The sequence below is a fragment of the Panicum virgatum genome, chromosome 4N (genome assembly GCF_016808335.1).
Source record: "Panicum virgatum strain AP13 chromosome 4N, P.virgatum_v5, whole genome shotgun sequence".
Classification (NCBI taxonomy): Eukaryota; Viridiplantae; Streptophyta; class Magnoliopsida; order Poales; family Poaceae; genus Panicum; species Panicum virgatum.
Window position 1 is genome coordinate 20,507,824 of NC_053148.1, and position 72,089 is coordinate 20,579,912.

Here is a 72,089-nt window from a genome sequence, read left to right on the forward strand (position 1 = left end):
CTTCCTTGTGTACCACTAAAAAGTTCGTTCATACCTGTGTACCATCACACTAACTTTCTTTACCCTGTGTACCATTTTGGACGGATGGACAGCTAACAGAGGCTAATGGGAGTGCAAAAAGACCATTATATCCTTCAGAGCCCAAAATTGGTTTGCCCTCCATGCCACTCTGTTGTGTGCCTCCAGATGCAGTGTGCACGCCTTTGCTGCTATGCATGTGAACCAAATACGGTAGGATCATGGTATTTTTTAATAAGTCGTGCACATGAATAAAAGAACAACAAGATGATCTAACACTTAAATAAAAAAGAAAAACATATTATCTAACATTCTAACATCACTTGGACTATTTTCTTTAAAAATCGTACACATAAATAAAAGAAGAAAAATATGATCTAACACTTAAAAAAAACATGTGATCTGACATCCTAAGAGCAACTCCAGGAGTGCCTAAAAAATCCTAAATATTGAGTTTTTGAACATTGCCAAAAACAATTTGGAGGGAAAAACTCCTCTTCCTCCAACAGCTCCTAAAAATTAGTTCCTAAAAAAATCTAATTGATGTGAAATTATCCATCTATGGGCAAACTCTTTGATCTATTTGTCGTGTTTCCTATCTCTCGGCAACGGGACGAGCATTACCCTCGTGAGCAAGTTGAGCCTAGCTTGTCGGAGGAGCCAAGATCATAGCAACAAGGCCGCCCGAGTCGTTGGAGGAGATGAGGTTGCGGCACCAGCATAGCCTCCCTCGCCGGAGAAGTTTAGGGCGCCTCCAAAGCTTGTGGGAGGCAAGTCAAGAGATTTGTGGCTATAGAGCCGCTTGATTTGCTGCAAGAGTCAAGGTTACGTTCATCTAGGGCAGAGGAGATAGCCAGATAGGTTTGCGGCACATCACAGCTCTTTGGAGGAATCGAGGTCATGCTCATCGGGAGTCGGTTTGGGGCCAAGGTACTGTCCCATTCTGGATGCAGGGCTCGGTTTGGGGCCGAGGTCCCTAGTGCCCACGGCATCTGGAACTAAGCTCGCCCGTGCCTGCCCACAGCGGTCAGGGCCAAGTTCGCCCGCGCCAGCGCCTGCGGAGGTCGGCGGGGGCGGCCTCATGGGTGGCAGCGGCGAGAATCGGCTGGGGGTGGATGCGGGAGGCGTCGGTCTCGGTGCAAGTCTGGACACTCCTGATCCCGATCCAGAGGATAGGGTTTGTAACTGAAACTGCAAAGGGCTAGATGGTCATTTTACGCACCCGATCCCACTTGTCAATGCTCTCAAACTGTTAAATCCTAACTGAAGGTGGATGGAATGGTACACAGGGCAAAAAAAATTAGCGCGATGGTACACAGGTGCGAACGAACTTTTTAATGGTACACAGATCAAAACCAACTTTTTAATGGTACAGAGGTAAAAGACTCCATCACTGACCCCCTCCTTGCCCTTTCAGTAAGGCCATCAGTCAACTACCCACCTAATTAATCAGGTAAGGTCAGTGTCATGTGACATTGTGGTTGTACGATTTTCTTGGGTGATTCTCCATGTTCCAATTAAACAAAGTGATCTTGTACATTAACCATAATATAACAGTAAATAAAGGCATGTTTAATATTCCAAAGATTAAATCATAACCATCTCAAGATAAAGCATCTAAGCAATTCTACCCAACAAATTTATATTAAACCTGGTGTCTCAAGGTTTGGGTAAAAAGACTAGGTAATGTCCTTAATAGGATTTCCATCAAGTTTATGCAAAAACAACAATAAATTAAAGTGAATTAACATGATATTATTATGACAAAACAGAATATGTAGAGGGGGAGGTCACTTGCCTTCCTCGCCAAATTGTTGATTCTCTTCCTCGAAGACTTGCTCTTAATCACCCTCAAACGACATGTCGTCTACACAATCATACAAGTATTGGCATTTCTTAACATTGCCACCAGGAGGCGTTAGTTCCCAGTAACGGCGCCAGAAATGCGTGTTGACTATCCTTATTGCAATCACTAGGAACGAGGGTGTTAAGCCCATCCCTAGCAACTACACCCAGGATTGCCACTCTCGTGGTATAGTCTATACAATTATAGATAGGATCCGCAAGCGCACGGATATACCGTTGTAGCATTTCACCCGAAGAGTAAGGGTATCGTTATTTATATTTTCCCAAAGGATGGCAGTGGCAAAGGTATTGTACTTAACATTAATCATGACATCGTTCCTCAAGTAATAGTCAGGACTCTAGCAGGGGTAAGTTGCAAAGAAGATAAATAAGGGTAATGTGACACAAGCACACAACCAACACCCAAGGGAGAAAAGAAAGAAAGAACGAAAGAACAAAAGAACAAACAAAACTATCCTATGTTAAGTTAGCTGGAGCTTAGACTAGGTTAGGGGTCCTAGTGTATCTACTCAAAGCAAAGGTTATGTTAGAATATGGTTAGGGCTGCAGGTGCCATGAAATTGGGATAGCGGGGAGAAGGTCTCGCACTGGAGAACATCCAGTCCCGTTACCTCTTTGCATGAACTCCTACACCATATCCGAACATTGAGGAATACACTAAACGCAACACAGCAGTTATGCTGGACGGACAGGGCTGTCACCTCCTGCCGTCTACCCCAGTCGCACCGTGGAGCACGATCATATCCGAAGGATCCCGCATGCCCGAGCACCACGCCTGTGTATGAGGTCACTACTCTAGCATCCCTAGGTCTCCCACCCTTCGGATGGATAAGTAAAATACTAGAGCAAGCCCGAAAGCACAACGAATCGATATCTGTACCCGGATCATCTGGCCTAACCGTACCCGTCACACAACTCATGATAAACAGAAGCATGGATTGATAAACTATCGAAATAGTAAAGCAACCATGATCAAGTTCTATATTATGAATAGTGTACTGACAGAAAGAATACAAAGCCATACCGAGAGTCGAGGATCGCTCAATGACTCCGAGGACGACTTGCTTCGCTAAAGGAAAACTATCCTAGCTCCACTACCCTACACTAAGAGCAAGAGAGCAAGAGAGAGAGTGGGTGTGAAATGGTGAGTGTGTGTGTGTTGAGAGGGGGAGTGGAGAGGCCCTATTTATAGCCTTGGAGGTCGGTTCCTGCCAAATGCATATATGGAAGGTGATCAGGAGACTTGGTAGCTACTCCTCCTCGAAGTGCACCTGGACGTGTTGCTGGCCAGGTCCGGCCGACACTAGGTGTCGGCCTACCCCACCTTTCAGCCATTTGATTCTATCCATTGCATGCTGGATGACATGTGGATCCTCGTCCTTATCCTCTAGTGCATCTTCTGTGGCGCCGCCGTTTGCTCTGCCAGGTGGGCCCTCTTTGTAAGGGTGTGACGCCGAACGCAATCTTCTGTGTAGTTGCGTGGCGTTTTCATCGTGTTTTCATCTTATTCCACTCTTGCTCATCTGAAATCATGAAAACTCCAAAAAAAGCTGTGGAATTAGGTTAGCGATACAAATATGTGAGTAAGGCGTATAGTTTTCCGTTATTATCGAGTCTAGTTGACGGTTAGAATTAGCACTTACTGACCGTCAACAACAAGCAAAACATGCATAAAATAAAAAAACAGTACAAAAAACAATATAAACAGAACTAGATAATCTGAAAAAGATGTAGAGCATGATGTAAGGATTGTGTGAGCGCGAGAATCACTAAAATCGGAGTTAAAATGAATAAGATATGGCCAAAACAAGGTTCCAGGGGCTTATTTGTGAGAGATTTCAACTTCCCATGGCTAGTTTTGAAGAAACCAGGGGCTAAACATAATTAAACACTAGATACAGGGGCTAGCTTGCAAAATAAAAAGTCTTGTATGATGGGTTCTAATTTTAGAAAGAGCAGGGGTTAAAACAGGAAGAAAAGGCTCTAAAACTAATTACTTTTGAACTGAGCTGGGCTGCAAGTTGATTTCTATAAAACATAGGTGCTCTTTTGCATAAGCGTCGGGGCGCTGACCAGGGGGAAGTTGGCGACAGCGGGGGTCGCCGGCGAGCCGGAGGTGGTGGCGGCTCGCCGGAGTTCGGCACTCCGGGGCTCGGTTCGGCTCGGGAAAGGGCCGGGAGAGAGAGAGAGAGGAGGAGGTGACGGCGAGTGCGATGGCGGGGTCAGGGCGGGAAAAGGGCCGGGAGAGAGAGAGAGAGGTGACGGCGAGTATGATGGCGGGATCAGGGCGGGAAAGGGCCTGGAGAGAGAGGAGGTGATGGCGAGTGCGATTGAGGGGTCGGGACGGCGCTGGCGCCGAGCAGAGGTGGCGGCGGCCTCGCTGGACTTCTGGAAAGCTTCGGACTGGGGTTTGGCCAGAAAGTTTGCGCGTGACGGAGAAGACGACGGCGGCGTAAGTGAGGGCGCGCGGGGTCGGGAGGGCAGTGTGCCACGGCGTACGGCGGCGGCGGGCGGCAGAGCTCGCCGGGTGGCCACATTCGGATGGCATCCAGTGTTCAGTTTCAGCACGGGGAAGCCGAGGAGGAAGAGGAGACGCCGGCGAACTCAATGAAGTGGTCCGGAGGTGCTGAAGGGGCTGGAGGGAAGGGCGCGCTTGCAAACACGCTGCTATCACACATCTAAGACAAACCTCCAAATGTTTCTTCACTCGCAATGTCTCATTGCTATCACAGGAGCGTGCGTGTGCATGTCCAAAAAGATTATTTTTAGATTACACAGAACTCAGACACTCATAACGCATGCACACTCACTCCTATGAATACATATAGGCTAATTCTAACCTTATGAGCATCTTTGAAAACTGATCCGGCGAATCGAACTCAGGATCTAAGGTGCTACTGAGGCTTCTATAATCACTAGACTAAAAACCCTTTCGCACATGCCACAAAGAGATGCAGTCCGAAGACGTGGCGGAGGCTGACATATATTGTCGTCCACTCGGGCGGCCCAGATGCTCCGTGGCGTACCCAGATAGCCCATGAGCGACAGAAAAGGCAATGCGATATTCAGCCGGCCCAAATCCAGCAATGCCCCTCTGGGTGAATTTTCAGTAGACAATCGCACGTTGTCTTCCTCTGCTTCCAGTAAGCGTGAAGAACTCCGCCACCGGTCATGTAAGCTCAGGTCCGCCTTCTGAGTTTGCGGTCCTTCAGACCTTCACTGAGTGCGACGGCAGGGGATCAACCTGAAAATAAGAGGCCTGTTTCTGATCATTAAGTGTTCCTGCATCGGCTGCCCTTTAAAGGAGCCATGCTGCGAAACATTTCAGATCGACAGTTGCAAGCTTGCATTTGCAAGTGATCCATCTCTGATCCTGATTGTGCGAATTCTCGGGCATTTTAACGCTTCCTGACACTGCAGATGCCCTGACAATAGCTAGGCAAGATGTCTGAAATCTGCAGAAACACACTTTGGTTGTAGATGACTTGATTATTCAGTAACACAACAATCATACAACAGGGGGATTATTACCTATATTCCCCCTCACAAACACACCACAAATACATATAGGAATCACACCGGTAGTAATTCACTATCACTACACTGATCTTTGGTATCAGCCTTCAGCAATGTCAGCTCCCTCCGACATTGGTAGATGACCTGCAGATGCATAAGCACGTCAAGACATATGCGGCAGTGGGGGATTATTACCTATATTCCCCTTATGAACACACCAAACCAACAAATCTGTAGTAGTATAATTTATATCATCTGGTTCGTGTCAGCGTTCAATGTCGACTCCCTCCGACTTTGGGGACGTCGGATTGGCGACCGAGTAGCCACCTCGGACGTCATCGCCGCAGGAGAAGGCGATCTCCTGCAGCTTCATGGACGCGCTGGAGCTGAACACCAGCAGTGGCTTCTTGCGCGGTACGGGCACCGGCTTGGCCTCCCGGTTCAGGATCTGCACCACGCGTCGCATGGCAGGCCGCTCCTCGCAGTTGGGGTTCGCACAGCTCAGCCCGACGAGCAACAGCCGTAGCATCTCGTCCCGGTCGAACTCAGCAGCCAGACGCGAGTCAGCAGCCTCGATAAGCCGGTCCTCGCCGTGGAGCTGCCACACCCAGTCCACAAGGTTCACGTTCTTGCCGCCGCCGCTCTCGTCCTTGTCGATAGGCCGCCTCCCGCAGCACACCTCGAGGACCACCACGCCGTAGCTGAACACGTCTGTCTGCTCCGTGGCCTTGCCGGACTGCAGGTATTCCGGCGCGAGGTAGCCCATGGTCCCCGCGGTGAGCGTGGACACGGGGCTCTTGTTGTGGTCCATGAGCCTGGCGAGCCCGAAGTCGCCGAGGCGCGGGCTCAGGTTGCCGTCGAGCAGGATGTTGCTGGTCTTGATGTCGCGGTGGATCACGCGCTGCTCGCACTCCTGGTGGAGGTACGACAGCACGGACGCGACGCCGGCGGCGACCGTGTACCGCTGCGGCCACGACAGCGTGCACGGCTCGCCGTAGAGCGCCTTGTCGAGGCTGCCGTTGGGCATGTACTCGTACACGAGCAGCAGCTCGCCCTTCTCGTCGCACCAGCCCTCGAGCTGGACGAGGTTCTTGTGGCGGAGGCAGGCGATGACGGAGAGCTCGGCGACGAACTCGCTCCGGCTCTGGTGCGCCTGCGTCGACCGCTTCACGGCGTAGGTGGTCGTCGCCGCTCCGGGCATGGTGGCCTTGTACACCGTTCCGAACGCGCCCTTGCCGACGACCCGGCTCGCGTGGAACCCTCTGGTGGCCGCGCTCAGCTCCTTGTAGCTGAACTTCCTCGGGCCCTTGAGCAGCTCCGGCGAGAAGGCGCCGTCGTTCCTGGCGGTGAGCTCGATGAGCTTCTTGATGGACACCCAAGCGAAGAACACGAAGGCGACGGCGAGCGCGACGGGGCCGAGGATGCCGAGCGCGAGTCCGATCCTCTTGTGTGGGGCGGTGGAGACCGGCACGGCCTGCTCCGATGTGTTGCTGCTGGCGTTGGACTCGAACGAGGAGGCGTTGGCCTTGGACGGGAAGCCGAACGTCTGGAAGGTCCACTCCATGATGGTGTGCTGCTGGGTGCTCCCCTCCGTGGACGCCGAGAAGCCAACGTACATGGCCCCTTTGAGGTACGGCGAGAGGTCGACGCCGACGGAGAGGACAGGGCGCTTCGGCTTGGCGGCCGTCGCGTAGCTGAGGAACACCTCCAGGCGGCGGTCGGCGCTGCGGTAGTCGATCCAGGCCGTGATGAGGTTGCCGCTCTTGAGGTCGATCCCTGAGGCGGCGAGGTCGGCCGCGGCGACGGACACCGGCGAGCCGAGGTCCAGCCCGACGTGGTTGTCGCTGGGGTCCGCGAACTCCGGGTTGGCCATTGTGTCGAACTCGACGGCGACGATGGCGGACCCATTCGTGGCGGGGCCGCCGGAGGAGTTGAAGAGGCCGAGGTACCCGCCGGTGGCGCCGAGCGTGGCGCGGCCGGGGGAGACGAAGAAGGCGATGCCGTCGCCGCCCGCGGCGCCCGCGTTGGGATTGGCGATGACGAAGGAGAATTTCGCGGCGAACGACGCGACGGCGGTGGCGTTGGTGGCTGGCCCGCCCCGGAACGCGACGGGCTGGGTGCAGAGGACGGAGCCGGCGCTGGAGGACGGCACGCCGGTCTCCCGCGTGAGCCCGACGGAGCCGTTGCGGAGGAAGGAGTCGCCCAGCAGCGTGAGGTCCGCGAAGGACAGCGTCGCGGAGTCGATGCTCACGTTCTTGGCCGCCGCCGCCGCCGACGATGCCGTCGCCAAGGCAGCCGCGGCGGCGGCGGCGGCGGGCGGCGCCGTGAGCGTCAGCAGCAGCAGGAGCGGCAGCGAGCGGAGGGCAGCGGCGGCCATCGGTGGTGGAGGGAGGAGGCGGGGATCCGGGTCATGGGAGTGATGTGGGGCGCGCGCGAGCGGTTTAATGCGAGCTGGGTTTGTGAACACGAGGAGCAGAGGCGGAGCAGAGCATGGTGGGATGTGGGTGGGAGGCAGCAGCCGGCACCGGCAGGGTGGATCCGTGCGGGCGCGCAGGGGAATTTTGGGTTTTATTTTTTGTGGGCGTAACGGTCGGATTAGCGCGTTTGAACGCCAACGGTCGGGGAGGGCTGCCGACCTTGTGTATTTTGGGCTGCACTGATGTGGGGTCAGGCAGGCTCAGGTGCCGCTGGACTGTGAGCTATTTAAATATTTGCCACTTTTATTAATATCACCTCTCTGTTTGTCATTTTTAAAATTGCAATTATAGATTTGTCCCGCGCTTGTTTCACATCCTACATTTTTGCCACTTTTGACGAAGTGGCACGCCAACTCACCTCGCCAGCGTGGAGATGGTGCGGAAAATGACCTTCTTGCCCACTCCTCCCCCTCTAGCTCTCTCTATCAGTGGTCCCCACTTGTATCTCTCTCACACCCACTGACTGATGGACCCCACATGTCGGATCCATCCCCAACCTCCAACCAGCCCCATCTCTCTCTTTCTTCCATCCATGGTCCAAAGCGATTCTTCATCTTCCTCCGCGGCGACCTAGCCCGCCTGGCCATGGCCGTGCTGCCCCGGCCACGAGCCCTGTACCACGCCTTGGTGGGCGGCTGGCCTCTGGTGTAACACCCCGGTGTTAATTTCGATGCTAACATTGTGCTTAATCGCTAATCGTGGCTAATCATCGTCTTTAGCGCAAATTGAGTTCGCAAAGTAACTTCGATTAAGGTACGTTCGATCTTGTTTTTCTCCCTAATTCGAGCTCTAAATCAATTTTTGCCCAACATCAATGTTGTAGAACTTTTCTTCCTCTGCAACTTTCATTTTGGCCAAAATTCAAGTTTCATCACGAAATTTAAAGAAAATCTTTAATTTTGTTTTGAATAGGACATTTGCAAATGCACCCAAGTTTAAATTTTATCTTTCAAACCATTGCTCAAATGAAAAAGTGCCAGAAACAAAAGTTGAAGATCTCAAAATTTTGAACAACTTTCGTATTCAAAAGTTTTTCATTTGAGTTCAAGAACAAGGGGAAAAATTAAATTTACCAACTGGAATTTGAAACTTTGAGCTATTTACAGAAATGCCATTGCTACTTATCCTCCTCTGCTCGTCGCTCGACACGCCACCGGAGCCGTCGCCGCTCTTCGACGTCCGTGTCCACGCGTCGCACCGACGAACCTCGCCCCTCGTGCTCACACACCCGTCCTTATCCGCACGGAGTCGTGCTCGTTTTCGCCCTCCCCTTTCCTTCCTCGCACTCACACCAAGCCGAGCTCAAGCTCAGTGCCCCGTCGGCGTCCACGCCGGCCATCCTTGCCGCCGTGCCTCGATTCGCTGCGCCCCAAGCCGCACAACCTCGCCCTTCACCTCCTCTGCCCCATTCCGTGCCCGTTCGAGCTGTTTCCCGACCGAAATCGAGCCGTCGCCGTCGTCCGCCATTGCCGTCCCTGCTGAGCTCCGTCCTCTTCGCCGTGCCCCCACCGCCGGCCTTCCTCTGCCCGAATCGAGCCTCGGTGAGCTCCCGTGTAACCACCTCTACCTCCCAGCCCTCTTCCCCGCGCGAAAGCCCCACCACCGGCACTGCAGCGCCGTCGCGCCGCCGTGGTCGCGCCGCCTCCGCCGCGCGCACGCCGCGGAGCCGCTCTGCGTGCCCTCGCGGAGTGCCGCCGCGAGCCCTAGGGTCGCCTGGGCACCCTGGCCGTGGTGTACCCCTCCTCCTCCGCCGGCCGGCCAAGGCCGAGCTGGAACGCCGTGCGCCGCCCCGCTCTTGCCATGGCGCCGCCGCGGGCCGCTGTCGAGCGCCCCTGTGCCGCGCTGCCGCGCGCCCCGGACCCGCCCGCCCCCACTGACCGTCGCGCCGCCCCGCTCCTCCGCCACCTAGCTCCCCGGCCGCCTGGATTGCAGCGCCACCGCGCGCGCCGCCGCATGCCGCCGCCGCCCGACCGCCACCGGCGGGACCCGCCATCGCGCTGCCCCTGCGCGGCTACGAGCGCGCAGGCCTCACTGCGCGCGCCGCCACGCGGCCCTCCTGGCCGGCCGACCCGCCGCGGCCACCGCGCTCGCGCGCGCCCGGCGCGCCGCCGGCATGCGCGGCCGGGGCAGCGAAGCAGGGGAGCCCCCTCTCCTCTCTCTGTCCCACTGCCGGGTGGGCCCCGCGGGTCAGTGAGAGGGGGGGTTAAGGATAGATTTTCTTTATTATCTTTTGGCTGAAAACTTCAAGATTTTGTAGAAAAATAAAGAAAAATGAGAAAAATGCAAAATAAATTTTGTTAGGTTTCTAAAATCGAGATCTTCAGAAGAAAAATACTCATGCAGGAAAAATGTCATTTTGCCCCTGCTTAAATTATGTTTTGTGTTTAATCTAGTTTATTTAATACCGGTTGTTCCGTTACCCTAAAAATTATGAAATTTATTCAGTAGATTACTCTTTGGATGTGTAGTCCACTGGAAAAGTTTCAGGTGCATAGGCTATGTACATGTTGTGGATCTATTGTTGTTTGATTTCCTTTTCTTGAGTTAAAGTAAATACTTTTATATATCAATAAATGTTGGTAATTTATTTATGCACTCCTTATCAGTAGTGTTTCATGATAGAAAAGTTGTGCTGCTAGATCATTGTGGTTTGTTAAGTTTTTGTGTTTAGCTAGTTCCTAGCTTTAGTCTTTCTTTATTTTCACCGTGTTTAAGCAATGCCTTATTGCTTCTTTTTGTTGTGGTGCACCTAGCCTTCTTAATGCAAGTCTAGTAGTGTTGTTGAAAGGAAACACTTCAGGCTAAGCTCAGTCGGGAATTAAACCTGCCAAGCAGCACCAAGTCGTTTCCTTTATCGTTAGTTTTCATGGTTGTTCGTTAATTGATTGCCAGTCATATCTTCTTTTACTCACATTGCATTGCCTCCTGAGTGCCTTGCACCATTGTAACTCCTGCATGGCATCTTTTCATACGTGTAGACGTCACGAACGAAGCAGTTTACGAGCTGGTTGCTGAGCCGGTCCAGGAGCCACAAGCAGGAGCACAGCAGGAGGACGCAGTCGAACACGCTCCCGAAGAAATCGCTAACCCCATTGACCTGCAAGGCAAGCCCCGGAGCATATCCCTTATTTTAATTACTCTATGTTATATTAAAGTATTGTGCATTTACATTGAGGAATTGATTGGAACCCTAGATGCATAATCTTGAATACCCAATGTCCTTACTAGTGTAGTTATCATTAGCACCGCTATGCTTAAGTAAACCGGTAAAAGATGGGTGATTTCCTGTCACCCGCGAGATATAGGGTTGTTCTTCAGGCAGTGTTATGAGAAATAATGCAATGAGAAGGGAAATTGGAGACCGGGCGGAGGTAAAGTTGGATATGATTATTGACTAAGGAAAGTTGAATCTCCACCTGTGTCGATTGAGGACCGTTCCGTTGTTGGCCCTTTGACTGAGGATTGAACAGTACTAACCGCATGCCGGAAGTCGGAGGTAGTCGAAACCGGTAAGCTCAGTACCATATGTGCACTGGTAGGCGGACTTGATAATGTCTTCACCAGTGGAGCTAGTACATAAACTCATGGCTGACCCTTTGTTGGTATCGGTGGGGCTAGCAGTCCTGGGTCGCAGGGCAGTTCGCCTATTCGGTGTGCATATGTGAAGGGTTGGTGTGTATAGCCCGACGGGGCATATACGTGCCGTGTTGGTTAGGTCCACCTTGCAAGGTTAAATCGGATCGATTCGCCGTGACTCGCGGATATGAGAGCCTTGGTCAATGCGTCACATCGTAGTAATGATTGAAAGGACAGAAAGAGAAAAGTTGGACTTTTGTTGTTATTCTTGAAAAGATAATATGATTAACCATGTGTGCCCTAGAGAATTAGGCAAACCTAGTTTCTAGCTATCAACACAATTGGAGCTAAAATATTGAAAGTAAGGATCCAGCATTAGTAGCTTTTCAGCAAAATAACCCAGAGCCAAAGAGCTGTGCATGTCTAGATAATGGGCTCAGTATACCCATAGACGGGTAAGCCTTGCTGAGTATTAGAATACTCAGGGTTTGGTTGTAACCCTTATGAGCAGGTTGTATTCCGGAGAACTTCGAGGAAATTAGTGCGTCCTGGAGTGGTCAGCCTCTTCCTCCAGGTTGGACGGTCGAGTGGGTTCCGTCTTCTCCGTGTAGTGAAGGCAGGTGAGCCTCACATCAGTGGGCGAGATGTGAAGTTCGTCTTTTGGTCATCGACGTTATTTATCATATTGTATTTTGAAGCTTGTTTTAAACCTGTTTGTATTTCCGCTGCGTTTGAACTCTGTATTCGAATTGTAACCCTGACTTGTAAAACTTTATTGTAAATTAATTTGGAGACTTTTGTTTAACTCTGGTTGTAAGTTAAGTTTGAAAACTTTTGTTGCCTGTAATCACCTGTGCTCGTCTTTTGGCGAGAGTTCCTGTGTAATCGATCCTGGTTAAAGCAGGCAGTCTGAGTGTACTGGTGAAGTGCAGTAGCGGAGGATTAAGTTAAATGGTTAATTAGTGCACTTGATCGGTATTATTTGGAATGTTCTGTGACATCTGGCCTCGCCTGCGAGCCCGCTTGACCGTAGGGGCCGTCGGGCGGCCATAGATGGCCCGCGTATGGGCATTCTTCCTAGCCCAGCCCCGCCTGTGCGCCACTCTGGGCCATGCACCTGGTGCCTCACCGCCGGTTTGCAAGGCTTGCGCCGCTCGCAGTTTCGCATCGCTATCGACCACCAAGCTCGTCAGTCCAGCTTCCCTAGCCCCCCTGCCGGTGGCACGCCGCTCAGGGCCGTGCACCTGGTGCCTCGCGCGCCGGTTTGCAAGGCTTGCGCCGCCCCGCAGTTTCACATCGCCACCGACCACCAAGCTCGTCAGTCCTGCCGTGGCAAGGCACCACTGCCGTCCGAGCTCAGCCCTGCGTCGCACGCGCCGGCCATCTCCGCCGGCCACCAAGCCACCATGCCCACATGGAGAGGCAGCTGGGGGAGGAGCTCGAGATGGCTTGGGTTCCAACGAACAAGGGAGATGGGATCCGGCGGGAGGTAGACGATGACAAGCGGGGTCCACGTGACAATGGGACAGCAAGAGAGAGGAGATGGGCTAAAAGAGATTAGTCAGGGGCACAAGCGTCATTTCCCACGTTTGTACACGCTGGCGGGGTGAGTTGGCGTGCCACATCATCAAAAGTGGCAAAAACATAGGATCTGAAACATGCACGGGACAAATTTATAATTGCAATTCTAAAGGTGGCAAACGGAGAGGTGCATCTCATTGCCACAAAGGATGGCAAAAATTTAAATACCCCCTGGACTGTGCTGTTCTTTCTTTCCAGGGAATGAGATGAGCGACGTGGCGAACGTGCGCGGCGATGACCACGCACTAATCAGAAGGGTTTGTATTAAAGCAGCATTGCAATTGTTAGAATAGAAGCGATTGATTGATTGATATATATATATATATATATATATATATATATATATATATATATATATATATATATATATATATATATATATATATATATATATATATATATATATATAGACACACACAAGTCTAGAGGGTTTGATATCCTTTGGGATTGGCCCCTTTGAGTTGGCCGTTTCGTTAGTTGGGCCTTTCGTGAAAGATAACTGCTAATTACATCATTAATTAGTAATTAACTAATACAGAAATTGATCATAATCTAATTTTTTTCATAACAACAAGTTAACCATCAAGTAGACTTTTTTAGACAGATTATGGAGATAAAGAAAAGACGCATGTACCTTTATTAATATATCTTTTTATCCTACCCGCACCAAAACCAAAGAGAGTACATACATTTTTACTCCCCTAGCCCACCGCAATTGATTTCTTTACAAAACTAGCATCAAAACCAAAAAGATTAGCATTTCTTTTTTGTTTAAAGGACCTATTATGCCTTACATTTAGATACAAATTTTAAAGCCTCCGATCTCTTACATGCTACTTCCACATATCCTCACTTGAGCGGAGCTCACTAGAGAAGGTGCAGCTCAGAGTTACTTTCTTCTCCTTTGTGTACTTCCTTATATGTGGAGTTACTTTCTTGATCTTTTGTTACTTCCTTGTGGGCTCATGAAAGTTATAATAGGACTTTCCAGATATCCTTTAATCAATAGGGCTCTCCGCGTAGTTTTTAGAGTTTTTCGTGTTGTTTTTAGAGTTTTTCTTTTTATTCCTTCTGCAGTTTATTTGCCTTTTGCTCAACCCAGTCGAGTATTTGGATTGGTGCTCTACCAACCAAATTCTTGGGTTCGAAGCATTTAATACAAAATTTGCATCTGATACCATTTAGGGCACAACAGTGATTCACATTAACCTTCAATTAATTATAATCATTTTTTGAAACTAGTTAATTATAATCATTGGGAGAATATAGAAGCCAAAAAATAAAAATGAAAAAGCACAATGTATCTTCATTACGGCTGCTGGTCCGCGGTGGGCCGTCCAATATCTACGAAGTACGGGCCTATTGCGCCTCACGTGCAAGTAGAGCAGCACAACACAATAATGAATTTTTGTTTTCAGGGTAATGAATGAAAGAATTTGATGGCTGGCTCCTTAATGCTGCAGCCATTACCTGCGTTCTTCACCCGTGTTGTTATCACCAAAGATGAGTATATGAATAGTGACAAGGACAGCCAATTAGCCACGTTAGCACAAAATGATAAGAGCCTGAGTCTTTAAAAGGTGCTATGAATATTTAGATTCAATGGTGGTTTTATTCTATGGATCAACCCTCAGTTTAATTGAGAATTATTTTCTGAAATAAATGACTACTGTTAAACTACTTCTAAAACATAGATTTTCTGCGTGACACAACACCGCGACTGCCACTGCCCACTGCTATGCAAAGATACGCATTCTGCCTACCTAGATGGGCTAGGGCAGGTTGGTTCTTTTGCTGGCTTGTTTGGTTCCTTTTACCTTTGTGCTTTATGTTTTGGTGAGGTTACCTAAACATCTAAACTAACCATTTTTGTGTAGTGGTAAAAATATTTTTTATAGTTTAAGTTAGCTTTTTAATCTTGGAACACACAAGTGGAAAATCCCCAATGCAACAACAATGTCAAGATTAAAAATTATTAATAAAAACAAAATATTGACCGGATAAGTGTCTCACGGATGCTTCAAATAGAACATGAAATCACCACCCTTCGGTTTTTAGAACTTTTGTACCTGAACTTTCAAACTTGCCATTTTACTCCATGGGATTTTTTTTGCTCAATTTTTCCTCTGCTACTATTTGGCAAAACATGTTGGCTTGCCCAGTCAGCCCTAGGGCACTATTCATTCTCGAAAAGTTTTTTTTTGGCACATGCACTACATGAGTTAGGCCAATCTCAGTGCAAAGTGTCATCGCACATTTACCAAGAGTGTCATGTAGTTTGACACTGGAATGAAACCACCTCCCTAGTAGATAATAAACTATATTTAATTATTGATTGGTATTAATGACCAAATATGTTATGTAACCAATAGAAGTTGATGATTGTGACTCAAATCCTCTCAATGGAGTTTTATTCTAGTTTTATGACTCTTGGTAACTGTATACACCAAGTTTCATCACCATGAAACTATGTTCTTCTCTTTCTTCTTAAATCACATGTCATGTCATTACTTTTGTCTATGTACTATGTCATTTAATGATAATAGAACTCACATAACACTTGCATTGAGAATGACCTGCTTAGTTCCCAAAAATTTTCCTGCGCTTCAGTAATTTCGAATGTTTGACCACTAATTAGAAGCGCTTCAGTAATTTCGAATGTTTGACCACTAATTAGAAGTATTAGATATGGATAACTGACAAAACCCATTCCATAACCCCCGGATGAAATCGTGAGACGAATATAATAAATCTAATTATGCAATGATTAGCAATGTCGTGCTACAGTAAACGACCTCTAGTGACAGATATTTCCCGGCCATCTGTTTAATTAATTTTATAAGTAGTCTATATTTAATACTCCTAATTAGTGTTGTAAAATTTCTAATAAGTTTTGCCCAAAAATTTTTGGGAACTAAACACACCCTAAGCTAACAGTTCTTTGCTTTGCACAGAACCCAACTCTTTGGACCACCACCCTCTTTCATCTCCCCTACTATGTCACGTGTTCCCAAGCAAAGAACGGAAAGAGGATCAACACTATGGTGGATGTGAGATGAAGGTCACAAGAATCACGTTCTAGCAGCACAGAGGTGAGGTAAGGGATAACTTGATTTAGAGTTCGGTAGCAAGAATCAGGGATAACTTGAAATTGTCCATTCAGTCAAAATGGAAGCGCAAAAATCAGTGGGGAGAGAAACATACACTACTAGAAAACGGGCCAAAGGTCCTGGCCAAAGGTACCAGCTGCTTTTGCACCTTTGGCCAGCGGCGATCAAAGATAAGGGGTTTGGTACCGGGTTAAAGCATCACCCGGTACCAAACCCCATTATAGGCACCGGTTATTACCACCAACCGGTACCCCTTGTTCTTTTGGTACCGGTTGGTGGCACCAACCGGTGCCTAAAGAGCGTACAATGGCACCGGGTTTTGCCATGACCCGGTGCCGCCACGTGCTCACCACAAAGGCACCGGTTGGTAACTTCAACCGGTGCCGAAGCCTATTGTTTGGCACCGGTTGTTGAGCACCAACCGGTGCCTTTGGCCCACGCCTATAAATACCCCAGCCCCTCCCCCTCCAAGCTGTCGTGAACTCACTGTTCATGGCAGTTGAGTGAGGGGAGGGGAGGCGATTTTTTGTTTTTTTTCAAAAAATGTTAGTTATTTTTCTCCATAACTTAGCAATTGGTTTTTAGAAGCAGTTATCACTTAATTTAGTTTATACATGTGATAATTATTTTTATTTGTAGCATCTTATTGTATTTATATGCGTTATCAATTTATTTGATATGTGAATACTATCAAATTATTGTATTTATATATTTTATCAATTTATTTGATAAGTGAATAGTATCTATTTATTATAGTTATATGCATTATTAATTATATATTTGAATTCAAATTTTGTATGGAAATATTATTAATTACATATGCAAGGGGGCTTTATTTAGTTCCCTTCAAAATTCCAAAACTTTACAAGATTCCACATTCGAGATGCATGCTGCACCAATTCGAGACCCGCAGCTCAGCTAGGCCTACCACTGCAGCGTGCGCATCTACAAGAAAAAATATTATCGTGCCACTACCATTAATATAGCCAGAATTACCGTGCCAAAGAGAATCATTGCACAGACGATGACCCCAAATCCTCAAGGCTCTAGGCAAACAAACCAAAATCCATATATAGAAATAAAGTTTTTTACCCAGTCATGTAGCCAGGAGGCTACATGCGTCGTTTCTTGTACAAAAATATAAAGTTCCATATAGAGAAACAAAGTTTATACACAGTCATGCAGTCAGAAGGCCATATGCATCGTTATAATTTTGTAGTTAAGTTTTATAATTTGGTAGTATGAATGAACTATTTGTACACTACAATGATGTATATAAATGTATTGTGGACCCAGATGAGTCGGCAATGGATGTACATGGCCGACCGGCGTTCAAAGGAGTTCATTGATGGCGTGCATGAATTCATAGAAGCGGCCGAGAAACACAAATATGGTGGTTTCGTTTGTTGTCCATGCAAATTCTGTAAGAATGAGAAGGATTACTCATCATCAAGAACCATCCACAGTCACTTGTTTAATAGTGGTTTCATGCCGAACTACTATATTTGGACCAAGTATGGAGAAAGAGGAATTATGCTGAATAATAATGTAGAAGAAGAGGACAGGATTCCTGACTTTGCAGCCAATTATAATGCCTTTTTCAATGACATTGCAATGAGTGAGCCTGAAGAAGATACTGAAGGATATGTTGTAGAAGATGATCTTGGTCAGATGCTGCGCGAAGCTGAGGAATTTTGCCAAACAGAAAAGAAATCGAGAGATCTGAAGCGTATGTTGGAGGACTACAGAACATTATTCTACCCAGATTGCAAACAAGGCCAAAAGAAGTTGGGTACCACATTGGAATTGTTGCAATGGAAGGCATCAAATGGTTTGTCTGACAAGGGATTCGAGGAGTTGCTGAAACTTATAAAAAACTTACTCCCTGAAGGTAACACCTTGCCGGAGACAACATACGAGGCAAAAAAAGTTATTTGTCCTTTAGGATCAGAGGCACAGAAGATACATGCTTGTCCTAATGACTGCATCCTATATCGAGGTGAGTATGAAAATTTGGATTCATGCCCTGTATGCAACGCATGCCGGTATAAGATCCCTCGAGATGATCCAGGCGACGTTGAGGAGATGCGTGTTAAGAAGAGGGTGCCTGCCAAGGTGATGTGGTATTTCTCTCTAATACCACGTCTGAAATGTTTGTTCATGAACAAAACGAATGCTAAATTGATGCGATGGCACAAAGAAGAACGTAAGCAAGACAATATGTTGAGACACCCCGCTGATGGGTCGCAGTGGAGAAAAGTGGACAGAACATTCCCAACATTTGCAAATGATGCGAGAAATATAAGGTTCGGCTTAAGTACGGATGGCATGAATCCTTTCGGTGAGCAGAGCAGTGGCCATAGTACCTGGCCTGTGACACTCTGTATATACAACCTTCTTTTCTGGTTGTGTATGAAGCGGAAATTCATTATGATGCCGGCGCTTATCCCCAGCCCGAAGCAACCCGATAATGATATAGATGTGTATCTAAAACCACTGATTCAGGATCTTCTATTGTTGTGGAAAGAGGAGGGTGTTCGTATGTGGGATGTGCACACAGAGGAACATTTTAACCTTTGTGCATTGCTTTTCGTAACCACCAACGATTGGCCAGCACTAAGCAACCTCTCCAGACATTCCAATAAGGGTTATAGGGCATGCACCCATTGTTTAGAAGAAACCGACATCACGTACCTCAAGCACTGTAGGAAGATCGTGTATATGGGTCATCGTCAATTTCTTCCAATCAAGCACCCATTAAGGAGGAGGCATGCTCACTACGATGGAAAGGCAGATCATCGTACCAAGCCTAGGCACGGTTGTGGGAAAATGATGTTTGAAATGGTCAAAGATATAAAAGTAGTATTCGGAAAAGGACCCGGCAGCAGATCAGTGCAGAGTAATGATGGACGTGCACCTATGTGGAAGAAGAAGAGTATTTTTTGGGAGTTACCTTATTGGGAAGTTTTAGATGTCCGCCACGCATTTGATGTGATGCACCTAACAAAGAATCTTTGTGTGAACCTTCTAGGCTTCCTTGGTGTCTACGGTAAGCCAAAGGATACATTGGAAGCGCGGCAAGATCTTCAACGTATGAAACAACGGGCCGCCCTACATCCAGAAAAAAGGGATAAAGGACGTCATTACCTAGGTCCTGCGTGCTACACTCTTAGTAAGGAAGAGAAGCAAAGTATGTTCGACTGTTTGAACAGCATCAAGGTCCCATCAGGCTATTCTTCGAATATAAAGAGGCTACTGAACTTGAAAGAGAAGAAATTCGCACACGTAAAGTCCTATGACTATCACGTGTTGATGACGCAATTGATTCCAATTGCACTTCGAGATATTCTATCAGCTAATGTTCGAGCAACAATCATAAACCTATGCGCCTTTCTCAACACAATTTCTCAGAAGGCAATCGATCCATCGAGTTTAAGCAGGCTACAAGAGGATGTTGTCCAAAGTTTAGTCAGTTTTGAAATGATATTTCCTCCATCATTCTTCAATATTATGACGCATCTTCTAGTTCACATGGTCAAAGAGATTGGTATTCTCGGTCCTGTTTTCCTTCATAATATGTTCCCTTTTGAACGATACTTTGCAGTCCTAAAGAAATATGTTCGTAATCGGGCTCGTCCAGAAGGAAGTATTGTGAAGGGTTACGTCACAGAGGAGGTCATTGAGTTTTGTGTTGACTATGTGGAAGAACTCTGTCCAATTAGGATTCCAGTATCACGTCATGTGGAGCGGCTGATTGGAAAGGGCACACTTGGAAGAAAATCAGTAAATGCCACAAATCATGCCACATTGAGCAAAGCACATCTCACAGTTCTGCAACAATTAGCCTTGGTGGCTCCATACATGGAGGAGCACATGCAAATTGTGCGAAGCATGTACCCTTTCAAGTCTGAGACATGGATTACAAAACATCATAATGATACATTCGCCACCTGGTTGCAGAAGGAAGTCATGGCCAACGATCAAATTCATGAGCAGCTAGCTTGGCTGGCTAGGGGTCCGGCAAATTCAATGCTGATGTACCAAGGATATGAAATTAATGGTTACACATTTTATACAAGAGCCCAAGATAACAAGAGCACTAATCAAAATAGTGGTGTCCGTATTGATGCCGCTGACTCTAGTGGCCAAACGAACTCATATTTTGGTTACATTGAAGAGATCTGTGAACTCGACTATGGACTACTGAAGATCCCTCTATTTCGTTGCCAATGGGTTAAACTGACAGGAAAAGGTGTCGATATCGACGAGTACGGAATGACAACGGTAGACCTCAAAGAGCTTGGCTATCTAGACGAACCATTCATCCTAGCTAAAGATGTCACTCAAGCTTTCTATGTGCAGGACATGTCTAGCAAATCAAAAAAGGACAAGTCTAGAAATAAATCAAGTTTTGTAGGTGCGGGAGATGAGCCAAAGCGCCACATAGTTCTGGCAGGCAAAAGAAAAATTGTGGGAGTCGACGATGTCATAGATGAAGAAGAATACAACACGGTCGAAGACATGACTACGTTCGCAGTGGAGGTGGACACAAGTATTCTTTTAGCCCAAGGGGAGGCTCCGTACGCACGTCATGATCACAATGAAGGGACGATTGTAAAGCGAACCATCGTTAATATTCCATTAGTTGAATGATTATATCTTGTAATAGTTTCCATGAACATTATCAGATTTATTGGGCTATTAAATAATTTTCTAAGCATTTATCAGATTTATTATTCAATTAACTAATTTATTAGATGATCAAATGATAAATACGACAAATAATATAATTATTGGGAAATTAAATTATTTTCTAGCTATTTATCAGATTTATTAGGCAATTAAATGATTTATTAGGTAGTTAATAGATTTATTGAGCTATTAATAAATTCATTAGGCATTAATAAGATGTATTATTGAATTAACTAATTTATTAGGCCATTAAATGATTTTCTAGATAATTATCAAATTTATTATGCAATTATTAGATTTATTATGAATTATCTTCTTTATTAGACGATTAAATAATTTGTTATGCAATTATTTGATTTATTATGAATTATCTAATTTATTAGACGATTAAATGATTTACTAGGCAATTATCAGATTTATTACTCAATTATCTAATTTATTAGATGATTAAATTATTTATTAGGCAATTATTAGATTGATTACTCAATTATCTAATTTATTAGACGATTAAATGATTTACTACGCAATTAATATATTTATTGGGCAACTAAATGATTTTCTAGGCAATTAACTGATTTATTTGTGAACTATTAAGAAAAAAAAGAATAGAAAAGAAGGCCTAAGGTACCGGTTGAAACCTTCAACCGGTACCAAAGGTACCTTTTCGCAAAAAAAGGTTGCGCGGCAGGAGTCGAACCCTGGCCGTGGCTTGCAAAGTGTGGAGTGTTGCCATTGAGCTACTCTGTGAAGTCGAAATAACGGGCGGCAAAAATACTAAAGACAACAGAATTTTCGGCCTAAGGTACCGGTTGGTTTTATTTAACCGGTACCTTAGGGCTTTTTAGTTTCCCGCCCGTTGGGAACTAAGGTACCGGGCGTAAACCTAATCGGTACCTTTGCTGTGCCTAAGGTACTAGGTTATGTATTCACCCGGTACCTAAGGGCCAGGGTATAAAGCCCTATTCTTCTTCCTCCCACTCTGCTTCCTCTCTAGTGCCCGATCGTCGACCTCTGCGACGCGCCCTCCGCGCCCTCCACGCCCGATCTTCCGCCGCCCCCTCCGTGCCTGGTGGTCCACCGCCACGCCGTCTCGATGCCGCTGCCCTCGACGCCGGCCGCCCTCGACGCCCCCGCCGTTGACGCCGGCCCCGCCTCGGCGCCCTCGAGCGCCCTCGGCCGGCATCGGCCTCCACGCCGCGCCGACTTCGTGCGCCCCGGCCATCTCCACGCCGCGCCGACCTCGAGCGCCCCTGCATCGGCCTCCACACCCCCGCCCTCGATGCCCCCGGCGCGCTGCCGCCCTTCCCCCGTGCCCCTCCTCGACGCCGCGCGGGCGGCCCCTTCCACTGCGACGCTGGCCCCCTCCTACGCGCCGCGCGCCGACTCACCGGCCTCCTCCACCACGTCGCGCCGAGCTGCTCCCCCTCCACCGCAGCCACCGACCTCCCCCCATCGACGTAAGCAATGGCGCCGCCGCCGCCGGCTCTTGCTTTTTCCTTTTTTTTCTTAATTATTATATCTAATATTTTTCTACTATTTCTAGTATTTAATTATGTAGTGAATAATGTGTAATTTTCTAGTTTGTAATTTCTATTTGTACCATTTAATTATGTAGTGAATAATTTAGTATAGAGAGAAGAATTTAGATAGAGAGAATGTAGAGAATTTAGTATAATGAAAAAGAAATAATTTCTATTTAATTTTTGCTGTGAATACTGTACATGTCAATGTCAATTATTTGTTACTTTTTTTTACAAGTGTAATTTAGATGTACATGAATTCAAAGACTTCAATTTATTGTAAATATACATGTATTTGAAGACTTAAATTTATTGTAAATGGACATGTATTCAAAGACTTCAATTTATCAAGCTCCTCTGTAACTCATTACATGTATTCCATGTCTAATTTAGATTGATTTAAATTAATTCTCGAGCTCGAACACCTCGATGCTTTAAATTTAGAGTGCGGCCCCCTAACGCGTTACTAACACACTCAATCTCTCTCTCTCACACACAGACACTAACACTCACACACACACACACTCTCTCTCACACACACACTAACACACTAACACTCACACACACACACACACTAACACCTCGACGCTTTAAATTTAGAGCGCGGCCCCCTAACACTTCCGCCGCCGCCCTCTCCACGCCCGGTCATCCTCCGCCGGCCACCATTGGAGCTTCGCTCAGAGCTCCGGCCGCCGTCGATCCCCTCCCTCTAACACACAACACACACACGCACTGACTCACACACACTCACTAACTCTCTCTCTCTTTCTCTGTCCCACTAACACACAAACACACACACTCTCTCTCTTTCTCTCCCTCTAACATACACACACACTCTCTCACACACACACACTCTCTCTCTCCCTCTAACATACACGCACACAATCACACTCGCAAACACACACACACACACTCACAAACACACACACTCTCTCTCTCTCCCTCTAACATACACACACAGTCTCTCACGCACACTCTCTCTCTCCCTCTAACATACACACACACTCTCTCTCACACACACTCTCTCTCTTTCAAACACACATATTCGTTCAAAGAATTGAATTCTCCTGCTTCATTTAAGTATGGACACATACTCTAACACATTTTTACGGTTTCAGTTAAGGATGGACCCCTTCGGTGATGACGAGACCACCAGGCAATACATGTTGGACGCAATAAACGAAGATACGAGGGCCAACACCACCCAGCCAATCGGTGAAGAAGATGCTCGGACAGCTAATTCGTTCCTGAATATGTGTGGAGATGCCGATGAAGAAGATGATGACTTTGCGCCGTCACCTAATCAACAGCAGCATGTTCCAGTACGAGTCTTAAAACTATATGCATGGTGACTTTGGTAGATTAGTTTTGCGATTAACATATTTTTTCTGTAATTTAGTCGACCTCCACATCGACTTCGTTGAGCCAGTCAAAAGGGAAACGCCGGCCAACCAAGAAAATGGAGGGAAGACAGGTCGTCACAGAAGTGGATGCAGAGGGCTGTTCAAGTGCTCCAGAGGCTGCTAGCACAAAATTTGTCAACCAATGTGGGGTTATTGTTCGGGCAAGAATTCCGATCACCACAAGACTATGGGAAACGAGCAAACCCGAAGAACAGCAACACGCTGGGCCTGCACATCAGAAGGAAATGCTATGGGCAGAACTTAAGGATATGTTCACTCTTCCTGAAGGAGTTGACCAAGAACTTGTGAAGAAATGTGCCTTGAAAAAGATGGCCCTTGCCTTTGCAAATTTCAAGAAGAAGTTGTACATCAATTACATCAAGAAGGATAAGGAGCCGATCTGGGACGATCTTACTCAGGTTAAACCATACTGGGAGGAGTTCAAACAATACAAACTATCAGAGGAAGCCCAAGAAAAATCCGAATAGGCCAAGGTGAATGCAGCAAATAAGAAGTACAGCCACTACCTTGGGGCTGCCGGGTACAAGAAGTCAGTCAAAAAATGGCAGAAGATGGAGCAGGACCTTATGGATAGAGGCATCAGGCCGACGACTTGGGATTGGCCAGATAGATCCAAGTGGTGGTTATTTGCTAATGGCGTGACACTAAACCAGTTGGATGGAAGCATATGCAAGAAGTGTCCCGCGATCTAGTCGCTGCAGTAGATGAGGCCCAACAAGGAACATTCCAGCCTCAAAGAGAGAATGATGAGCTGACAAGGGCATTAAAGAATCCGGAACACCCTGGACGAGCCCGCGGCATTGGTGTGGTCCCATGAAAAGTTGCTTGGGTCGGAGATTCCTCTTACAAGACTCACCGAAAGAGCAAAGCCGAACAGGAAGAGAAACTCCGTGCCATACAAGAAGATATGAACAGGAAGGTTGCGTCCTTGGAATCTCAGATGGACACCAGGGTCAATAAGGCAGTGCAGCTAGCTCTGAGCCAAAGGGGCACTGCTGGGTCGCACCTGGATATTGTGATAAGCCCGGCCTCCCAGCAACGCAGCAGCTATGCATCCACGGCGGCGCCCGACATACAAGCTGAACAGCAACCCCAGATTGAGCCAACGGCGGTAGATGACCAGCGGTATCTAGTGGATGATGTCAGCATGCCGACACCGTACGAGCTTCATGTGCGCGCAAGGAATATAACCATTCATGTCGCATACGGGTCAGCCCTGCCCCTGAATCCTTCTACTACAATTCATGGAAGGCCGATACCCCCTGGCTACACCTCCGTCACAGTCGAGCAGATAGTGGGAAACAATGAGGATCTTGAGCCCGACTTCGTTGGGGGGGATGGAGAGAAGACATTGGAAGACACACTGCACGGGGTTGTTCTATGGCGTAAGGCCGACATCATACTTACTGTAAGCACAACGGCTCCCGTGCAGACTGATCGCCCGTCTCCGCGGCCTCCCTCACCGTCGTCCCCACAACCAGCTCCTTCACCACCATCTCCGCCGGCGCAAAGGGCCACGAGTACCAACTCCTCCTGCACCAGAAAAAGAAAAGAAAAAGACAGCATCCCTCCCAGCGGCTGGACCCTCAAAGAAGAAGCAGAAAACGTTCAAAAGAAAATTGACCTACGAGAAGACCGCCTGAGGAGTTGGAAGAGGACACTGCTCGATATATAAAAGAACAATTGAAGCCTAAAGTCCCCCCGCCGAGGGAAAAAGTACCTCTAGAACTAGGGAAAAAGCTTCTCGCAAACCTAGACAACCCACCAAAACTGAAAAGATTACCCTCGGACTGTGATCGTACTCTGATAAAGGCACACAAGGTGAGAAATGTGAAGAAAAAATGTGGCAAGACTATTCCTCAGCTTGGCATACAACAAAAAGAACTCGAGCCCCTCCGGGTGCCAGGGTTGCCACTCCTACACCCAATGGACGTACAACTCCAGGCGGACCTACAGGCCGCTATATTTCTTTCTGAAACTGGATTAACGCTAGAGGAGGCAAAGGGGCAAGTGGATGCGGAAATCCCTGTCGCTCTCATTCTTACTCCATTCCAGCATGGAAAACCTTTTGTCACTGAGGAAGAGGAGAAAAGTCTAGGCACACAAATGTTCAATTTGCATAGATGGTACCTGCGAATGTCGAATGACGAAGGGAAAATGTTTGGAGTCAAGTATCGTGACCATGATTTCTTCCGCGGGGAGGACGACTTCTGGGTGTACTTCGAAAATTTATATCACATTTACCATCGACAAGCCCTCGACGCCTCTATCATCACCATTTGGGTTTTGTAAGTATCACTTACCTCTACATTAATACTTTTTGTTAACAAGAATATAATTATATGTATGCATTATAAAATTTCTATTGTATCATTTAGACAGGAGACCCAAAGAAGCCGAAAACATAGATGGCACCATTAGATCGGTTTCATGTCTCCTTTACTAGTCAACCAAAAATTGCTCAACGAAAATTACAAGGAAACGTGCCAAAACATGTACGATTCGTTGACTAGGCAAAATTACAAATCATATATATATTTATACCATACAACTTTGGTTAAGCCTTGGTCGACTCAATCCTCTATTATATTACTAAATAAATACTAAGTCGTCTAATGCATGTATGTATATATCCTATCTATATCTGCAGTTATCATTGGATTTTACTCATACTTTCCGTAGAGACCGGTAATCTTATAGTCTTTGACTCAATGAGAAATCCAAAGTCCGCAATCCAACATATCCTAGACCCCTTGAACAGTTAAGTTCAGTTTGCACAAACAAATTTTTTTTTCTATTAATAACAATTCCTGAATATCAAACTTAACTTTGAGCGCAGGGTTTGGAAAAAAATTGTGAAAAATAACAAAGGACGTGGTCAATGGAGGCCCGAACTGAACGTTAACATGGATTATCCGGTATATTGATTCATAAAGATTTGTCTAGTTAAGTATATAATCCCAAATTGTTCTAAATTGAGCAATTTATTTGTTTCTCCTTAAGTGTGCGAGGCAGCAACAAGGAACTGATTTGTGCGGGTACTACGTATACGACTACTTGCACATCATGACTCCATGCGGGAAGGCTACTGATGAAGACACGAGAGTACGTCCAAACTGTTCACTAGTACATTTTCATAATTGACTAACGCACATGATGTTAATCGTTTTTTCCTAAATGATAGATGTCTCAAATGGGGGATGAATGTTACTCTACTGATCGGATCAACGCCGTGTACGAGCAGCTCGCCGGATTCATTTTGAACGAGATCTTAGATCCTAGAGGCGAGTTCTACCACGACGGTCACATCCATAGAGGACTTCCATCGAGCTCCTGAGGGGACCAGTAGTTGGACTATAAACATGACTTGTACATTTGTAAATATTTTTAAACGTTATGCCTTAATGTTTGTAAATTTGTAAATATATTAATTCATCTAATTAGCTTAATTATATGCTCGCATTTCATTTTTTGTTAGTTTCAAATATTCTCTGAAAACGAACACGAACGACCAATAAACTTATAGTACAGTAGAGTTTGAGTGCGTTTAACAATTATAAAAGAATAAACAGTAATAAATATAACAAACATTTGGAAAAAAAGAGAAAAGGTCATTGGTACTGGTTGGAAAGACCAACCGGTACCAAACGGACTGCCACCTTGCGTCAGCAAGGCAGCCTCTTTGGTACCGGTTGGTCTTTCCAACCGGTACCAATGAAAGACTAAGGCACCGGTTGAAAAGTCCGGTGTCTTAAGGCGAGGCCATTGGTCTCGGTTTGCGGGAACCGGTTGGAAAACCGGTGCCAAGGCCTTTTCCAACCGGTTCCCATAGCCTGTTTTCCAGTAGTGATATAGTAGCAATTTAATTTGTTGGCTTGAGCAGTAACCTCATTCTTCACACGTTTCGTGCACCCTTATTATTAGATAATGTCTAAAGCAGGATACATTACGTTATACATTTTCTAAAAAAAGTAACCTCACATGTTTACTCTATCTATGGGAGAGCCAAGTGGGTAGTACCTCTCTTGAATGGCAAAGTGATAGCCAAATCACCTAGCATACCTAAAATAACGTCAGTTTGGTAGTAAGTTCTGCGGACATCCAATTGTGCTCTAGAGCTGATTTAGACGCTCCACAATGTGTTGCTAGAGTGATGGTTGAAGAGAAGAGAGTAAATTTAGGCATCACTTTGCACATTGCAGCCAGCAATGTCCGCTCCATATGCTGCAAGAAAAACTGGGAGCGAGGGCAAGACCATTCGGTGCCAATTATTAAACAACAATAGATTTGTTCGTTGCTATTGCTGAGGGTACACTCCTCCATGACTAGCACATACGGATGCTATATATTTTATTTTATGTAGGCTCCGTAGTGGTAGATATCTTCGATGCTAGTAATTCATAAAAAAAAATCCTTTGTCAAGCGTCGTCAGGTTTGCCGACAACCTTCATTTTCCCAGCAGCGATTGGGCTAAGTATTTACGTATAGGCCCACCAGAACATTAGTTGGGCCCAAACCATAACCAAAATCAAAACGGGAAAGTCCTGAAGGATAAAGGAAAAACAAATGAGAAAGGGAAAGAAAACTACCTGCGTACAATGTACGCGTATGGGGTACAGCCCGTATATACGGCGTTCATACCCCCGCCGCGTTCCTCCCCTTTCTCCTTCGCGCCAGATCCAATCGGAAATTTCCAAAGCTTATTGCCCCAGCGATCCATCGAAACCCTAGCCCACGCTTCCACCATGTCCGCCGCCGTCGCCGGCCCCGTCCTGCGCGAGGACGACCGGGGCATCCCCCGATCCCTCCGCCTCCTCGCAACGCTCGTGGAGGCGGAGTCCCGCCGCTACGCCGCCGCCGCCGCATCCCGACCCGCCGAGAGCAGCCTCCTCCGCGCCTTCCGCGGCGTCGCCGCCCCCAAGGTCCCGATCCGCGCCTTCCTGGAGCGGATCCACTTGCTGACCCGGTCCATGCCTTCCACCCGGGGCATGATCCGGATCGACGGCACCTGCTTCGTGCTCGCTGGCATCTACCTAACTCGCTTCGTCCGCAGCCCCGCCGGCAGGGAGGCGGGGATCCTGGTGGAGCCGGCCACCGCGCACCGCCTGGTGGCCGCCGCTGTCTTCCTCGGCGCCAAGTTCGGCGGCCACCCGCCCAGGAGGTGGACTGCGGTGTTCGAGGCCAGCTCGGAAGGCGCAATCCGCGCCGGCGAGATGCCGGACCTCGAGGGCCGCTTCCTGCGCGCCATGGGCTTCCGCCTCTTCGTCGACAGTGATGGGTTCGACGGGTTCTGCCAGGTCCTAGAGCGGGGTCCTCGGGCGCCAAGCAGCAGCGGTGGCGGCTGCGCCTGCAAGAAGAGGCAGGCGGACGCGGCGGCCGGAGAGGAGGACGAGCGCCGCCACGTCCGCGCGCGCCTGCTGCCCCCATCCGTCGTATCCAATTAGGGTTTGAATTTCAAGTTTGACATTCATTCCATTTAACAATTCTTCTGGTTTTAGTTGCTTTTGGCAAGGCTGCGAGTAGAAGATGCCCAGGATGGAGAACAAGGCGTGGTCCAGCGTCAGTCTCTGGAGCCTGCCTGGAGGGGAGTCAAACAAATCTTAGTTTTAGTTTTAGTTTTGGCTCAGTCAATGAGTTGGTTGCTTTTCATTGTTCGGCTGTTTATTTGGCTGCAGGTGTTCGATGCTGTGCATGCGAGTAGATGATGTCCGAACTGATGAAGGTGTCTGCTGGTGTTCGATGCTGCGAGTAGATGATGTCCAAAGTGGGGAAGGCGTCGTTCAGCGTCTGAATGTCTGATCAAGGTTCAGCTGCTCGTCTCCAAAGTTGCCAGAGCCTGGAGGAGGGAGTCAAGGAAATCTTTGTCTTTCCCAAGGCTGTTCGATCCACTACTGGAGTGAAAGACTTCATTACTAGTACTTGGTTTTCAAGATTTGGAGTCAATAAAAAGGGCACAATATTATGTTTTATACGTTGAAGTTTTAGTGCTTAAGTCTGTTGGATCTATGCCAACTCAATGAGAGTATAGTGTCCTTAGTTCTGTCAGATGTCATGTCACTTCAAAGGAGGTCTCTGATTAGGATTGATTCTTCAGTAATGGATTTCAGTCTGATTCTTTTCTTCTGTGTAAGACTCTCAGATCACTAAGGCTTGCTCCAAGGGGGCACCGTAAACCGCCCCCCCACCCTACGTAGGGGGGCTTTGGGGGGAGCGAGCGCTCCAACGGCTCCCCCCACAGCTCCCCCTTATACGGGGGGAGTTTCAACTCCCCCATATATAAGGTGAGTTTCAATTTTTCTTATATCTCTAATCACACCGTTTCTTCGCGATATTAATCCTGTTTGAGCCCCGTAACATAATGATAATGCGTATTATGATAGTATAAATATTGTATGATTTTTTTAAAATTCAAAAACGTTAAATAAATAGTTAGTTAATGAGTGATAGTATATGGGGGGAATAGATATGGGGAATGGTTGGAGAGAAGGAGTTATAGGGAGAGGAATCTTTTGGAGGGAGGTGGTAAAATATAGTAGAAAGTATATATAGGGGGAGTTGGATGGGGGGAATGGTTGGAGAAAGCCTTAGGCCTACTTTGGCAGCAGGGAAGCCCAGCGGGATCCCTGAGTTTTCCCTGGGCCAAAATCCCAAGTGCCAATCTTTCCCGAAAAAATTCCTGGCGCACTTTGGAAGCCCATCTGCCCAGCCTGGAAGCCCGCTTCCCCTCCTATTCCACGGGAAATGATTCCACATCTCTGGTGGCCGGGAACGATTCCACATCTTGTGACTCGCGAAGCTGCCCCTCCGCCGGGCTCAGCGACTCAGCGCCGCCGCCGCCACCTCGCCATCCGGCCGCCGCCGCCTCGGCATCCGGACACCGCCGTTCCTCCATCGCCTCGGCATCCTGGCGCCCGCCAACGGTAAGCACACCTCCACCGCCTCCACCGCCGCCGTCTCCCCCGACCGCGCTCACCTGGCGATCCGACCTCTCCGCTATGCTCTCGATCTGGGACTCTGATACCCACGCGAGTGGCATACGCCTCGGCGAGGATGACGAGCTGCGACATTCTGTGTGCTAGGGTTTCGATTCTCATCCTTTCTCTTTCTTGTAGCTCGACGCCCGACTGGAGGCTGATCCACGCTGCGGCCATCTCGACGCTCGGCTGGAGACTAATTCGGACTGCCTGCGCCTGCCACCTGCCGACCGCCGACCGGACCGCGCGCGGCCCAATCTCCACTGCCCTGTGACTGCCCCCGCTTGGCTCCCTTCCTCGTCCCAAGATCTAGTGAGTACTTCCTCCCTCCTCCTTGTCCCTCCCGTTTTCTTGCTGGAAAAGAAGCTAGGAAGAACTTCTCTACTTGATACTTGAGTTCAACCTTCTGAAATTAGGACAAGACATGTGAGCATGTGCCGTAGCTTATCTTCTCTGTTGTGGTAAATGATAAAATTCTTGCACTCTGTTGCTGCAAGGCCTATTTAGCTATCTATTACAGATGAAAAGAAAAAGAAAATGACAATCCTAAGGAGTGTGTACCCTGCTTGATTTATCTATTTGGCTTTTTTGCTCTATTTTATTGCAACTAGTGATCACTATGAGTGAGGTACTAGTGAACTGAACTGATAGAGTGAATTTGGTTTTTGTAAATAGAGCAAAAAAGACCTTGATTATAGTGATCACTCTATCAGCCTAGTTGTGATCACTAGTTTTGTGTTATTTCTAGTTGTATGCAGTTAGTTCATGAATGGGAAGAGCCTTAGGTGCCTATTGGAATTAGTTCAGGCCTGAGTTGGTTTTGTTTCATGAATGTGAAGAGCCTTAGGTGCCTACTGCAGACTGTGTATTTTTCCTGCAGACTATCTTGTGTATTTTTCTGTGGACTATATTTCCTGCTGTTTCCAAGCATTGGATCTACTTCTGACTTTTTTAGACTTTTAATATTTGTTCCTCTACTTGTTTATATATGTAATAATATAATTTTATATATGTAACACTAGATGGCTTCATGGGAGGAGCATGCTAGGAATTTTTTATTGGAAGAGGAAGAAGATGATGAGGAGCTATTCTTTGTTCTTCTCCCTGCTGTAATGCCTTTTCTAGATGAAGGAAAAATACCTGAGCACACCTCTTCTCTTCCTGGTGCTAAAAAGGTTAAAGAGATTCTCGAAGGGCACGAGAATTGGTGCAAGCAAGAATTTAGGATGGAGGCTGACATATTTAGATCTGTAGCCAACTTTCTTAGGGCAGAGAACTTGCTCCGTGATACACGTGGTATGATTGAGGAGCAGCTTGGCCTGTTTATGTACATGCTCTCTCATAATGCAAGTACAGATTCGCTAAAGAAGGTGTTTCAACATAGCGGTGAGACAGTGCATAGGAAAATAAATGAGTTCTTCGATATCATTCCACTATTAATCCAAAAATTCATCAAACTCCCGAATCCAAGCGGTACACACGTGAAGATTACATGCGACTCTAGATTTATGCCGTTCTTTCTGGTTCGTTCATACTTACACTACACTTTCCTTATACCTTTCCTAACCACAATCCAAATCTTCACTAGTTTTTCTTACCTGCAGAACTGCATTGGTGCTATTGATGGTACGCATGTCCCTATTACAATTTCACAAGACAAAGGCTAGTCCCTATATAAATAGGAAAGGGACACTATCACAGAATGTGATGTTTGCTTGTGACTTCTACTTGAAGTTCACTTTCATCTTAGCTGGATGGGAAGGATCCGCATCTGATGCAGGAGTGTTGCGGTCTGCTCTTGGCAAGGGTTTTACTGTGCCGGATGGGAAATTCTATCTTGTAGACGGTGGATATGCAAACACACCATCATTCCTTGCCCCCTACCGAGGAGTCAAGTATAATCTCAGTGAGTTCAGGAGACGTGGCCGATATGCTAACTACAAGGAATTGTTCAATCATCGGCATGCAATTCTTTGGAATCACATTGAGAGGGCCTTTGGGGTTCTCAAAAAGTGGTTTCCAATTCTGAAAGTGGGCACACATTACCCAATTGAATGTCAAGTGAAGATTGCAGCAGCTGCTGCTGTGTTTCACAACATCATTAGAGGGTACAATGGGAGTGAAGATTGGCTAGACTACCTACCTGATAATATCAACCCAGCAGATTATGTCGACTTGCCAGACGGAGACACTAACTACCCAAGTGAGACGGAATCAAATGATGGAAATGACGTACGAGACCAAATAGCCCATTAGATGTGGGCTACCTACAATGCGTAGGATAGTAGTGTTTGAGGGTTAAGCCTAGTGCTACCCTGATGTATCTAGTTAACTATTTACTGTTTCTTGTAATGTTAAAACATCATTTGTTGTATAGTGTTAAACTGCATCCTCAAGAAATCCTGCAGCCCTGCTTGTTTTGCTTCCCATGTATAGTTCAGGAAACCTGCTTGTTGAATTTAGATTGCATCAAGTATAATATGTGCTAACAGGACAACTGCATCTGTTTTCTAACTCTGTCTAACTCCCATCTCTTGAATGAATATTTAATTATTTCTTGCAGCAATGTCGAGGGCTGCATGGAACTACAACTATGAGAAAGGGCTTGTTCACATTATGAGAGACCATGTGAACATCCCTATGTTCAGGGGTCAGAATGGATGGACTGTTGAGGGTTGGAGAAGTATCTTAGAGAAATTCAACTAGAATTTTCATTCAGCACACTTCACAAAGGGGCAACTACAAGAGAAGGAGAAGGAGCTAAAGGGAAGTTGAAAGGCAATACGAGATGCTAGAAAGGAAAGTGGTGTTGGTTGGAATGACTCGCTGGGCATGATCATTGCTGAGCTGGAGAAATGGAAAAAACTAGTCAATGTAAGAATTTTCACTGAGCATGACCAATACTTACAAGGCACTTCTATCGCTGAGCATGATTGTTGCAGGAACTAACTATGTTGCTATCTTTGTGGTTAATAGGATAATGCAAAATTGGCTAGGTTCCAGAAGAAGCCATTTCCTTTATATGACGATTGTACGTCGTTGTATGCATGTATGTTAACAGTCAAGTATTCCATTGCATAAGGATCACTATTAACTATGTCTTATACTGCTTGCACTATTTTTTTCATAGGAAGTGTTGCTACAGGAGAACTAAACTTCACATCAACCGAGCACTTGGCTCCTGCTGCTAATGCTCTTGTTGCTGCTCCACAACCTCCTCCTGCTCCACTTCCTCCTGCTGCTGCACTCTCTGAGAGAAGTGCTAGAAGTGCCTCATTTACTTCATTGGATGGACCAGACATCACAAGTGCACATAATGAAGCTCAATCTGCACATTCCAATCAAGATTTTGTGGAAGGAGCAAGTGGAAGGAGGAAGCGCAAGCAAAGTCATATTGGTTCTGCTATTGAGGATTATGTGCAGTATAAGAAGAAGCAGACAGGCAAAACCATCGAAGCTCTCGAAGAAAGGAAGAAAAAAGAAGAAGCATTTTCAGTCCCCAAGTGTCTCGATGAAATGGACGCAATGGATGGACTTACTGATGTGGAGAAGTCATATGGTATGGATATCTTCAAATTTGAGATAGACAGGGAGGATGAACATGAAAAACAAAAATGTTCGATTTATTTGGCTCAAGTGCCAGATTAGGTAAATCTCTTCCTTGTAATATTTACTTTACTTCGGTATGTCTCTACCTGCTAATGCTCCTTGTCTTTACCTGCAGTGCTCTTGGTGGAGGCAATGTTTGAATTGAGATGAAAAATACAGGTACAGTCATTGTATGCAGGTATAATACATCACTTCCCTGTTTGTTCGTTTACCTTTTGCATTATGCCTGCTCTTGCATCTCGCTTCTTCCCGTTATGTTTATATTGACACATTGTGGATAAGGTATGTGCAAGAGACAAGGTTTGGTGGTTGCCTTTTTCTGAATTACATTAGTTGTTGTGTAGAAATGATTCTGATAAGTTATTTACATCTGTGCTGCTGTTGTGTATGGCCATATCATCTGGACACAACTGATGTACTCCCTCCCAGAAAGAATTCAATTCTATCAGTGTTATGTTTTAGTATTTTCTGTACTAGACCACTAGAAATACTACTATGCTCTTGTGAGTTATCCCAAGCATGCTCTTATATCGATGTCTAGAATGTCTGATTGAATCATGCCTAGGGCCAGAGGTGTTAACTTTCAATATGCTCGGGCTATGATAGTTATGATTTAGCTATTGTTAGTTTAGTCAAGCGGTCTGAACTTAGCTGCTAATGTTTTTTCTTTTACTTGCAGGACTCTTGATGGAAGCAATGGTGGATATCTAGATGGAAGCAATGTTTTTCCTTTCTTTTCTCGAACACTACCCATGAAAAGGAGTTAAACTATAATTTGTTTTTTGATTATATGTCTTGGATAGATGAAGATTATTTATGATTTGGCGAAGAATGGATTAGCTAAGTTGAATTTGCCACTCGAATTAAATTTTCCATGTATTGTACTATGTCAAATAATTATGGTCTTGTGATTTTCCATGTATCATGTCCATGAAAATGTTGTGGTTGTTGGCATTGATCTGTCGGGATTTTCCATGTATTATTTGTTCAAAAAAAATCAGATTTGTTGTTGGCATTGAAAATGTTGTGGTGGTGGTTTGCACGCAACATGCAGCAGGCAAGAGGAACCCTCCCGCCTTGCCTGCACTGCCAAACGGCAACGGGGAAACAACCGCCACACGTGGGTTCTCCCCCTGGGTACAGGCAGGAATGGAGGATCAAAAAAAATTCCCGGTGGAGGGTTTCCGGCACTGGGTATGCTTCGCTCCGCTGCCAAAGTAGGCCTTAGGGTTTAGCCTTGAATAAAGGGGGAATAAAGTGTTGTTCTGGCTCTATGGTCTCATGTGACCGCCTATTCTTTTTTAACTGTTGTGCAGGTTGGCTGTGCAATTAGTTTAGCCTTGAATTGATGGTGGGCTTAGACATCCGGTTTGCAATACGTGGGTTTTTTTCATGAATGCGTCAAAATTGGAGAATATACATTGAATTTGGATATGCTTGTGTGTTGAAAACTGAAGATGAGATAATGTCAATTTATGCCTTGGATATATTAACACTATAACTGTCCTTCACATTGCCAAGAAGACGTTAACCAGGTATTCATGAACGAATCCCAGGCATCTTCATCCCTGAAACGGTGCAGGAACTGAGGAACTTTTGTTGCCAACCTGAGCAACTGGGGTCATGTAATTACAGCCAGCAAGGCCCTAACACGTGCTACAACTTTACGGGGGCTGAACAAGACCATCTTCTTGTTAGGTTCGAGCTCACCGGCGGGTCCATCCTGGAGCTTGAGGTCGAGCAGGTGATGTGACCACGCGAACTAGTCCGGCGCGTGCCTCGTCGTTCGGGCAAAACAAATCCGGCGAACAGGTTACCAGTCTGTATCATCGGCAACCTGGATTGGGTTTGCACATGTTACGATTGCGACGTGCAGTGCAGGGTGGAAAAGCTTGGGTTTGCACAAGGCGTCTGCTACTTTCTGGTTTCAGCTTTGTCTTGCCACTTGCTTATGGAGCCTGCCTAACCTGAGCTCTGTTCAGTTTTTTGCAGAATCTGTTTCCTTCAGATGTGTTTTACGAAATAAACTTGTTGGGGGCGAGAGTACAAGTGTACAATTTGCAGTCCTTGATTTTCCTTGTAGTGGTTTCCTCGATTTTGACCGATGACAGATGTTGTCTCAATCCATTATTGTATTGCAGTATTTTGATAGGATTGGTATTAAAAATGATACTTCAACTTTTAAATTTTCATAATATGTTATCATTTATTGCTGTGATATCAACATCATGCTGAATTACACTGAAATACAAAACATACTGAAACAAATATTACACAGTAAAATGTAATGGCTTGATTGTTGGTCCAAACTTGAAGTTAGACTTTCAAATAAAAACTAGAGACTTCTTGCAGTTTATATATTAGTCAGCCTTTAGTCTCTCTTAGGGAGCCACATCAGTCCATTCATGAGTATTTTGTTGGATTGATCTCTTTCATAATAGACCCAACGGTCTATTAGGCCCTTGATTTGCGCCCTGATCGGGGGCGCCCAACCCTTAATGGTTGGTGGGCCCCCGCTGCACAGCGCTAACATAAAAAGGGGGTGAAGGGGCCGGGGCACGGGGTACGAAGTTCATCGCGCCGCCAGCACCTTCTCCCACATCCTAAACCCTAGCCGATCTAGAGGGGCGCTGGAGCAGCGGGAATCCCCACCACTGCCATCGACGCTGGTTCATCTGCGTCGACGTCACCGTTCTCGACTCCGACACCACGTCCACGACGCCTCTGCACTGCTCGTCGCCGCCTTTGAGCGGATCTCCATCAACGAACCTGTGATGGCCGGACCAAGCTCTTCTGCAGGCACCGAAGTTCCTCAATCTCGCTCCTCTCTCTCTTTTCTCTGTGTTAGTGTTGTAGATCTAGGACATTGTTGCACTCAGATCAAGGAAAGAAAGAGAAATCCTCACTGATCCGTGCTCTAGTGTGATCCTAATCCTAACAATGGTATCAGTCGCCTTGCTAGCGCATAGATCTAGTAGGGGAAAGCATGATTCAACCTTGAATCGAAAGCAAATCAAAAGAAAAGGTCGATTTCGAATCAAATCGCACAGCAAACCCTAACCCTAGAGCATAGGGCGGTGGGTACTCACCTGCATCGCCCCATAGCCGGCCGTCCTCGTGCGGAACAGACCTGCGCAGCCCGCTTCGTCGGGGCGCGGCACAGGATGCTCCGCCGCTCGCCGCCGGGGCGCACGCGCGCGGGCTCGAAAGCGAGGAGCCAACCATGGCGAGCTCGACGGCGGCGCGCTCACCCACCGGCGAGCGCGCGCGCCGGCAAGCAAGCCGCGGTGGCGCTGCTCTGCCCGCTCCGCCCGGCCACCATGGCCAGTGGCCGTCGCCTCCGTTGCGTGGAGAGAGAAGGGGGAGCGAAAGAATGAACTAGGGTTTGAGGGACGCCGCGTCGTCGTCGGTTTTGATCCGGCGCGCGCGGGCGACCGTCCGATCAAGATCGACGGTCGAGATCGCGCCTCGCCTCCTGGGCTGGCAGGCGGCTCATGCGGGCGGGGGAGGGGACGCCGCGGCGGGCCGATTCGGCGGCCCGGCCGTTGGCTGTCGGGCCTCGGGCCCAAGGAAAGGTGGCCGAGCAGGCCGCGGGCTGGTTTGCTTCTGGGCCGCCTGAACAGTGCCTAGTTTTATTGTTTTTTTTCTATTTTTCCAGAAGCAATTTCAATAGTTTTTTGAATGGTTTTGATTATAGTTTGATCTCTATTCAATTTTGCACCAACGTGTTTATTGTTTAGAGATAAAAGTTTATAGTTTTGCTTCTGGAAATAGAAATTCCTACATGTTTCCGCTGCTAAGATCATATAGTTGCTTTTATACTTTAATTCGAACCAACGAGACAATTAAAGTTTAAGAGCATGGTTAAAAGCTTATTTTAAGGATTATGGTATTGTTAATTTTCTGACCAACGTTGTTAATTACAATACTGTAATTTCATAGTTTTTGTGCATTTATTTCTATTTCTGCCCAACGGTGATATAGATTTAATTGCATAAACAGTTGTATGTTCTATTTTTGACCAACGTTGGAATTATTACATACAATTGTTGTTATTATGTTCTCACTATTTTTTGAAATTTTCAGCGGGGATGAACTTGATGGGATTCATCAGTCACATCCCGACTCTAAAAGGAGACAACTATGGCGAATGGATCAAGAAGGTTGATCTTGCCTTCGTCTGTGGAGAGGTGGATGAGATGATCACCACTCCAAAGCCCACTGAGCCACCGGCTCCAGTGAGAGGGGAATCTGACACTGATGCTGAGTGGCAGGAAAAGCAAAGGGACTATGCTCCCATAAAGATGGCTTATGATCTCCAAAAGATAAAATGGAATAATGCCAACAAGAAATGTGTGGCAGTGATAAAGAACACAATTGATCCTAACATTTTGGGTTCAATTGGAGAGTGTGATTCAGCTGCAGAGTACCTTGAAAAGATAAAGAACCAGTTTACTGGTTCTTCAAAGACATATGCCACACAGATCATAGAGCAGTTGGTCACAAAGAGGTACTATGGCAATGCCGGTACTATAAGAGATCATATCATGGGGATGTGCGCCTTGAACTCCAAGCTCAAACCAATGAACTTGGATCTCAAGGAAGAGTTGATGGTGCACCTGGTGTTCGCTTCACTGCCAAAAGAGTTTGCAACATTCGTTGTAAACTATAACTCACAGCCAGAGAAGTGGAACATGAAAAAGGCTATTGCCATGTGTGCACAAGAAGAAGATAGACTCAATAAACAGAATGGTGGGTCTGTTAATTTTGTGCATAATAACAAGAAAAGGCCTTTCCATGCTGCTTCTTCCTCTAAAGCTAAAGACAAAGCCCCTATGCCACAAAAGTATCAGCAACAGCGTCAGCAACAGCGCACTCCAGCACAAGATGAGTGCTTCCACTGCTTTGACAAGGGGCATCGTAAAGCAGATTGTCCCGCTTACTTAAAGATGATAATGGCAAAGAATGGTGAGAATGTAATTTCATTTGTTAATGAATCTCTGTATTTAAAGTTTTCTAAATCTACTTGGTGGATTGATTCTGGTGCAACTGTGCATGTTGCAAATTCTTTACAGGGATTCCGTTCGACAAGGACTACGCAAAGAAGCGAAAGACACATTAAAGTCGCGAACGGAGTACAAGCAGATGTTGAAGCTGTTGGCGATGTCTCCATCGAGCTAGTTAATGGTTTCATGCTTGTATTAAAAGATGTTTTATTTGTTCCTTCGCTTCAAAGAAACTTGATAAGTGTATCACGCTTAGACACAGATGGTTTTGGTTGTCATTTTGCGAATGGCAAATGTGAACTATGGTTTGATAATAATTGTATTGGTGATGCTGTCCTTTACAATGATCTTTATTTATTGTCTATGCGTGATAAAGTGCATTCTGTATGTAATGTGAATGTGAATGAATCCTTGTCAGAGAAAGAAACAAAGAAACGAAAGAGAACTCAAGATACTTCATCGAAATTATGGCACTGTCGTTTAGGCCATATTTCGAGGGGGAGAATTGAAAGATTAGTGAAGAGTGAAATTCTTCCACAGTTAGAGTTCTCTGATCTTGAACAATGCGTCGAATGCATTAAAGGAAAATTTGTAAAGCAAATTAAAAAGGGTGCCAAACGAAGTGCAGGAACGTTAGAAATAATTCGCACTGATATATGTGGACCGTTTCCTGTGAAAAGTGTGGATGGCTATGATTCGTTCATAACATTCACAGACGATTACTCCCGTTATGGTTACATTTATCCAATTAAAGAAAGATCTGAAGCATTGGATAAATTTAAAATATTCAAAGCTGAGGTTGAAAATCAGCTTGACAAAAGAATTAAAATAGTAAGATCAGACGGTGGAGGGCAGTACTACGGTCGACATACCCCTTATGGACAAGTTCCTGGACCTTTTGCGAGGTTTTTACAGAAAAATGGTATAGTTGCCCAATACTCTACACCGGGGGAGCCTCAGCAAAATGGAGTAGCTGAAAGGCGCAACCGTACACTAATGGATAGGGTGCGCAGTATGATGAGTTATTCCTCATTGCCATTGAGTCTGTGGATGGAGGCGTTGAAAACCGCCATTCATATTCTCAACAGAGTGCCAAGCAAATCGGTGCCCAAAACGCCGTATGAGCTATGGACAGGAAGAGAACCCTCACTGACTCACCTACGGGTCTGGGGGAGCCCAGCTGAGGCTAAAGTGTTTAATCCAAATATTGGAAAACTGGATCCCAAAACTGTAAGCTGCCATTTCATAGGCTATCCTGAAAAGTCGAAAGATTTTCGTTTCTACTGCCCAGATAAACATACAAAGTTTGTAGAAACGAGACATGCTGTCTTTCTAGAAAGTGAAATGATCAGGGGAAGCATGGTACCTAGAGAAATTGACCTTGAGGAGAAGCGGGTGTATGTGCCTACTCCTATGATTCAAGAGCCATTTTTCTCACTACCTGTTGATGCTGCACCAAAAGTTCCTGAAATAGTGACGTCAGTACCTTCTTCGGTTGTTGCTGCGCCAACTATTCCAGTTATTACGGTGTCAACACCTGTCGCAACTCCACCCATACCAACAGTGAGCGAAGGTTTGGAACCTGTCATCTAGGAACCGCCTGAACCCGCGGTTGGACATGAGGAGGAGGTGCTACAGCTCCCTATGGAAAATATGCCAGAAGTTGAGGCACAAAATGTGCCACAAGCAGTGGCCCTTAGAAGGTCACAAAGAGAAAGAAGGTCGGCTATTTCTAGCGACTATGAAGTTTATAATACAGAAGAGGTTCATATGGAGGGTGATCCCACTTCATATGAAGAAGCCATGAGAAGTATTCACTCATCTAAATGGCTGGAAGCTATGAAGGATGAGATGAAATCAATGAGTTCCAATGGTGTTTGGGACTTAGAGAAAATTCCTAAAGGAGCCAAAACAGTAGGCTATAAATGGGTTTATAAGATAAAACATGACTCCAAAGGGAATGTAGAAAGGTTCAAAGCACGACTCGTGACAAAAGGCTTTACGCAAAGAGAAGGGATATACTATAACGAAACCTTTTCTCCGGTTTCGTGTAAAGATTCCTTCAGGATTATAATGGCATTGGTGGCACATTATGACTTAGAGTTACATCAGATGGATGTAAAGACGGCATTCCTTAACGGGGATTTGTATGAAAATGTTTACATGGCACAACCAAAAGGTTTTGTCATGAAAGGAAAAGAACATATGGGGTGTCGCTTAAAGAAATCCATTTATGGATTAAAGCAAGCCTCTAGGCAGTGGTATTTAAAGTTTGATGAAACCATAAGAAAATTTGGGTTTAAAGAAAATGAGGAGGACAATTGCATTTATGCAAAGTTCAGAAGTGGAAAATTTATTTTCCTGATCCTATATGTGGATGACATTCTACTTGCTAGTAGTGATGTTGGTCTGCTACTGGAGACAAAGAAATTCTTGTCCTCAAACTTTGATATGAAAGATCTTGGTGAAGCTTCATTTGTTTTGGGAATTGAAATTCACCGAGATAGAACAAAGGGGGTATTGGGACCGTCACAAAAGGCATACTTAGAAAAAGTTCTAAAGAAATACAGTATGCATATGTGCAAGCCTTCACCTGCTCCAATAGTCAAGGGCGATAGATTTGGGAAATTTCAATGTCCCAGGAACCAGTATGAGACCGATCAAATGAAAGCGGTTCCATATGCTTCAGCTGTAGGAAGCATACAGTATGCTCAAGTTTGTACACGCCCTGACTTAGCTTTTGTTACCGGGATACTTGGCAGATATCAAAGTAATCCAGGACAAGCACACTGGATTATGGTAAAGAAAGCATTACGTTATGTGCAAGGCACAAAAGGCCTCATGCTAACATACAGAAAATCCGATTCCCTAGAGATAGAAGGGTACTCAGATGCGGATTTTGCGGGGGACATTGATGACCGAAAGTCCACGTCCGGTTATGTGTTCACACTCGCAGGGGGAGCTATATCGTGGAAAAGCTCCAAACAAAGCGTCACTGCATCATCGACGATGTACGCTGAATTTGTAGCATGTTATGAGGCTTCGGGGCAGGTTGAATGGTTAAAGAAATTTATACCCGGTTTAAGAGTGGTAGACAGCATTCAAAGACCACTCAGAATGTACTGCGACAATGAACCAGCAGTGTTTTATTCTCACAACAATAAGTCAAGTGGTGCTGCCAAACACATTGACATAAAGTTTTATGTTGTGAAGGAGAAAATCCAGAATCACTCTATTACACTCGAGCATACAAGTACAAAGAAAATGCTTGCGGATCCGCTCACTAAAGGCTTACCACCCAATGCGTTCATGGAACACATAGCCGGCATGGGTTTAAGGGAAAGCCTGTGATTTCTGGAAAACAAAAGGGCCCAAAAGATAAAGAATTTGTTTCAAAAACAGTGATGTGTGTGGTAGCTGTTGAGTCTATCGGCCTTGGACCGTGATGATAAAGCATGCTCTATTCACTAATCTGTGATGGAACAACTAAAGGTAAAGTTTTAGGCAAAAGTATAAAGTTAAAGTACAAAGTGAGATCAAGGGGGAGAATGTTGGATTGATCTCTTTCCTAATAGACCCAACGGTCTATTAGGCCCTTGATTTGCGCCCTGATCGGGGGCGCCCAACCCTTAATGGTTGGTGGGCCCCCGCTGCACAGCGCTAACATAAAAAGGGGGTGAAGGGGCTGGGGCACGGGGTACGAAGTTCATCGCGCCGCCAGCACCTTCTCCCACATCCTAAACCCTAGCCGATCTAGAGGGGCGCTGGAGCAGCGGGAATCCCCACCACTGCCATCAACGCTGGTTCATCTGCGTCGACGTCACCGTTCTCGACTCCGACACCACATCCGCGACGCCTCTGCACTGCTCGTCGCCGCCTTTGAGCGGATCTCCATCAACGAACCTGTGATGGCCGGACCAAGCTCTTCTGCAGGCACCGAAGGTCCTCAATCTCGCTCCTCTCTCTCTTTTCTCTGTGTTAGTGTTGTAGATCTAGGACATTGTTGCACTCAGATCAAGGAAAGAAAGAGAAATCCTCACTGATCCGTGCTCTAGTGTGATCCTAATCCTAACATATTTTTGTCACCTAGCCTATGTGAGCCCAATTTATTCATGCAAATGGAGCCTAACCCAACTCACGCCACATATTGATACGGGGACCTAATGTAGTTTGCATTATTATGTGATCTAATATTTGCTATGTGGGCAAGTAGAATGCCTATCTCCAAATCATTTTCTGATCAAATAAAGTGGCGGCATGCCAAAAAATTGTCACTACTGATTTTTAAAACAAAACTGAATGTATATACATAAAGCAACGTTATAATGGAATAATGAGCAACCTGTTATGAAAAAGAGACTTACAACGACTAAAACTCTATCAGAGATATACCGCTTTTTCAGGAGACAAAGACTCCACACTTCACAGGCAATCAATTGGGGATTGCGTGCACATCGAATATCCACAAAACTTTACAACAACTTTCTCTTTTGAGCAGCAATTTTGGCATGTATGAATACACTTATGGTTGGTACTCAGCATGTATATTGTGAAAATAAATGTCATGCAAGGTTTAAATAAGAATAAAAGTTGGCTCAATAAAGCGGTAAGTATTTTTATGAATATTTAAACATTAACCACCTATTTACTTATCCATGTGTGAATATTGCCAACAATTTTGAAATAAAGAGATCACTAAGTAATAAATAAAACTTGGAACAATACATAACTAAATTAAACAGACATTCAGTTTAAATAAGTCATGCGAGGGTCCAGACCCCTCTTGACTGTGAGCACAACTGATATAACAGTTTTACACTCTGAGGCTGTACACTTTACCCATAAGTCATGTGTCCCTTGATGTCCGGATTTGCAAGGCCCTTAAACACTTCTGAGGTGAGTGGCAGGGATTTACAACAAAGTTGTTCAAAAGACTCCCTAACAAGTCAATAGCCCGTTAGGATTTCAGCTGCTGCGTGAGTGAACCTCCCCCAAGGCGTGGCGAAAACCAAACTAATGCGTACAGCATTGGTACGCAGCGAACACATCGTCACAGTCCCCCTATTGCGTTGGATTGACCACTAACAAGCTAGAGACATCTAAATAATTAGCTAAGACTAGAGCTCATCAGTTCTTGCGATCGCACTGTTGTCTTGGGTGATCACTCTATGTTTTTAATTTAACTTAATTATTATCACCAATACATCATAGTGGTTTCCAGAAGATATAAAACAATTATCAAAGTGTTGAATTCATAAACTACCCGTAACCATTGTTTAGCAACAAAGCAACTACTGATCAGTTAAACAAATAACCCAGCTTGAAGGACATGGATAATAAATATGGATAGAATATGACCCATCAATTTGATGCATTCAATCATAAAAGTAAATAAAGGTTATTAGGATGACATTATGATCAAGGAATATACTTTCCTTTATTCCAAAGAATAGTTGTTTAGAGTCTTCAACACTTGTGTTCCGTGAGTGCCTTAGGTATTCTAAGGCTAAGGACCCCATTGTGCACAAAAGAGGCCAGAAATAAAGGTCTGAGGGCTAATTGTGAGGTGTAGGGACTTAGTTGCAGAATTCATGGATCTGTTTGTAAGCTCTAGTGGCTCCTTTATAAATCCTAGGATCTTCTTGTAATACTCGACCCCACCAATGGAATAAATATAAATAACTGCCTCCTTCTCCCTATAAATAGAGCACTAGGGCTTGGAGAGGACTTTTGGCCATCTGCTCACTTGCCCATTTCCTCACTTGGCTTTTCTTCCTCTCACTCTAAGGTTATTACGTTGAAGTTTTGCACCCTTTTTTTTATCTTTCCTGCTTGGTTTCGGCTTGCCCGATCCCAACAACTTTCTCCTGAAACTCTTAACCTTCATAGCTCTCGTACTGCGCTACTTTCTACTAGTGACAAATATCGGGCAAAAATATACAAGAAACAAACAAAACAAGCACAACTAAGAACAAAGTACCAGAACAGAAGAGAAGCATTAAAAGTAGGCACTAGAGGTACAGTGAAAATGGTGCTACGGTTGAAACAATACAACTATCAAAAAAGTTTCTATTATAATTTAAATAAAAACTACAAGATATATTTATTTTAATTATAAAAACACATGTATAATATATTTAAAATAAAAATACAAGGTTATAATCAACTCATATTAATTTATATTTGTAAAGATGAAGCTGAACATAATCAAGTTATACTTATGGAGTCTACTTATAAGTTATACCAATTAATTATTTAACTAGCAAATAAAAGACATGTGAGAACATTTAACGTAAATCTTTATGATCTGTGGTTTGAACTAAACAAGATATTTAAGAACAAATTTAAGTGATGTTTAATTAAATTAATATTAATTATGAAAATAAAATTCGAACTCTAATTTGCTATTATTTGGAACAGCTAGGTTCAATAGTCATAATCAAATTAAATTTAACTTTGATTTAATAAAGGAACAGGGGAACAACTACACTTGCTAATCTGTTACTCGCACTAAAGCAAAACTCAGCAACTGGAACGGATCGAAATGGAGCCATAACAGTGAATTTATGGGCAAAATGGTGTTCTAGGGATCTATACGCCATAAACCGTAGATTTTAGAGGCTAGTAGATGGATTTCGTAAAACACAGACAACAGTGTTCGTGAAAAGATTAAAGGCTGGGGTCATATCCACAAAAGAGAAAGGGTTGGGCTGAACTGCAGAAACTTAATCTTACTAGTGGGTTATCTATAGATATGCCAAGACATAAGAAATAAACAAAAGATTACAAGATTCTTGAGGGCACGTTTTGCAAAAGCTCAAAGAGCAATCAGCCATGACGTGCAGGGTCTTCAGTGGCTCTCCACGACAGCACTCCAGTGTTCTAGGGCTACTAGTGAGTGGGTGGCGGGGGGGGGGGGGGGGGGGAGATCAAGGAGGTTCCATATTCCGTGGCAGATGGCATGGAATTGGTTGGATTTTGCGGCCATCGGGTGGCAACGTGGTCGTTCATGGCCGGCCAATTCTGGTTGCGGAAAGATGATGATCTACCTTCTAGGAGTAGGTCGTGTGGGTAAAGTACTTAACTGTGGGTTGCTAGTAGCTGCTTCCACCTACCATGGCGCCACTGTTGAGGTGATGATGAGGTGGCAGCATAGTTGGGGAAGAAGAAGTACTGACGACGAGGACGAAGTCATGCAATGCTGCGGGTGGGTTCCCCTCGCCTCAGTGCCTCTCCAGATCGATGGAGCTAGAGTTTTGTGGGGGGCACTATGGCATACCCAACCTTGGTTCTCGTGCCACAGTAGCTCCCCTTCTCTTTTTGTAGCACTGTGCGAGAGGGGCCCGAAGCCACGAATGGCTGCCCCCGATCAGGGCGCATGGGAGGCAGAAGAATCGATCCGCCTAACCGATCGGTGATCACAACTAACATCCTCCCATTTGATTTCCGCCTTCCTCACTTACTACTTATACGTCACGTCTACTTCTCAATGAATCGATATATAGAGCACGCTGCATCGTGGTAGTCACTTCCATACCCTCTGACACAAGGACTACAATATTCATTTCCATCTCGGAATAAACACTAGTCCCCTTTGTAATTCATAGGCTCTACCATAGACCTATGTTGACTGAGTGTTCTTTTAACACTTGGGATCTTTCATATTATATAATTCGAGGGCAAAACTTCTTCTCAAATAGCAGATCAACATCACTACTAGTGAGTAAGATGTCATCCACATACATAATGAGGGAAATTAATTTCCCATTCTTTAGCTTTGCATAACCGCAATTGTCTTCCTCATTCTCATTAAACCCAAACTTGTTTATCATGTCATCAAACTTTAAATACCACTGTCTGGAGGCTTGTTTTAATCCATGAATGGATTTCTTTAGACGCAACCCCATATGTTCTTTTCCTTCCATGACAAAATCTTTAGGTTGTGCCATGTAAACATTTTCATATAAATCTCCATTGAGGAATGCCGTCTTCACATCCATCTGATATAACTCTAAGTCATAATGTGCCATTAACACCATTATGATTCTAAAAGAATCCTTGTAGGAGACCGGAGAAAATGTCTTATTATAATTTTCCTTCTCTTTGCATGAAGCCTTTCACCACAAGCCATGCTTTATTTCTTTCAACATTCACTTTAGAGTCACATTTTATTTGGTAGACCCATTTATAGCCTACTATCTTGGCTCCTTTAGGAATTTCTTCTAAGTCCCAAAAATCATTGGTACTCCTTTATTGCATCTCATCTTGCATGGCTTCAAGCCATTTCGACGAGTGAGCGCTTCTCATGGCTTCTTCAAATAAGGTGGAATCACCTTTCATTTGAATTTCTTCATTAACATAGACTTCATAATCATTAGGGATGGCGTACTTTCCTACTCTTTGAGACCTTCTGGGCCTCGTTAATTGGCAATTTTCTATATGGGGCTCTTGTTGCTCTTCCACATGTGCGACAACTGTTTCTATAGGATCTTGAAGGACAGGTTCCTCATTTTCTTTGTTGTTGCAATAGGAGAGCTATCAACAGGTGCTGTTAGCACAGTGTCCTGCACTATCAATATAGCAGCGACCAGTGTAGAGAAAAACTGTTCCTGAATCATCGGAGTAGGTACCTGTACCTGCCTCTCCTCAAGATTAATTTCTTGTGCTACCATGCTCCCCCAGACCATTTCGTTCTCCAAGAAGACAGCATGTCTCGTTTCTAAACTTTGTATGTCTTAAGGACAATAGAAATGAAAGCCTTCCATCTTATCTGGATAGCAAAAAAATGGCAACTATCTGTCTTGGGTAGGAGTGTAAATGGTATGGATATTTATCAACCAACTGATAGACCGAAAGAGGTCGGATAATAATTCAGATATTTTTTGAATATCCAAATATTTTTTTGGATATCGCATATGAATTCGGATACTTTGTTTGGATATCAGATTCAGATACAAGTCGGATAAATATTGGATATCCTGCCAGATAATCCGATCCGGATAGGTAATTCGGATACTAAAGATACTAAAGGATAGTTTAAAAATATCAAATATATGCCTAATGAAAATCTAATTTAATCTCTAAAAATTTTATAAGTAATTCATTTCAAATCAGAAAAATATAAAACTACTATCAATTTTTTTCTAAAAATATTATCTACCTATTTGCACTAGTCTAGTTTTACAATACCAAATATATAAACAAATAAAAATCTAATTTATGTCTATAAAATTTAGGACTAATTCATTTGAAATTAGAAAAATATAAACTTAGCACAATTTTTTTTGAAAAATATAATCTGCCTATTGCCACTCTATTGAAGTTAAATCTTATTTATTCTTAGTCTAGTTTAAGAACTAAACTCAAACCTTAGCAATAATTCGACGATCAAAAGTAAACTTGTTCCATTTTAATAAAAACTTAATATCATTTAATAATTTCAACTCTAGTATACATATTGATGCGTGTAATAAATTAGAATCAATGTCATGTAATTGGGTGTCTAAAATGGTTTGTCATCTATTGTTAATTTGGTTTATCGAGCATGATTTTAGTTTCAGTCTAGCTTACAAAATAGGTGAATCAATTCGAGCACTTCAAGTATCATCAATGTAATAATTTATAATATCGTATAATTGAGTATTTGCAATCTAAGCTATGTGGCAAGTTGGAATGTCATGCAATCGAATCTCTCTCATCTACGTAATAGTTAGAAAAGTCATTTGTTAATTAGCTTCGCTAAGTATAATTTAATTAAAATTTGGACTCTTAGGATGTTTGAGTGTTAAAACACGTGTGATATGAATAAATGGTAGCTTTAATCGATATCTGAATAAACATACATGGTAGACATAATCCGTATCTGGTTCACTCCTTATTCGATACACATCTATTTGTATTCTTAACTGAAGCAATCTGGAATTGTATTTGTATCCAAGGCTATCCGTATTCGAATCCAGACCCAAACGAAGATGTGAAAACAATACAATATCGATGATTTCGGCCCATATCCGATCTGTTTACATCCCTAATCTTGGGATCTAGTTTCCAAATGTTTGGGTTAAACATTTTGACCTCAGCTGGACAGCCCCACACACGTAATTAATTGAGGGTTCTCTTCCTGTCCACAACTCATACGGTGTTTTGGGCATCGACTTACTTGGTCCTCGATTAAGAATATGAACGGGGGTTTTAACATCTCAATCCACAAACTTATCGGCAAAGTGGAGTAACTTATCATACTTCTCACCATACCAATTCGAGTATGGTCGCATCTTTCATCTACTCCATATATTGAGGCTTCTCCAGTATGAATACTCGCCAACTACACTTTCTTCCTATTGGAATTATAAAAGGTCTAGGAATTTAGCTATTTCTTTGCACATGGCATCGATCATGGTCATTGTTAATAGATCATTCTTACCCTCAATGCATATGCATTTTGCATTTGATTTAAAGTATAGGGGAATAGAGAGTATCTTTCTTAACTAATTTCACAATCGCCCCTCAAAATATGGCATAAATTTATTGTCATAATTTTGAAACTATTAGAATTCTCGTGAACCAGGGGGCATTTATCACTTCATTCACATGAAGTTAATTCATAACTCGTATGGGAGTACACTTTCCTCGTTCTACTTCGCGGACTAATAAAAGTCCTTCGTTAGCATTACTTCTGCAAGTCAAGCATGTTTCTTATCTTTTGTTTTGTATAACACTTCCTTTTGCCCTGAATCTCATTTCGGGTCAGATGGTACTACAGTGAAGGGTTTGAATTACTATTCAAATAATTCATTTTCTTAGTGATGTGCTCAGCTCAGTTGATAGATTCAACTTGTCCTGCCTTAATTTTTCCCTTTCCTTTTGATCCATATCTGACGACTCCATCATAGTGGCCATATAATACATAAAAAATGTACATTCTAACATTACTAGATAACTCCGAAAATGAGCTACTCAAATAGAGTGCTCGCATATAGGTTTGTAAAGAGACAATTAATTGACTCTCCACCATTTAGCAATGGTGCAATTTGGGATTGCTCCCCTTTATGGCATTAACAAATTGAGTGCTTAACGATCGTGACAAAATAAAAGTGCATAGTCCATTATAGGATATCACAAGAGCTCCCCTAGACTTCTCTCGCTATGTGGGATGATACACAAACAACACATGAGTCATCACAAACTTCTGCCATGCAGGATATGAATAGCATAAGTACTATGCCAACTTCTCCCACCATGTTGGATGTTGGCACTCCTTTGCCTAAATGAACTACTCCGCAAGCGCACAGAGACCGATATGTAGCCTTTCACCAGGGAGTATACCTGGGATATCGAAGCTAAGGAATGGTAGATGTGGCCAGTGACCTAGAACTACTCAGCCGGACCCACCAAGGAAGAAGAGGTACGAGGGTAGAGGGTCTAACTTCAGATAGCTCTACTTGTTACTTGGATAACTTGCTATTCACTAACTTGATCTGCTTCGGCGGCTGGAAGAGGAAGGACTTTAGAAAAGGGTGAGAGAGTCCAATGGAAACCTGCAACTACTGCTATGAAAACACCTGAATGTGGTGGACTACGAAGAACGGACAGGATTGTGACCACCTACTACCTACACTGATGTACCATGGAGTGGAACACAATCTGAGATAACCAAGCCTAGGCACCGTGCCTATAGCTCTCGAGTTACTTACTCCTACCTATACTTAGTCAGAAAGCAATCTCAGATAAGTAGAACTTGCTACTTATGCAGACTCAGGATCCCGTAGATCAAAGAGAGCGACCTAACAAGTAACTAAAGTAAAAAGTAAAACTAGCGAGATACTGAAGATAAACGAGGAACTTACTCAAAAAATATATTTCTCTGAGTAAGGTCAAGAGAACTCGACTCCGCTCCTTTAGCTCGGCTTTCGCTAAAACTCTCACCTCACACTCTCCCTATTCTACACTAAGGAAGTGGAGCTAAACTTGATACTCTTCTTGTCCAAGGATGGTGTGTTGTGAACGAGGTACGGAGCTCCTTTTATAGCATCTTGGGGTTGGTACTTGGCCGGTGCGTGACTTATAAGCCACTAGGTCGACCGTTGTAACTTCCACGCAATAGATGAGCATCAGACACTCAAATGTGTGGCCGGCCGGCCTATGTGCACCATCAATTTTCCACTGACTTTTTTCCTAGACACTTCTGATTTCCTCTGAAGGTCGGAAACGGTTGCCTGGCTTTTATGTTGACATTTAGGGGGTCGGCCAACCTCCATTAGGCTGGCCGGCCTGGCCCCTGTGGCTTCTCAACTGTCCATCGCACCGCCATGTTGATCAATTATTGTACATTTCCCTTGAAGGTGATTTGGTCCTTGGAACTGAGTCAGGGACTGCCAGTCGGTCCAATCTTCCATGGTGCTCCATGGCTGAAGCCTTTAAGTCATAACTTGTGAATTTTAGATGAGACCTAGTTGGGTTGGCTTGGATTCATGCTCAGGATTGCTATGGCAAAGTTTCGTGATGAAATTCCACAGCTGATATGCCGATCAGTCTGGCCTAGGTCAGCCGGCTTGGGATTTTCTCCATTTTGGCTCAATTTTGCATATGTTATTCCCGCATTCAAATAATCACCAAAACTTATAGGACTCATTAGTGTTAGTGAATTTAGCAAGATTAGGACTTGAAATACATGAAATCAGGCGACGTGTTGGCGGTAAAAGTCATCAAAATCGACTCCCAACACTGGATTATTCCCTACGAGGGACATAAATACAGGATGTGTTTGAACATTCAAGACACTTCAGAAATAAATCTGGTTACTCTTTAACACACATGTTTAATTCAACATTTGTCAAATTAGACATGGATCAGACTTATTGCAACAATTGTCATGAATATACTATATACATAAACAAAAGCTAAGTCATACCAAACTTGGTCATAATTACTTATTCTTCATTTTTCGATCAAATCTACTTGTTAGTTCCAGTTTAATCAAACAATTAATCAACTAACAATAGTTGAAGCTAGTGAAAGAATTACTAAACTCACTTTACCCAAGGCCTTTCCCCAGCAAAACAGCCTGTTGGCTTGTAGCCAAGAAATCTCAAACGTTCATAAAAATCAGTCAGCAGTTGTTTTTTTTTTATCTCAGGTAAAGTTGTATGCCTTAGTTTAACGTTGGTCAAAATTAAAGCATACAAATTTCTCTTCAACATTAATTCTACATCACATTTGGTAGAAACAGAATAACTGCATAAAGCTCATAAGGATCATAATATTGTTATCATCAATGTTAGTCAGGAAATAACAACATCATAATTAACTTGAAGAAAAAAGGAACTACCCTTCCAATTAAATTAGGAGATAAAACATCATAGTAGCGGAAACATGAATAAAAACTAAGAATAATTACTTTGTACTCATCTACTCTCTAACCAATGCAATTTAATCTGTTGGTTCAAAATTGAATAGAGATGAAACTAAAAAACCATAAAAAAATGCTTCTGAAAATGAATAGAGCTAAAACTTAAACTCATAGTGAAAATAATGTCATGCAGCTTCAGCTCGGCCCCTGCGCGCCTCAGTGCTTCTTCGCCCAGCAGCATCACAGGTTGGCTCGCATCTGCGCGTGCACAGGCCCATGCGATGCAGCTCGGCGCACTCGGCCTGCTTGCTTGGCGAATGGCTCAGTTAGGCGGCCCTGAAGCCACTCTTGCACCACTCGACTCGCTACGCGCGCACAACTCGGCTCGGTGGCCCAAGACCTCAGCCTGTTAGGCTCGCTCCCATGCCTGCCTAGTCCTGCGGCCCGGCAACTGATGTCCAGGCCACCGAACTGGCCCAATGCGGCATCCTCCAGCTTGATCTGAGCCGTCCATGTGAAACAGATGGAGTGCGCGGATTGGGGGGGTGGGTGTACATGATGTGCGGTTGTCTCCCCAAACCCTCACCCTAGAGTCCCTTGGAAGTAGTCGATGAAGAGTCTTTGCAGGCTCTATGGCTAGCGGGAAGTAGGTGACGTTGATTGCTTGTGAGTAGATCCGAAGCCATTGGTGCAGTGGAGTTTTGCTATCATACTTGTTGTTGAAGCCGACTGGTTTGTAGCCTTCAGGGTAGACGTAGAGGCTGAACTCCTGCCTTAACGCCAGGAAGCGATTAGCATCAGATGGAACCTTTAATCCTTCCTGAAGGGTGTGTGCTTATTGCTGAGCGTTGATAATCTACCTGGCGTCATACCATGCAGCAGCAAAGTTGCAAAACTCAACAGAAGAGGCGTCCTTTAGATGTTGATAATTACCTCGAGGTGGTGGTCGAGGCTAATTATTCCCTGCTGCACCACTTGCAGAGTGGGCTGGAGACTCTTGGTTGTTCTGGGCACCTCCTTCCTGTCTTCTTCGTCTTCCTCCTGGAGTTCGACTGGATCCTGCGCATGTGGCTTTTGGATAAGGATGGCATCTTGTCTTTGTCATTGAGTTGTAGCACGGCGCGTTGCCATAAATGGATGTTGTGTTTGACTGCTAGATCATTGACATGATCTAGGAGCCTTGCAGCATGCATGATATTAGCCACTAAGGAGTGATAGTCCTATTCAACAACGCATTCAAACTCTTCTTGGAGATTGTGTTGCGGTCGCTGGTGCTGGTGCTGCCGCGCATCTGCTCTCCTTTGTTCGCGCAAGTGATTCCTTTCGCATCATGCGTCGCGCTGAGCATCATTTTTGTTGCCGGCGTTTAAGGTGAGATCATCTTCTGAGATGTCTTCTAGCAGTTCATTATTCCTTCTGCCACTGGGGGTATCTGCCATGTACACATAGTGATCGTTGTAGGATTCATTAGGATAGCCTGTGAATGGTATTGAAAATCTAGATCCCACATCTTGGATTGGAGGGAGTTGATTTCCCTCCTGGTATGGGAGGTCGGGAATGTACGCCACTGTTGGCGCCTACCAACGTCACATAGCGATGACGCCCGCAGACGCCAATTTGGGATGGTAGTATTTCATGAACCACGAATAGAACCGCAAGCGCATGGAATACCGCTGTAGCATTTTACCCGAGAGTATACCGGGGTGTCATTTATATTTCCGCAGGGAAGGCGATGAGTGAGAGAATATATAGATCAATTTGTGAGCTCTATCTAGATTGGATATTCTCATGCATAAACAGGGGTAAGATAATAACATGGTAGGAGGTAGTGTGACACACACACAAACTACTCTCTTGGATAAATAAAAGAATAAAGATTGCTTTAGGCCGGGAGCAAGGTAAAAGTCAGAGCTCGAGTCAGCTGTGCTAGGCTAGCTATATCTATACTTTCTCATTTGTTAGCTCATCAGAGATTAAACTACACAATAGGGAGATCTCTATCGAATTAACGGGAGGAGCCCGTACACCCCGGCGACTTTATGTACCTCCTACCCCCCACACCGAACGTGGAGGATTACTAAAAGGCTCGGACAGGGCTGTCACCACCTGCCGGCTACCTCTACAAATCGTGGGTATAGTTGACATCCAGCAACTCTTAGCTAATCTTGACACCATGTCTACACTAGTAAGGGATACTCTAGTGTCCCGCGCGGAGCCCCCACCCTCCGGATGGACAGACATCACACTAGAGCAATCATACGAATACTAGAGCAGTTGATAGAGTTCTAAGAATAAAAGACTAACCATCTCCAGCACAGGGCGATCATGCAATGCAAGCATTGAATAATAATGCAACCATGACAAGAAGTATATACTCGATAACTTAGAATATACTTCAAGCAGATATCGGTAACCATAGTCTAATTCTATTACAAATGACCGAATATTACAAGAGAGAGCTAGAGATGAACCCATACCAGACTCTCGAGCAACTCCGGCGACTCGATGAATCCTAGTCTTCTCCTAAACTCCACTAAGCCTAAAGACTATGCAAGGAATGCAACAGAGGAAATGAGATGTGTGTGGTGAGTGTGTGTGTGTGTTCTATTCTCCACCCGCCCCCCTTATATTTATAGCAGGGAGCCACGGGATGAAGCCTGCACAACCGACGTAGGGGACCAATGAGGAGGCGCCACGTGCCCTGGCTGAGGTGGTGGGGCCCACGGGCCTGGTCGGCCGACCAGGTAGGTCGGTCGGCCTGCCCGGGCTGCCAACCGCCCCCAACTTCTTCTGGCAGGCTGTGTTGGGCCTCCTTGTCTGATCCACGTTGGGGTTGGCCTATCTTGACTCGTTTGAATTGGGTTCTTGCATCACTTTTGGTCCATCTGAGCCTGAATCGGTGCTCTGATAATTTCTGCGATTTTATGTCGGGCCAAAGTGTGCTTGCAACCTGCATATTAGCTTGAAAACATAACTTGCATATTCTAATAGGTAAAGTGTGGTTTAGTGACTTTATTGGATAAGGATGCATGTAAGAAATGCAAACTCTTATGATTTTCTGACCAAGTTGATGCCTGGAAATGATCGTTAGTGAGCGTCAACAGCCACGAGGCATGCATCCAATCCGAGTAGGTCTGGGGGCTCTAAGCCCTTCCAATACATAAAGTGCCTTGAGACGTAGATGTGATCGTGAGATCTAGATGATGACTGATAACAGATATTGGTTATTCATCTAGGGTTTCATTACATGTAAGTGCCTTCCCATGGTTGGTGGCATACAGGCTGTGAGCAATCTCTAAGTCTTTTTCGAGAATGAAAAAGTTTTCAGATTGGATCTCTCCCAGATCATCAAGAGATAACTTGCCGATCTGATCGGAGAGTTTAGAGTCATTGCTGGCAACGCTGGGATGAACGATCTCTAGATCAACGGAATCGTCCAGGTGGCTACGGAAGCCTCCCTGAGCATCAGCCACGCAAACCCATGAATCAAAGATGAAAGTTGTACCTTCTTCGAGCATGACGATGGGAAACTTGAAGATGGCTATCGAGTTTGTCGGAGGATCGTCGGAAACCAGCCCCACGGTGGGCGCCATCTATCGATGTTTTACTGTCACATGTACCTAGGGATACCCTTAGGTAGAGAGATGATCATGGGGGATCGCCGAGATCAGGAACACAATGGTGCAAGCAACACAAGGGTTTAGATGGACCGAGGGAGCAGGGTTACATGGAAACCCTAAGTCGGTAGGGGCCTGGGAACTTATCCAAACACTACTCGGGTGGTTTCTAACTCTCCCGACTAGTTCTATAGCCTACACAACAGGTTACATGGCACACGAGTACAAGGAGTATTCTATCCTATACATGGTATTGATTCATGCCACATTGGGTACCCTGTGGCTTTGGGTCTGACATCCCCTTTCTCCAAGCTTGGGGCTCAGCTGTCGCCGGCCTCATGCTGCCGCGCCGCCCGTCCGGCCAGCCGTCAGTGCAATGGCAGGCAACTTGAAGCACCACTGCGCAAAAGGCCTCTTCTTTCTCATATCTCTTTCCATCTTCTTTCTCCCAACTAAGCGCACGTGCTGGCGATGCCTTGTTGCTACAAGTGACTCACGCGTGGCTCCTTCGAGGAGCTCCGCTAGGGTGGCACTTATGGTGGCGATACGCTAGTGGTGCAGCTCGCTGAGGTGAGGTCTCTATTCTTATGCGATTAGGGTTAGGATTTGACTCTCTTTCAATTTTGATTCAAAATAATTTTTTTCTTTTTCCTCTTCTTTTTCTTCCCCAAATCGATCTACACACTAGATCGGCTCTTGTACCATTGATAGATTCTGTTGGATCTTTTAGGAGTAGTAGTTTCTTCCACCTGCCATGGTCACACCATTGAGGTGATAACGAGGTGGTGGTGTAGATTGGAAGGAGGCCGCAGTGACGATGAGGACGAGGTCGATGCGGCAGGCGGGTTTCCCTCGCTTCTGTGCCTCTCTACTTCGGTGGAGCTAGGGTTTTGCGGGGAGCACTGTGGCACGTTCAACCTTGGATCTTATTCCCTGGTGGCTCCCCTTCTATTTATGTAGCACTTCACGTTTGGAGGCCTGTTGATTGTCTAATTTGACCTGTTTATGAAAACCATGCATAAAGGTGGATTAAATGGTAGCATAGGATTAAAAACTAATGAGTTCCACAGATGCTGGTTTTAGATTGTATGCATGTGAATTTGAGCTAAAATTGAAGCTAGGTGGCGGGTCATGACCCATGGTACAAATTTTCAATAAATCACAGAGCAACATGGGTCGTCACATGGATCAAAGGGCCCACCAGAGCTAGAAAACCCACATGTCAAAAGCTCAGGCACGTGCCAAGGTGTAAGGATCACCGGGGTGTCCGACCCTAGAGGGGGAGGGGGTGAATAGGGTCGCTAATCGCTTTCTATCCTAGGGCTCAATCTATTTGCATGAGATAAACCTAACACGTCCTACACATACTAGTTATGACTAAGGTTTATCTATGCTACTCTCTACTTACCCCTAAAAGACTTGCAACCTATAGCCAATCCTAATCAAACTAACTAGGAAAGTAAAAGCACGCAAGATAGAGTAAATGCGGAAACGTAATATGGTAAGTAAAGAGGTAAGGGAGAGAATATGTAAACTTTCGTGAAGACACCAAGACACACGATTTAACGTGGTTTGGTTAGGACACCAAGTCCCTCCCTACGTCCACGGCCACTTATCCAACACGAACAAGTGTGATGCCGAGTCTCTCCGCTTGATCACCGTCTTGCGTTCGCCACCAAGGCTCCCGGTAAGCAAAGGCTAAGTGACCCTAAGTCACCAAGACAAGGCCACCGCCACCGTCTCTCTCGAAGCGTCACCCACGTCACCGTCTTCACTATCGGAGCTTCTCACCAAGAGGGGTCTCCTTCCCCGCACAAAGTGTCGTTGCCTCTCCACACCAAGTCGGAGGGTCACACGACGAGTACAATGATTGCTTGCCGCAGCAAGGCTTCTCTCAAGGGAGCTCTCGCAAGAACTAATCCCTATTACAAGCACTAAGAACTCTCACAAATGTGCTTAAGCCTATATGATGTACAATGATGCTCTATGGTGGTTGGAGATGTTCTTCAAGTGTAGTAAGCTTTCAGCAACTCCAGCACTAGCAAATGACCCGGCCTTGGGGGTATATATAGGCCACACACCCCAAAAGAGCCGTTGGGAAAAGACTGACGAAATCCCTTAACGCCGGTTGATCCGACGCTCAATTTATGTCATCACCGGTTTAACCGGTGAGTGTATTTTCCCAACAACTTAGCTGTTACTGCTCCAACGGCTACTTGATCAATTGCACCGACGCTCTTGAAATCATCTTCGGTTTAACCGGTGAGTGCAAGCTCAGAAACCCCACCCGAAAAATGGAATCTCTGGACAACTGCACCGACGCTCACTTTGCCTTGATCGTCGGTTTAACCGGTGCCTGTAAAATTCCTGCTGTCTCTTCGGCTTCCAAGTCCATTACACCGGTGAGTGTAAAACACCCAACGTCGGTTAATCCGGTGCCAAGTTCATTGCACCGATGAGTGCAATTTGCTCATCATCGGTTTAACCGGTGATAGCAAATTGTCTTTGTCTTGATCTTTTCGACATGGATTTCTTCACGGTCTCTTCAATTCTTGTCCCTTGGATCGTAGGGGCGGCCCTTCGGGCCTAGCTACGCATATCTTCTCTTTGTCATCACTTGAACCTAAAAGCCTGAGAATGGTCATCTTAATAATCATATTAATCCAAGTGTTGTGTGTGTCATCAATCGCCAAAACATTATATTGAAATATGGCATGAGAGGCCATTTTCGCTACACAAGGCCAATGGGCACCCACCAGGAAGCTTCCTGGCCAAAGTTGGTTGCCAGTGGTGGGACCCACTGGTCGGTCGACCAGGGGTCGCCTCCACCAACCTTTAGCCTTGGCCAGTACCTTGGTGGCAGCTTCCTTATGGCGGTTTGATGTGCTACACTTGTTGCAAACGTCGGACGAAAACACCCTACCATCTCCCTATAAATATGAGGGGAGGGGGGGGGGGGGGGGTAAGAATGGGACACACACATCTTCACACCATTTGACTCTTACCTTTCTTATGGCAAGAAAGCTCACCTTACGTGCTTAGGCATCCTAGGAGTGTAGGAAAAATAGGGAGAGAGTGACAAGAAGTCGGGGAAGTGCGGGTCTGCCGGCACTCTTCTCCGCTTGTATCTCGACGGATGCTTATCGGTCTATAAGTGTTCGTGACTTCTTCATTATTCAATAATTTTATTTCAAGTTCAGTAGTAGTTTCTAGCTTTTTACTGGATTGAGTGTTCACTAGTATTAGTGATTAGCTTTAGTCTAAGAATCTTGATAGAGACGGATGTTCTTGGCTGGGACTAGAGCTAGTAAACGATAGTGTAGGCATGGTGCCTAGACTAGACATTAATATTCGATTGTTGTGCGTCACACGGTTTGTAGAGGTAGTCTGCAGATGATGACAATAATGTTTTGTGCTATCGTAATCCTCCATGTTCGGTTGCACGACAGTAGCCTATATCAGAACTTCCTGTTTGACCAAGCAAAGCTGGTGCCCGACGTAAATAACAAAAGCTTAGTTTGTTCTTGTCCTAAACCTTGAACCTGAAGAGTCCTTTCTACCCCTTTAATCCTACCGGTGCTGTGTCCTTGGATGAGCCTGAACCATAGATATTGTACTCACATTCCCTTGGGTTTGATAACCCTTGAAATACTTTGAGGTAAAAGCTACAGCGGTATCCATGCGCTTGCGGATTCTTTCGTGACGTTTAGCATATCAAGGCATTCCCTGGTGCTGTTGCCAGTTAAATTTGTAGCGACATTAAGAGCAACTCTAGCAGGGACCCTAACCAGAACCCCTACTTCAAATTTGAGAGCCAAAATTAAAATACAAACTCCAGCAGAGCCCCTAATGTAGTCCCTATTCTACGGAGGCCTCCAAATTCACCCCCTCAGCCCCCAAGCCTGGGGGCTCTCGCTGCAGCCAGCATATACTTTTTATGGGGAAGAGAAAACTCCACGCGCCATTCTCCCGCGCGCTCGTCTGCCATCGTCTTTTTCCCACGCAGCCGCCTCCTCCATGCCGAAGTCGACCGCTCACATCCTTCCCATCTGCTCCATGACCACACGCTCCTTCCCTGCCTCAGTGACGTCCCCCAACCCCCAAGGTGAGTACCCGGCTCTTGCTCCTCGTGCGCAGGGGATCCCTTCATTGAATTGAAAGGCCACGAACGGTGGGGATAGATCTCGTTTTGTTTTGTGTTCATGGTAGATGGATCGCGATTGGCCTTTGCTTGTCATCCCGGCCGGTGCACAAGCTCTAGACCATGGCTAGTATATTCCCGTTGTCGATCATTGAAAACTTATTATTGTTTGATCTATAAGCTTTTTTTAAACGAAATGCACATCTCATTGTTGGAATAGATCTCGAAGATGCACTCAAACAATACTGTATCAGTTGAATTTCATTATTGTATTATCATGGATGCAATTATTGTTTTTACTCTAGGCCATCAATTTTTGTCATTGCCATACAAGTTATGTGTAATCATTTTCACAAATAAAGGTAGGGATTGACCTGTTGTGTTCCAATTGGCAGGCCTCGTTTTCATTGATTTTGGGTAAAACAAGCTTGACAGAAACATTAGTGCAGGCCTCTTTTCCATAGATTTTGGGTCAAACAAGTTTGATAGAAACATCTTGGCATTATTAGTTTTATAACTCACTCTGATACTCATATGTTTTCTTCCTGTGTAGTGAATTGCAATGGAAGAAAGATGTGGTACTTGGACAAACATGTTGTCCGATGAGACTGATGTCGATGCATTAAACTTATCAATGACACCTGGAGATATTACTACTCGAGCTACTGGTGGAAAAGGAAGCGTCAAACGATCAAGCAACTACACTCAGCAGGAAGACACCCAGCTATGCATATCATGGGAGAATATCAGCACAGATCCTATTGTTGGAAATGAGCAGCTGGGTATGTCATATTGGAAAAGGATTGCTGAGCACTACCATGCCAACCGCACTTTCGAATTTGATAGGAGTGCAAATTCTCTTGAGCGTCGTTGGGATACCATTAAGAGAGAATGCAGCAAGTTTCAAGCCTTCTATGAACAAGTTGAGCGTCGACATCTGAATGGCATACCATATAAGGAGCATGTAAGTGCACTTTCTACTGATTTTTTGTTGTTGTTGTAGATTCCTTTTGTATGTCACTAACACTTGATTTTCTTTTGTAGCTTCTTGAAGCCCAGACCGTATTCTCGATGAAGGACCAAAAGAACAAGGCTTTTCAGTTTCTTCATTGTTGGCTCAAGGTGAGGAATTGTCCCAAGTTTCAAGCAATAGAAAAATCACATAAGAGGCTGAGGTCGAGCAAGTTTTCCATGCCATTTGGAGGAGGTACTGAAGAAGTGAGAGATGAGAGTGGTAGGAATCAAAGTCCTGATTCACCGCAGGCAAGCCAAAACAAGAGGCCAATTGGAAGGAAGGGAGCCAAGGAGAGGCTCAAGACCGGAGGAGATGCAGGACCATACAAAGAAGCCATTCAAGAGTTAATCTTGGAGAAGGAGGAGAAGAAACTAAGGGAGAGGAGGTGGGAGGAGGAGAAAAAATTGAGGGAAGAGAGGTGGATGGAGACAAGGGCAGTTCATGAGTGGAAGTTCTCCTTGGATGAGCGCAAATTTATGTGGGAGCAAGAACAGAAGATCATGTTCTGTGATGTGAATTCCTTAGATCCATATCAAAAGAATTATGTGTTGACTATGAGGGCACAAATTGTAGTGGTAGTGGAGGTGATGTCGGCGGAGGATACATTTAATTTATGTTTGGTGGATCTTACTTTGTTGAACTATGCGGTGTCTTGAACTATGCAATATTTCAAATTTGAATTTGAATTCAAAAATTTATATTTGAAATTGTAAATTTTATATAGTTCAACTTTATGCATTATTAATATTTTAGGTTGAATTATTGTGGTGTTAGATGGAGCAATACACTGTGCGTGATATAATATGGGAGCAAAAAGAATAGGGACTCTAATTTAGAGACCCTTGTTGGAGTTGGATGTATAAAACGGGGGTGTCTATTCCTCGCACATGCGAGCTCGCGCGGTGTTGTCGCAGAAGCCACCCTCTTCTCCCCCGCCATCGCCTGGCTTCGGCACCGCCTCCGCCGCCCCCCACCGCCGCCAACCCTAACCGAGCACGCCGCCGCGCCGCCCGTCCACCGCCTCGCCCCCGCCTCCAGCCACCGGCGGTGCTCCCGCGCCGCCTCGTCCTCCGCCGGCCGAACCGCCGCCGCCCCCCGGCCCCTCCTCTTCTATAGCCGGAGGCCATGGAGCCGCCCCGGACCCCGGCAACCCGAAACCTAAAGGCCGCCGCCGCCCACCACCACTCCGGCCGCCGGCGACCTCGCCGGCGGCCGCTCCCCCCACGTACCACCCCCGGACCCCGGCCACCCCCTCCCCCCTAGCTCGCAACCCCTCACCGGCCGCCGTGGCTCGAGGAAGAAGATGTATAGTGCTTCTGCGATGTGTTGTCGGGAAATCGCATATGCGATGAATAGATTTCCCGGTATAAAACAAGCCCTTCAAAAATAGGGAGAGCCCCTACTCAAGAAATAGAGTGCTGGAGTTGCTCTAAGAAGTGCCAATAAGGCCCACAACCACTAATGGTTGGCGCGCCCCCAATTAGGGTGCATGGGAGATGGAAGAATCGATCTCCCTAACCGATCGGAGATCACAACTAACAGGCAGGAGCTGACGGTGATGCTTGGCTCCAGCGGACACGGCAGCTGCGGCACTGTGCGACAGTGCGAGCGAGAGGGAGCAAGGCGAGGCATGGGCAAAAGGGGCATGGCCGCATGGGTGGTCGCGGGGCCACCCATGTTTTGCGAGAGTGCAAGGGCACAGGCGCCCCGTCTCCTCTGGTCATGCACACCAAGCCAAAGTGCCTGGTGGCAGCGAGGTGGGCCGTGTACTTGCAGGGGACGACAACCGCAGGCCGGGTCGGGCTCGGCTAGGCCAGCCGACTCATTAGTTTATTAGGTTATTTATTTTTCAGTTCAAAATCAAATCAAGAAATATCAAGGTAATGCATTTTGAATCAAGAAAAGTACCCAAATTCGTTCTTAAATTCTGAGAAAAATCTCATAAATATTTTGGAACGTGAAGAGTGCGACTAAAATAAATGCAACTCATCAAAAGAGATTTGCACGAATTTCCAAAATTACTGGATTTGCTCTAGGAAATAGAGAGTAAATGCTACTAAAATCTGAAAATATTCTTAGAAACTCTAGAAGATGATAAATGTATTCGAAAAGATATTTTACAACTAAAAATTGAAAATTTAAGATGTGACAAATTGGTACGGAATCAAACAATAGCACAAGTAGCCAACGACAACACTTCGGGACAGTGATCTGCAGCTCCCAAACAAAAAAAAAAACAAAATTGAAATAAAGTTAAAGCCATAATTTGTCTAAGACATACAATTCACTTATATTATACCTTACCACGGTTTTCCTACATGAAAGAGTATTTCAATGTTAATTTGGTCAGCAAGATTGGACATTATTATTTACTTTTTTAGGTTAGAATGATTGACTGCAGTCGTTTTTTTTCTCACTACCGGCAGCTAGATCGCAATTTGTAACGGCATTTAGTTAAAGTATTATTTCGGGCGAAGAGGGAAACAAAGGCTACGTTTGTTTGAGCTTCTAGCTAGTCACCTTTTCGACGTGAAAAGCCAGAAGGTCAAATAAATAGCAAACTTCTCTTGCAACTTCCAGGAAGCAAAAAGCTCAGAAAAGTTGAGTTTACATGTGAAGCTGAATAGCTCACTTTTATGACCTTTAATAGTTTTTGAGTCCAGAGAGTTAAAAGCATCATCAGTCACAGAAAAAAAAGAAAAGTTATAAGCATCATGTAGAAGTAATTAGTTTTTCATAAGCAAAAAGCCAGCAATGGGAAAGGGCCTGTAGCCTAGTGGTTATAAGAGCCTCGGTAGCACCTTAAGTCCTGGATTCGACTCCCCATAGGAGTGAATATTCTAGAATTTAACGGCATTGTGCTTTCAGTGGTAGGTGATATTTCGGTCGACAAAGAGGCATCTGTGCTGACTTCGTCAATCTCGAAAATTTGCCGGCTCAGTCATCGAAGATGCTCAAAGAGGTAGGTTTCTGTACATGCGTTCATAGAGAAGAATGTGCGTGTGCTGTGTTTGTGTGTGTCTATACAGTGTAATCTAAAAGAAAGCTAGTAGCCTCCTAAGCCATCGTTTGGTTCATTTCACCCACCCAAACTATGCTCTTTGCCTCTTTGGTTCAAATTACCCCCTAAAACAATTTGTGTTTTTCATTTCTCCATGCATAGGTGGAGTTTTAAGTTGAAATTCTAAAATATGATAGTACACATCATAACACATGTTAGAAAAAATATATCATAATTTTTATCATTATTTTGATAGGTTAGGATATTTAATAATAAATTAATTATTGGAGTTCAAAATTATATGAAAAATAATGATAAAAAATATATCAATTTTTCCCTATGCATTGTGATGTCCACCACTACGTTGCAAAATTTGAAATTAAAATTCAACTTGTGTATGGAGAAATAAAAAAGATAAATTGTATGATGGGGGTGAAATGAACTAAATGACACAATTTAGAGGTTAAATTGAACCAAATCATAGTTTAGGGAATTATTCAGACTTTGGCTAAAAGGGTTTAAATTGGACCTTTTTCCTTTTTCTATTATGTTTCATCTGAACTAAATATGGCAGCACGTACAACTAGGAATAATGGTAATGGGATCATGACTTGTTGACGCAAATCTGGTCAACACAAGAATGCATTAGAATGCGCGGATCGCAATGATCATCACTGGCGGTGTTCTTGCGCAGGCTGGTCAGACCGGTTCTGCAGACCGATCAGACTCGTTCTTCTAGGAGCTCCGTGAAGACCTAGATCTACAAGCTCAGGAGGGACCCCATCGGGGATAATTAAACAAGGGTTGTGCTGAGGTCAGCAAGCCAGTTAGAGTGTCATCGAATGCCGTAGACATGCAAGAATAATATAATTAGAGTTTGCAAAACAGATGGGTTGGAAGAGTAAAAAGTAAAGGCAATAATGTGTGAATTGATTGGGATTGCGCTCAATCGGTCTTAGCCTCGTATATATAGGCTGAGGAAGTCGCACCCTTCGGGAGTCGGTGGACCAGTCTGACTGGTCAGCCTCGGTCTTTGCCAATTTTGACTGCCAACATTTACTATTCTTCCACAGTCCAACACTACTACAGATTCAGCCTTTTGTCCCGGTTTTGGAACTGGGACAAGGCTTTCGGGACAAAAGCCTCGAGGCTTTTGTCCCGGGTGGCAGAACCGGGACAAAAGGTGCCTGACGTTAAAAATTTTTTTGCACACCACGGGATTCGATCCCAAGACTTCTTGCCTAGTGCATGGTTTCCTTGCCAACTCACCTAAGTAGTACACGTGACTCAGTATAGAATAACTTCCTTTTGAATTATCACGTGGAGGGACCTTTTGTCCGGGTTGTTGTTACCACCCGGGATAAAAAGGGTTGTGCCTTTTGTCCCGGGTGGAGCCACCAACCGGGACAAAAGGGGGGCCTTTTGTCTGGGTTGGTGGCTCCACCCGGGACAAAAAGCCCCTGTCCCCCACGTTAGCCCGGCTAGCCTTTGGACCCGGGACAAAAGCCACCTTTTGTCCCGGGCCCAAAGGTAACCGGGACAAATGGCTTGGAACAAAGGCCTATTCTGTAGTAGTGCAAATGAGTTCTTAGTTACTTCTAGATGAAAAACTTTTTAGCCATTTTTTTGTTAACCTCGACCCTTAAAATTTCTAGGTTCGTTAACACCCTTGGGACAGCAGTACGTAAGCATAGTTGACTCTTGCTTGAGCCAGAACTTTTGTTCATACGTCCTCACTACTTTCTCATTTCTTTTGACTGTATTCTCTATCCTACATAAGGCTTCACATAAGTAGACGCTGTCTTTAATGGGCATTCCCCACCTACTAACTATACACTTGGAGCGATCCGAATAGAGAGAATAGCAACAAAAGTTGGTGTGCGCAGGAATAATTGTGGAAAATCCTACAAGGATCAAAATGGAGTATCGACATACAGAGTGAAACACGACTTCATAAACAAGAAATTGTGGCAAGAGGTTACTTTATAAAAATATAGTCCGTCATCTTAGTTCGTAATTGTGGTAAATTGTGGTCTTATCTATTACTCTCACCTTCCACTTTTATAAGACGCACATACATATCAAAATTTAAACTTTGTAATCTTAGACCAATAAATTGACTATTAATTTTCTATTTTTATGATGCAAACTTTATATGATTGGATTCGTAATCAAATATACTTTACTATAATTATAAGTTTATAACCATAAGTGTAATATAATATATGATAAATGAATGGTCAATACTTTACTATGATTATAAGTTTATAACCATAAGTGTAATATAATATATGATAAATGAATGGTCAAAATGTTATTTGTAAGATCGTGGCTTGTCATACTATGTCTTATAAAAGGGAAAGGAGAGAGTATTGTCAAGCACAATTTCGATATGAAGAGAGCCCTTTTGTACCGTGCCGAGCGGCAATAACTCATCTACCCCTAGTTATTAAGAGCCCTTTCAGGGTAAATGCGCTTGTGCGGGCTTGTGGGACTTGAACCCACAATCTCAAGCCTCGCGCGAGCCTCACTTACCATCCCACCTACACATCATATATAATTGGGAGAGAGATCATTCCTTTTAAAGTAATCCGTGAAGGACTATTTAGTACCGAGTAAGAACACCACGTGTTACTAAATGTCATCGTTACCGAGTGGAGTTATTGACCGATACTAAATGGCCGAGTCATTTTAGTACCGGATCAAGATACCAATACTAAAATGATTGTGGTAGCTTTAGTGCCGGATCAAATTGTGTTCGGTACTAATGTGTGTGACACGACGAAAAGTTATTTTTTCTAGTAGTGTATAACAACGAGGAAGATGGACGGCCGAGCGTCGTGTTGTCAATAGGGTCCTAGATGATGAAAATGTGGGCCTAAGCCACATTTTGCAGGAGAAATAATGTACCAACTTGTGGTCTTATCTATTACTCTCACCTTCCACTTTTATAAGACGCACATACATATCAAAATTTAAGCCACATATGCCAAATGTTATAGTGGCGATTTCTTTTATGCACCTAATGCAAATTAGGTGATCTGTCGCGAGAACGTGTGTTATAACTCGTTATAAGAATATAGAAATTATTCAGTTGCAAGAACAAAGGAACCGCCCCGTCGAAAGCTGCATTTGGTTTTGGTGCTCTCGGGGGTACGCGATGAAGGAGCTACGTAGCTGAGGGATCGGGCCTGGCGGAAGGCGCGCCGCCGACGGCGCGGCATTTGTGTCAGCCCTGTCGCCGGAGAGCGAAGAGGCGCAAGGCAGAGGCTAGTAGTTGTTTGACGCTTCTCCCGTGGTACACCAACCGACTACGGTGCCACGCACGACAGTGTCTTTCGACGACGCCAGCCGCCCAACGGCAGCGGCGGCAGTTTCCTCCGGAGCACCAGCAGCGTGCTGTCGCCGGCCGGCCGGGGTCAGACCTGGATACGTGGCTCCAAAACACATTCAAGACCAAGGCCACTCTCCCAACGTAACTGAAGAGAGCGTGAGACTGCTGTGAGCTAGAGTGAGAGAGAGCGTGAGAGTGACGGGAGCGAGCTTTAATTTACAGTAAACACTCCACAGGAGCATGCATATGCATGCACCGGCTTGACCGGCTGTCGTGAGAAATCCATGTGTAATCAATACTAGATAGTTGTAATTCATTGCAAGAAAGAAGAAATATGGCAATGAAAAGATGGGACACATCATACATAAGCGGGATTACTATCTGGATAATGAACATGGAACAAGAAGGTAAAGTTCACGCCGGCGACGGCGACGGTAACGACGTCCGGCGAAGACGTTCGGCAAGCGCGCCGGTCACCAGACGGTACCTGCATGCAGCTAGCATAAGCGATCGGCTAGCTGCCTGTGCCCTGTGGCGAAGGGCGGCGCCGCTGAAAGGATCGTGGCCCAAGAAGGGGGGGTTGAATTGGGACTTTTTCGAATTTCTAATCAGTCCTTAACCTAAACTAGTATTGCCCAATCTATAAATTCGAAACCTAATTACTAGAGCACGCTAGCAAAGGGTCCTTAGGTAGGTAAACACACTATCATGATCATATTGCCTAGATGGATGCACACTAGCAAGATCAAATCCTAAGATAAAGCTCACTCTACCAAGCAAGTTGTCCTAGTCAAACTACAAGCAAGAAAAGTAACAAAAGGATTTAAATGCTTGAAGTAAAAGTAAAGGACACGAGACAACCGGATTTTTTCCCGTGGTATCGAGGAGTTGACGCTCCCCCCTAATCCACGTTGGAGCACCCACACAAGGGTGTAGCTCCCTTGCTCCACCAAGAAGCAAGTGATCACTAAGAATGCTCTTTCTCCATCTCCGGAACGGCGAGCTTCACACCGTATACAATCTTCTTGTCTTGGGGCTCCCACAAACACCAAGAGCTCACCAAGAACCTCCCGATCACCAAGACCGGCTAGGTGCCGTCAAACACCAAGAGTAACAAGCTCCTAAGCCTTCACTTGACCTACACTCAGTTGGCCCTAGCTCAAGCACACTTGCTACACTTGCAAAGGATGGATTCTTCAAGGTTGAAGCACAAACTAAATGCTAGATCTTCTCTTGTTTGCTCAAAGCACTTTCTCTTCTTCTCAAGGGTGGCCTCAAGTATTCAGGGTGTCAAAGGCGACTGAAATGAGCCATGGGGTGCCCTTTTATAGAGTGGAAGTGGTTACATAGCCGTTGGAATTCCACTGCAGAAAAACCGTGAGCACCGGAAGAACCGATGGGTGTCAGTTTTGGGGCGTCGGTTCAACCGGTCTCTCTGTGTCCAAATTGTAGCCGTTGGGGTCCTGACACAGTGTCCAGGCTTGCTTCAATGCACCGGTGCATGCTCTGTAGGTGCGTCGGTTCAACCGGTGCTGAAGAGTTTTACTGATCAATCCAAACAAGCTCTCTGGAACATAGGACGCTCAATGCACCGGTGCTTTGATTCCGAAGCGTCGGTTCAACCGGTGCTGAAAAGAAGTTGAAAACCACCAAAACATGCTCTCTGGAACAAAGAACTTTCATTGCACCGGTGCTTACTTTTCTGACCATCGGTTCAACCGGTGCTATACTTGATTTCAGCCTTTATCCAGAGAAGATAGACCGACAGGGCATCGGTCCTTCCGGCAAGCATCGGATGCTCCGACGCTAGGGCACCGGTTCAACCGGTGCTGCTGTTTTTCCTGGTTTTTAGCTGAATTGGCTTGGATTTCAATGTTACTTCGATTGTTTCTTCTTCCAAGTGTTGTGTTAACTTCTATTGACTATCTTGAGCTGTTTTTGAGCGAGTGTGCAAGATTTCTAAGGCCAACTCAAGTTTGATCAAGCTACTAACTCATGAACCCCTCTTAATAGTACGGTCAAGAACTAAAAACTATAAACCCTATCTAAATCAAGTGTCCTTCATCTCCTTGTGACACTTGAGACTAGAAAGGTCCTTAATCTTTGAAATTGAGTCCTTGGCTCGCATGATTGTTCCGAATTGAGGGGTCTCTTTTCACATTTCATATGGGACTAACTCAATCACTAATTTTTCCTTCAAAACATACGTTAGTCGCATACGGTTGTCATTAATCACCGAAACTTACCATTACATCTATCGGCCTAGATGCACTTCAATCTCCCCCTTTTTGGTGATTGATGACAACACAATAGTAGAGATACACAAGATAAGAAAATGAAAGCGATAAACAAGCATGCATTACTAAAAAAAAACACATGTAGGGACATGTCAACACAGAGCATACACAATATCCAAATAACATGTCCATACACAAAATCCATGAAGATCCAAACACGCCACAAACCACCAAGCTCCCCCTATCTCTACTCCCCCTATCTATCTCCCCCTTTGGCAACAAAACACCAAAAAGAAAGGCGATCTAATCCTGAGCTGGAGAAGGCGGAGTCTTCTTGCTGGGTCCGGTGGAATACTGAGCGGCGGAGTCGTCGGCGTCGTCGTCTGTCCAGTCGTCGTCGACCGAAGAGGACTTCTGCGCGACCGGAGACGTCGGAGCAGCAGAAGTAGCTGGAGCAGCGGTAGAAGCTGGCGCGGCGACGATCGTGGAGTCCGTCGGAGGAGCAGACGTGACGGGAGTCAGGTCTGGCTGAGTGACGCGCACGACAGACGGACGGAGCACCTCAGGCTGTGTAGGTGACTCGAACGTGAGTGACTGAGCCGAAGGGTGCTGGAGCTGGTGTAAGATCTGCTGCTGTCTATGAAATTCTGCACGCTGCTCGGCAGTCCAAACACTAGGCTGTGGAGCAGGGGCCGGAGCAGCAGTAGGTACAGGACTGGCAAACAACCCGGTCTGAAGAAATGGTGACAACGGGAAAGATGATAAGGGTGTCTGCACAAATCCGCCAACAGGAGGAGCGGGAGCAGTAGGGTCAAACTGGAGCTGCTGGGGTGTAGGGAGCTGAGGCTCAGGTAGTCCAGTGTGACGATACAGCTGACCGAAGCATCCCGAGAAGAATGTGAACATCTGCTGCTGTATCTGGGACTGCTGCTGTAGCTGTAGCCTCATGGCCTCCTGCTGCTGCCGAATGCCCTCAAGTACAAGTGTCTGGGCCTCCTGCTGACGAGCCTGCTCGGCCTGCATGCTCAGCTGAGCTGCAGCAAATCTGTCCTGCTGGTCTGAAAGCCGAGTAAGAATGGCAGCAAGTGCATTGGGCTGAGTGACCTGAGCAGTGGTGACTGGAGGAGCAGGGGCTCGTGCTGCACCAGAGGATCCTGCCTCATCATCATGAGCTCCTCGAGGGACGGTAACAGTAGGAATGAAATCCTCGTCATCCTCCGAGTCCTCCGAGTCTGTGATTAGGTAGTGTGGGAGCTGGGCCTCTGCTGCTGCTAGTGAAGCGTCCTCGGCTGCTGTCGGATCGTCTGCAATTCGGCCCTCAGCCAAGACACGCTCATCAAGAACTCGCTGAGCTCGGCGCTGTCCTCTCGAGCCACGACGACCGTCTCGAGGAGTAGTAGGTGAGTAAAAACTGAAGTGTGTCCTCGAGTGCTCCAGCTCATCCATGTGCTCATTCTGACTTAGCTGAGCCAGAATCCAGCAGATCCAATGAGCAAATGGATGGCGACGGTGAACTGTCATCCCATCCAGAATCACATCCTCAAGCTCGCAGATAAAGAAGTCTACGAGGTCAAAATCTCGTCCTGTCATGATATACAATAAGAGCCACTGCTGCAGAGCTGTAATCCCCTCGTTGTATCCAATCCGGAACAACAGACTCTTCCTCAAAGCTAGGTGAACAGAGTGTGCCACGTGAGTCAGCCTGTCCGGAGTCCTCGGTGTGCCAGGCAGGAAGGGCTGCTGGAAGAGAACACTGATCTCCTCGTCAGATGGAACGTGAGACTCATGAGGACGTCTAGGAGGTACCGTGCTGCCATAAGCCTGATAGTGTATGAAGTGTGGCTCCTCGGCAATCTGAACTCCAAGAAAGGTGGCCAGTCGTGCTCGGGTCAAACGATAGTGCCTCTCCTGGAACATGAAGTCTATAAACTGCCGGTCCTCCTCAATAAACAGAGTGGCGTAGAAAACTCGAACCCACTCTCGAATGTACCTGGACCTCTCACTGAGTAGAGCAGGCAATCCAACAT

The 72,089-nt window shown here is 45.4% G+C and overlaps 4 protein-coding genes and 1 long non-coding RNA gene across 5 annotated transcripts; 4 read left to right on the forward strand and 1 right to left on the reverse strand.

Annotated features, from left to right (window-relative positions):
- Positions 1–5,340: 5,340 nt before the first annotated feature.
- LOC120670909 (probable L-type lectin-domain containing receptor kinase S.7) lies at positions 5,341–7,962 on the reverse strand. The gene has a single exon (XM_039951101.1). It carries the CDS (start codon positions 7,775–7,777, stop codon positions 5,666–5,668), a length of 2,112 nt encoding a protein of 703 aa, XP_039807035.1. The 5' UTR covers positions 7,778–7,962; the 3' UTR covers positions 5,341–5,665.
- Positions 7,963–28,390: 20,428 nt separating this feature from the next.
- Positions 28,391–29,903, forward strand: LOC120670198 (cyclin-P4-1-like). Its single transcript, XM_039950262.1, has one exon. The coding sequence runs from the start codon at positions 28,526–28,528 to the stop codon at positions 29,222–29,224; it is 699 nt and encodes a 232-aa protein (XP_039806196.1). The 5' UTR covers positions 28,391–28,525; the 3' UTR covers positions 29,225–29,903.
- A 20-nt stretch (positions 29,904–29,923) lies between these two features.
- On the forward strand, positions 29,924–36,429 carry LOC120670200. Its single transcript, XR_005673099.1, has 2 exons — positions 29,924–30,061; positions 35,920–36,429. It is a non-coding gene; the product is annotated as an uncharacterized LOC120670200 (long non-coding RNA).
- On the forward strand, positions 30,254–33,293 carry LOC120670199. Its single transcript, XM_039950263.1, has one exon. The coding sequence runs from the start codon at positions 31,777–31,779 to the stop codon at positions 32,419–32,421; it is 645 nt and encodes a 214-aa protein (XP_039806197.1). The 5' UTR covers positions 30,254–31,776; the 3' UTR covers positions 32,422–33,293.
- A 24,638-nt stretch (positions 36,430–61,067) lies between the features above and the next one.
- Positions 61,068–62,146, forward strand: LOC120669220 (glutathione S-transferase T3-like). The gene is made up of 2 exons (XM_039949008.1): positions 61,068–61,439; positions 61,520–62,146. Exons 1-2 carry the CDS (start codon positions 61,068–61,070, stop codon positions 62,144–62,146), a joined length of 999 nt encoding a protein of 332 aa, XP_039804942.1.
- The last annotated feature ends 9,943 nt before the right edge of the window (positions 62,147–72,089 follow it).

Coding starts and splice junctions, on each gene's coding strand:
- LOC120670909 (XM_039951101.1), bottom strand. CDS start 7,777: ATGGCCGCCGCTGCCCTCCGCTCGCTGCCGCTCCTGCTGCTGCTGACG.
- LOC120670198 (XM_039950262.1), top strand. CDS start 28,526: ATGTCCGCCGCCGTCGCCGGCCCCGTCCTGCGCGAGGACGACCGGGGC.
- LOC120670199 (XM_039950263.1), top strand. CDS start 31,777: ATGGCTTCATGGGAGGAGCATGCTAGGAATTTTTTATTGGAAGAGGAA.
- LOC120669220 (XM_039949008.1), top strand. CDS start 61,068: ATGTTGTCCGATGAGACTGATGTCGATGCATTAAACTTATCAATGACA. Junction 61,440..61,519: donor GCATACCATATAAGGAGCAT/GTAAGTGCACTT, acceptor TTTCTTTTGTAG/CTTCTTGAAGCCCAGACCGT.